Source organism: Nicotiana attenuata, unplaced genomic scaffold (genome assembly GCF_001879085.1).
Source record: "Nicotiana attenuata strain UT unplaced genomic scaffold, NIATTr2, whole genome shotgun sequence".
Taxonomy (NCBI): Eukaryota; Viridiplantae; Streptophyta; class Magnoliopsida; order Solanales; family Solanaceae; genus Nicotiana; species Nicotiana attenuata.
The window spans coordinates 503,808-575,896 of record NW_017670556.1 but is presented as its reverse complement, the minus strand read 5'-3'; the positions used below and the strand labels follow the sequence as shown (position 1 = coordinate 575,896).

The 72,089-nt window shown below is 37.6% G+C and overlaps 1 protein-coding gene across 1 annotated transcript; it reads left to right on the top strand.

Moving 5' to 3' along the window:
* The first annotated feature begins 44,143 nt into the window (after window positions 1–44,143).
* On the top strand, window positions 44,144–67,245 carry LOC109240924 (probable 3-hydroxyisobutyryl-CoA hydrolase 3). The gene is made up of 15 exons (XM_019407614.1): window positions 44,144–44,378; window positions 44,557–44,614; window positions 50,380–50,460; window positions 51,029–51,097; window positions 51,261–51,324; window positions 52,207–52,286; window positions 52,392–52,475; window positions 53,476–53,560; window positions 59,947–60,032; window positions 65,712–65,854; window positions 66,115–66,175; window positions 66,276–66,374; window positions 66,454–66,558; window positions 66,641–66,682; window positions 66,956–67,245. Exons 2-15 carry the CDS (start codon window positions 44,576–44,578, stop codon window positions 67,082–67,084), a joined length of 1,167 nt encoding a protein of 388 aa, XP_019263159.1. The 5' UTR covers window positions 44,144–44,378; window positions 44,557–44,575; the 3' UTR covers window positions 67,085–67,245.
* Window positions 67,246–72,089: the final 4,844 nt, after the last annotated feature.

The window sequence follows — 72,089 nt, the reverse complement described above, 5'->3', positions numbered from 1 at the left end:
AAACATTTTCCATGACACGATTCACAAAGAAATAGAGGTGTACATGGATGACATCATCATCAAATCCAGAAGAAGCACAGATCATATAGCAGACTTGAGGAAATTCTTTGATCGACTTCGAAGGTACATTCTGAAACTAAATCCTGCAAAGTGTGCCTTCGGAGTCCCTGCCAGGAAATTGCTAGGTTTCATCATCAGTCGCCGAGGGATTGAACTAGAACCGTCAAAGGTCAAAGATATCCAAGACTTGCCACCTCCAAAGAGCAAGAAAGATGTGATGAGTTTCTTAGGGCGTCTCAACTATATCAGCCGTTTCATAGCAAAATCAATTGTGATCTGTGAATCGATTTTCAGAATGTTGAAGAAAGATGCTGCAACAAGCTAGACTCAAGAATGCCAGAAAGCCTTTCACAAAATCAAAGAATATTTGTCCAAACCACCAGTCTTGGTCCCACCGGAACCTGGGAGACCTCTGCTACTCTACCTATCTATACTAGATAGGGCTTTCGGTTGTGTCTTGGGACAACACGACGAGACGAGAAGAAAGGAGCAGGCCACATACTATCTGAGTAAGAAGTTCACACCGTACGAAGCACGGTATTCTTTGCTGGAACGCACCTGCTGTGCTTTAACATGGATAGCTCAAAAGTTGAGGTATTACTTCTGTGCCTACACCACGTATCTCATATCAAGAATGGATCCTCTAAAATACATCTTCCAGAAACCCATGCCCACAGAGAAGTTAGCAAAATGGCAGATACTACTGAGTGAGTTCGACATCATCTACGTAACTCAGAAGGCGGTCAAAGGGCAAGCGTTGACGGATCATCTTGCAGAAAATCCTGTAGGTGGAGAATACGAACCACAGAAAACGTATTTTCCTGATGAAGAGGTATCGTTCATAGGAGAAGATATCATAGAAACATACGATGGTTGGAGAATGTTTTTCGATGGAGCTGTAAACTTCAAAGGAGTGGGTATTGGAGCTGTCTTAGTATCAGAAACATGTCAACACTATCCAGTATCTGCAAAGCTCAGATTCCCGTGTACCAAAAACATGGCAGAATATGAGGCCTGCATCTTAGGACTCAGATTAGCCATTGACATGAACGTTCAGGAATTATTGGTAATTGGAGATTCAGACCTTTTGGTACATCAGGTTCTAGTAGAACGGGCTATAAAGAATACTAAGATATTGCTATATTTGCACTATGTAAAAGAGTTGATGAAGAGATTCACATAGATAGAATTTAAACATGTTCCGAGGATTCAGAATGAGTTCGCCGATGCATTGGCTACTTTATCTACCATGATACAACACCCAGACAAGAATTTCATCGACCCTATCCCGATGGGAATCCAAAGTCAGTCGGCTTATTATGCTCATGTTGAAAAAGAAATCGATGGAAATCCATGGTTCCACGGCATCAAAGAATATCTAGCAAAAGGGGAATACCTAGAGCACGCAAATCATACTCAGAAATGCACACTCCGAAGGTTATCCAATCACTTCTTCCAAAGTGGGGGAATTCTGTATAGGAGGACTCCGGATCTGGGGTTGTTGCGGTGTGTCGACACCAAGGAAGCATCCAAATTGCTCTAAGACATACATGCTAGAACCTGCGGACCACACATGAATGGCTTCGTCTTAGCTAAGAAGATATTAAGAGAAGGGTATTTTTGGATGACTATGGAAACAGACTGCATCAGGTATGTCCAGAAGTTTCATCAATGCCACGTACATGCTGATATGATACGAGTGCCACCCAATGAACTCAATGCAACAAGCGCACCCTGGCCTTTCTCCGCTTGGGGCATGGATGTCATCGGTCCGATCAAACCCGCTGCTTCAAACGGTCATAGATTTATTCTCGTGGCCATAGACTATTTCACAAAATGGGTTGAAGCTGCATCCTACAAAGCTGTAACTAAGAACGTCGTCGCAGATTTTGTTCGAGATCGCATTGTTGGTCAATTCGGAGTACCAGAGTCAATCATCACCGACAACACCGCCAACCTTAATAGTGATCTAATGAAGGCCATGTGTGAAACTTTCAAGATCAAGCATACGAATTCCACAGTATACAGGCCGCAAATGAATGAAGCTATAGAAGCCGCCAATAAAAACATTAAGAAGATATTGAGGAAAATGGTAGATAATTACAAACAATGGCACGAGAAGCTACCATTTGCTTTGCTTGGATATCGTACCATAGTTCGCACATCAACTGGGGCAACTCCTTATTTATTGGTTTACGGTACTGAAGCGGTTATCCCTCTGAAATAGAAATCCCTTCTATAAGAATCATACAAGAAGCTGAGCTCAACGACATAGAATGGGTGCAAAGCCGCTATGAACAACTAGCTCTCATTGATGGAAAAAGAATGAATGCAGTGTGTCACAATCAACTTTAGCAGAACAGAATGTCCAAAGCTTTCAATAAAAAGGTCAGACTAAGTCATTTCACGCCAAGGCAATTGGTACTAAAACGAATCTTCCCACATCAAGACGAAGCTAAAGGAAAATTTTTACCCAATTGGCAAGGTCCCTATATGGTTCATCAAGTACTAACAGGAGGAGCACTCATACTTGCAGAAATGGACGGAGAAATTTGGCCAAAACCTATTAACTCAGATGCAGTCAAGTGATACTATGTTTAGGATTGTTAACATTTCTTCATTTGATGTAACTGAACTACGCTTGACCTCATTCCAGTTTAAGAGGGGATACATAGGCAGCCATGTGGGTTCGGTCACATCTTAATAAAATCTTCATTTCGCTATGGTCAGAAACTGGGGGGCAGAATTTAGAGGAGGACCCTCAAAATTCTAAAGCAAGTCCAGCCAATTTCGTCATACGCAGAATAGTCAAAGAATTGCTTTCAAACTGGGGCAGAATTTTGAGGGTCCCAGAATTTTGAGGAGGACCCTCAAAATTCTAAAGCAAGGAGGTCGTGATGTCTCAAAAATATGTCACGGTCATTGGTTCATCTAACTTTCTTGATATCGCATATTACTATGTTTCAAAAGAATAACTATATTTATCAAAGGCATGCATATTTTTCGAAAACTTTATTTCTATGGCAGCCAAATGTTACTCGGGGTAACTCAAATAGGATCTCAAGACAGGAGCACAGACAAGGCAGAAGACAAAAGCGTGAACCAACCTTCCCCATGGAACTCACAATTTTTCTTTGAATGCAGGTACAATAAGACAACGATACTCGCAGATACATCAAGACATTGCCTTCAAGACAACATATTATTTAGCACAAACATCTTCAGCTAAGAAAATTTTTCCATTTGCCTCTTATTTTGCATGAGGCTAAGCATTGCCTGCATAAGGCTAAGCACTGCCTTTCCCTGCATGAGACTAAGCATTATCTCCTATTCAAATGAGGCTAAGCCCTGCCTCCCTAATTACATAAGGCTAAGCACTGCCTTTCCTTGCATGAGACTAAGCATTTTCTCCTCTTTGCATGAGGCTAAGCATTACCTCCCTAATTGCATAAGGCTAAGCACTGCCTTTCCCTGCATGAGATCTCCTATTCCTGCATGAGGCTAAGCATTGCCTCCCAAATTACTTAAGGCTAAGCACTGTCTTTCCTTGCATCGAGACTAAGCACTGTCTACTGTTCTTGCATGAGGCCAAGCATTGCCTCCCTAATTGCATAAGGCTAAGCACTGTTTTTTCTCGCATCAAGACTAAGCATCGTCTCCTCTTCTTGCATGAGGCTAAGCACTGCCTCCCCTAATTGCATAAGGCTAAGCACTGCCTTTCCTTGCATCAAACTAAGCATCATCTCCTCTTCTTGCATGAGGCTAAGCACTGCTTCCCCTAATTGCATAAGGCTAAGCATTGCCTTTCCTTGCATCGAGACTAAGCACTGTCTCCTCTCCTTGGATGGGGCTAAGCATTGCCTCCCTAATTGCATAAGGCTAAACATTGTCTTTCCTTGCATCGAGACTAAGCATTGTCTCCTCCTTGCAGGAGGCTAAGCACTGCCTCCTCATTTTGCCTAAGGCTAAGCATTGCCTTGCCCTCGCATAAGACCAAATTCTATCTCCATTACGCTATTTAAGACCTAGCACTATCCTCTATTCACCTGGGGCTAAGCACTGCCCTAATCTTACACAGGACTAAGCTTTGACTTATTTTATTTTGCATATGACCAAGCATCATATCTTTGCATCTCATGGGCTGAAACATCGCCATTTTTGTCCAAAGGCGTCATAGTCCGAAGGCATCATCCTCACAGCTAGAAGACATCATTCCATGGCCTAAGGGTCTCTCAATATTGCACATCATTATTCAAAGGCGTCATGGTTCAGAGGCACCATTTTCATAGCCCGAGGACATCATTTCATGGCCTGCGAATCCCTTGTCGCATGATTCACGACCCAGGACGTCATGGTCTAAGGACATCATCCTCACCGTCCAAAGACAATTTTCATGGTCCGAATGGAATTTGCATCATGTTTAAATTCTCGAAATAATCCATATATATATATATATATATATATATATATATATATGCATGCACCATGTTTTAAGTTTTGCAGGTGATCCAGGAAGTAACCGTTTTTCATACAGGAGCAATCTTCGCTCCGGTTTCTGTTTATAACATTCACATCCGTAACGACCACCAGTAATTGCCCACCTTTCACTCCATGACCGTTCAGATATTTGCCCTGTGATACATCCATAACGTCTCAAATTCACATTAATGACTCCGCATAAAACCATCCGATACTATCCTTCCCAAAAGAATAGTTTCCAAAACGTACGACCATTCTTGCAACAACTCCATCGGTTTCGTTCAAAGTTGGATCCAGAACTACACACGGCCTGATTCCCGTAAGACCAGGGATATGTAGGCAACTCAGGAACCAGGGTTCGGCCCCCATCTTTTAAATCACATCATTCCTCATTCTATTCGGCCGAAATTGGTCATTATTTTTTTTACCCGACAACTCTTCCACCATTCCCGGGTAAAGAGGGCAGCTATTGATACCCAATTTTGACCTCATATTTTTTCAAATAGTATATATCCTTTCAAAACAACAATTTGCATCATCATTTAGTTTACAAACCTATACAAACATTTTGTATAATTTTTCCCATAAGTTTTAGAGCTTTAAAATTAATTTTCTTATATTTAAATATCCAGTAATTATCCCTTAATTTATTTTGTGATGACTTAGTTGCCTAAAATAATTATCTTGCACCTATAAAATATGTTTCAAATATTTTTATTCTATTGCTATAATAACATTAGTATTTTTCAGGCTATTTATCTAATTTTGCAATAATGGCCTGTATTCATACATAATGGCTCTTTATTATAATTCTTAGCAAATTTATATTTTTGTAATACAAAGTTATTATTTTAAGTATTTTAGTGCATAAATAATATTTTCATTCATTTATTAAGCATTTTCATAAATTATTTTGATAAATTTTGGGGTATTTAAATAATAGCCTAACTTCTTACCTATTTTCGGACCTAAAACTACCCAGACCTCAGCCCAATTACTCCAAACCTCAGCCCAGTTACCCCAAACCCAACACAAATAACCCACTAACCCAACCCGGTCGGTACCCGTTTTACACGACCCGCCCCAGCTTTCTTTTAATCATGACCGTTAATTTCTCAAGAGTAACGGCCCATAATTAAACACTCCCTTTAATTAACCTAACTCCTAACCCTAACCCCATTCCCCCTTTGCCCACCACCTCTGTATCCTCTCATCTCTCTTCTCCCTCCTTCAGAAACCTTAGCCGCCTCACCCATCTTCTCCAAATTCAAGTAAATCAAGGACTCCCTCTGTGATTTACTTGCTTTTTATGTGTTACCTTGTTATTATCTGCAAGATTATGATGTTATATGGTACTTGCCCCAATTTCGGCAAGTATCAATACCCAAACGAGATTCCAACCGCCTTCAATCCTTAAAATTTAGATGATATTTTGTCTATATGCACTCTATATGGTCCGATTCAGTGAGATCTTCGACTATCCATGCTTCCTTTTCGAACTAGGGTTTGAAATTTTCCCTTATTTCTTACTGGTTCTTGATTGATAATTTTCCTTTTCCGTGTTTGACTATTCTTTTCCGTATTTCTATTTAATCTGCCATGTTTCCCTATTTTCTACTTTATTTTGCCCTAAATCAGACTCTAGATGATTTTTGGTATGATATTTTCCTTATTCTCTGTTTATTCTTCCGCATCCCTTTATTTTTTAGTATTATTAGCGTGATAATTGTTATTCCCTGTCGATTTACTTAACCCCCTTCGTTTATGCCCTAAAAAGTCGATTCTAATTGATTCTAGTATATCTTTCATTATTTGTGTTTGAAAATTTTGTTTTCCATGTTTACTTGTTCGATAAACCCCTCTCATGAAACCCCTTAGGGAGAGATTTTTGAATCATCATTCCGGCTATTGTTTTTCACAACTCTCTCACTCACTCACTGTTACCATCAAACTCTCTGAAACTATTGAATAACCTCCTCCGGTGCAAGAACTGCTCGAAGTGCATTCTCGAGGCTCTTGTGAACTTTGAAGCATCGGGGGTCTGGGGTTTTGCTACTACACTCTGCACTCTTTTAGTTCTGCTACTGGTTAGTGTTTAAACCCTCATAATATTTATTTTCATTCCTTCTTTCTGCACATGTATCTGAACTTTGGTTCAATTGTGATGGTGTTCAACTTTTATATCATTCTGTGTTATTTGACGCATGAGAATAGTCTAGTGTTCATGTCATGCTTCACTATAATTTGCACTCTACGATCTCTTATCTCCTAATATTAGTTCTATACCCTGTAGCATCTTAACATGTTAATTTTGGACTTCAATATTGTGGTTGTATGTTGTTTTGCATATTGAGTTTAGATAATGCCCTAGCTCTATGGAAACCCCTTTACTTGAATGAACTATTACTGAGTCCTGTGTATATTGGAGTGTTTTTTAATACTGCTCTGAAACTTGTTTAAACCTGTTTCATGCTATCTTGATTCTCTAAAGGCAAACACTCTAGTTTTCAATTGACTAGGACTTTGCTCTTATGTTAACATGTTTTTCCAGTATGCCTTGGTTCATTTGCTATTTTCTCCTTTCTGTGATAATCAATATATGTATCCCTCCATTATGTCCAAGTGTTGATATGGCACTAGGTCAGACTTAACTTAATTTTAGACCCTTAAATGTCAACTAGTGCAATCTAGGTATGTTTGCACACTTGTTTTCCTTTCCCTATGATGTTTGTCTATGTGATGCTTTGCTACTGAACCTTGCTGAATTTTGCCGGTCTACCTGACCAGTTATGTTTTATGGTCATCCTGGGAATTTCTGTCCATTCTCATTACTTGGTTCTTTGGTATTCTTAATCCCTATTCTTAGCCGGCTGAAAGCTAAGGCTACCTAGGTTCTTTGTTGGCTTCCCTAGTGTGAGCACTGCTCAAGGTCCAATTGAGGCCCTTGGGAACTCTGACACACTAGGGGCTAGGCTCTAGTCATTCCTCAACTTCTAAAAGTGTCCCTAATACCCTACCTCCCTATCCTGTATTATTTTCTATACTGGTTGTTCCAAGTGATGCAATACTTGGTGCTGTGGCTCACTGAAAGGGGTCTGAACTCCCCTATGGACCTGTGATCGAGTGGCTCTTTTTGAAGGCCTAAGTGTACTATGTCACAAGTATTGAAGGCCCAGCAAGGCTGGGTATTTAGTTATTCTATTTGAGCCTGCTATAGGCCTGTCTATTGCCATGTAATATTACTACTTTATTATTAATTTGGGTTTGTAATAATAATCTTTGTATAAACGATCGGGTTTTAGTAAAAGGGGATGGGGTAAATTCTAATATTAACATGCGATGGGTAGATGACATGCCTATGGGATTGAATGGTGCATTTGTTCTATATTATTCATTCCCTGTGCACACTGTAGAGAGCATGCCGTTAGGAAAAACCACACACACTTGCACTACTTGTTTATTAGTAAAGCGTGAGCTCAAATGCCTCAATATATTTGTAGCTATATGTTGTTAGAGAACCTGCCTGTAGGAAATACCGTTGAACTTTCTATTAATTCGTATTATTACATCATATCCAATTGATACCATGCCTATAGGATCTCACTAGTTTATGATCCACTTTCACCTAGAAATCATGTCTATAGGACCTTAATTAACCAATCATCTACTGCTCCACCTAGATAACATATTTTTAGATGCATTGGGATATAAAATCAAAATTCAATTGTCAATTTCTAGAAATCCCGCCTATAGGACTGTCACTCGCTTAATATTATCCCCTTGTCAAGGCTGGATTTCCAGAGTTATCTTCATTTGTTTAACTATGCTACTATTAGATATCATGCCTATAGGACAATGTTACTTTTCTAAAACTGGTTCTAAAACCACCGTTAACGGTAAATGCTTTACTGCTTCCTCGTCTAAACCAACAAAGCCAGTAATGTTATATATGCGCATTTGAATCCAAGTTACCTAGAAATCATGTCTATAGGGATTTAAGTTCTTTAATCTTGAACGGCCTAACATGAAAATCTGTTTTTCACGTGCATTTGCTATTTAACTGTGGAGGTTAATTTGAGCCTTTGATTACATCGTATGTGAAGTCTATTGTGTTTTGTATATCGCCTAGTTTTTGACATTTTCTGAGCAGCCTAAGTAAAGTCTAAAATCACCCAAAATAAAGGTCTAACGCCTCGTGGACCATAGGCACAGGACGGGTAGTGCACGCATAGGGTACGACTTATAATTGAACTATGCGCTTTAGGTAATAACCAAAAGATAGTAATTGGATAGCAAGAGATGATAGTCTGTGTCCGCCGAATAATATGAGTTACACCCCATTTAGAGGGAGTTATGAAGTATTATTTATATTGCACGGGGTGATCCTTAAGGCTAAAAAACTTAGGACCCCCCATCTTATTTCCCTTTTGCCTTATCAAGTGTTTGTATTCATTTACTCAAAGTCTTTTATAATGATAAAATTCTGCCGGGACCTACAGTTGTGGACCTCGAAAAGTGCCTAACACCTTCTCTTCGAGGTAATTTTCAGCCCTTACCCAGTCTTTGGTGACACAAACTAGTTGAACCTGAGTCATTTGCAAATAGGTGCCCTAACGCACCTTAAAAATCGTTAGGTGGCGACTCTTATCTTTTAACCCTTCCTTTAAAAGAGTTGTCATGTGTCGAAACCTGATTTCACGAGGAAACGAGGCGCGACAACTGTCCCACCTATTTTTCCCACACAACCCTATTATGAGGTTGAGTTAGAAGAGTTTTCAATTAAAGCGGCATTTTGAAAAATGGGTAATTTATTATTTAGAGTCATCACTTGGAATTGAATTGTGGTATTCCAAGTCACCTTTTAGTTGTATCCCTCATCAAACGGAAGATTTGACTCCATATTTATGGTACGAAAACAGAAGATTGCGTAAGGAATTCTGTTGACCGAGGGGAAGGTGTGACGCACCCTCGTGGTTCTAGCACAATCTCATTTATTGACATATGTCCGACTTAAATCAATTCTTTTCTATTCTTGTATTTTATCAATTATGGTTTGCCTATTACCACTTAATTGTTAAATTTTATTAATTATTTTGGCCTAGATGCGGTACGCATACAAGGTAGTTCTATGAACTTGGATATTAAACCAAGGTATGGGAATCTACACACATGATTAAAATATAATTATTTCACAATTAAAGGTATCAAGATGCGGGAATGCACATATGATCCTTTTATTATTTAAGCATATCAATCCAAGGTTCGATTATGAACATATGGGCTAATGTTTAAAGTGCGTGTAAAGCCTTTCTAGCGCACTTAGAGTTTTTCATTTATTTATTTTTTTTAGATCCGAGACATTTATTTGTGTATATATTATTATTATTATTATTGTTATTATTATTATTATTATTATTATTAACCTCTCCCTCACAATTTTTTTTTACCGTTCTTTTATTTCTTATATTTTTGAATTAATTTTCAACCCGCAATCCTCACTATAAAAATATCATATGTGCTCCGAGATATTTATTGATTGAATAAACTCAAAATTATATTTAGAGTCAACTTGTTTTCTATACTCAAAATTATTTTCCCTACCGTTCCTTTTAATAGTTTGAACATACAGTAAATTAATATGAAATAAAATTCTATCCATTAAACTATATGACATCACATTCTCAAATATTAACTTAATAAAATTATATAAATAAACTGAAGATCCCAACATAATAACTTCCTATCTAGTTGGGTGTAACTACCCGACCTAACATTTTGAGTTTGGCAATTAGAGGCCTTGAGTAGCTTCACATTATGTATTATGACTTGCACGTGTGGTTGGTTTCGATTTTCGAGGAGTTTGGAGTTGATTTGAAAGAATAATTCTCGATTCGGAAGATTTAAGTTGGAAGAGTTGACCAAGGCTTTACTTTTAAGTAAATGACTTTGGAATCGGGATTTGAAGGTTCTTATAGGCTCATAAGGTAATTTCAGACTTGGGTGCATGTTCGGGTTGAGTATCGGATGGTCCGGGATCGATTCGGCGCTTATTATCGTAAGTTTGCATTTTGAAGGTTTAAAATTTGCTAAGTTTGACTTAGAATGTACTTTGGTGTTATCGGACTCTAAATGGTGTTTCGGGACCTTGGATAGGTTTACTTTATTGATTGGAACTTGTGTGTGAAGTTTGGTCATAATCCGGAATGTTTAAGAGTGATTCGGACACTTAAGTTGCAATCTAGTTAAATTTAAGAAAATGAGTTGACCACGGTCAAATAGTGAACTTAGCGATATTGGATTCATGATTTAAATGTTTCAATAGGCGTGTATGATGATTTTGGACTGTCCGCAAGTTTTGGTTAATTTCCGGTGAGGTTCGGATGGGTTTGGATTGTGACGCCCTCTTATTTGATGTCTCAGTGTTTTTTCTTGTGGCGTAAAGGGTACCATATTGATCAAATGATCTTTTATTTGTGATTGGATTAAACCATTAGATCCGTATCCTAAGTACGGAGCCATAGCAATAAGAATCGTCGAATTCTGAGGTCGTAGAAAGAGTTGTGCCCATTTCCATGTCGGAAAAGATTGCTAGTTTCTCGTGCTAACTTTTGTTCTTCGCGAACATAAGGGAGGTCCCGCGAGCGCGAGAAGGAATTTTGGGTTGACTGGTCAACGCAAAAAAAATTCTTCACGAACGAGAAGGCGATGAACGAAAATCCTCTGGGTAGTGTTTTAAACCAAGTATTTTAGTATTTTAAGCATATCTTTAGTTCTAGAGCTTTGTTTGAGGGGATTTTTGCGGCATTGTTCTCGTCTCAATAAGGTGTTAAATATCTAACCTTTATTTTTGATATTTTCCCATGATTATTTTCCTTGGTTATTATTTTTATCCGTACTTGAATTGTTAAAAATTGAGTTTTGAGCCCCAAAGTTCTAAAATGGTAAATCCTTGATTCGAGGGTCAATTCATGGATAAAAAAAGGATGATTTTCTGGGCATATGCTATATAAGTTATGGGTAATATTTCTTTTTGATAATTTTCAGAATTCGGGCACGTGGGCCCGGGGGTTGACTATGTTGACTTTTTGAGCGGAGTTGGAAATTATTATAAATTGTTAAAAATATGGGTATTAGAGTATATTTTTACTGGTTTGAACGTAGTTTGAATAGTTTCTGATCGTTTGGCATCGGTTTGAGGTATTAGAGAGGCGTTGGAGCTGGTTATCAGATTTCGGAGTGAGGTAAGTTTCCTGTCTAGCCTTGTGAGGGAAAAATTACCATGTATGTGTTATATTTGTTATGTGCTACATGTTCTGGGAGCTACGCACGTATGAGGTGACGAGTGTCCGTGCGTATGCAAGAATTCCTGATTCTGTCCGGGTAGACCTACACTCACACCATGCTTTAGTTGTACTATTTGAGTTATTCTTGCATGTTTAGATGCTTTAACTCACATTATAACATGAGATTAGACTCGCGTGGAGTAAAGCACTTATTTTTTTAGATACTTGACAAGTTACCGAATTTGTCGTGGCAATTGTACTTCCCTTACGGGTTTCTCCCGTTGTGCGAATTTATCAAAAATTTTCTTGAAATTCATGACTCACACATATATTTCTTGAGTGGGGTCAAGGACCCGTTAAAGTTACATATTCTAATGGGATGGGCTTAATGCCTCAATAGTACTCTTATCGATTGGGTCGTTCGCCTCGGCAGTATCATGTATCACACTCTTATGGGATCAGGTCGTTCGCCTCGGCAGGATATTGTAATACACTCTTGTGAGATCGGGTCATTCGCCTCGACAGGATATTGTAACACACTATTATAGGATCGGGTCGTTCGCCTCGGCAGGATATTGTAACACACTCTTATGGGATCAGACCGCTCGCCTCAGCAGAATCGTTCATGGTGTTGAATAAGAAGCCAGTGTGCCCGTGAGTTTCCTTGATTTGAGACGTGACCTTTTACCTGGTGGTGACCATTATGTTTTCCATTTGAGTACTATCCCATATATGAGGACTTTGTGTTTATTGTTCAATTGAGGATCGTATTATGTACTTATATCTGTTTTCACTGTTCTTGCTTGCCATATTTCATACTTGTCTACTTTTATTGTTGTACTTGATTTATTAGACCACTAGTAAGTGTCGATATCGACCCCTCGTCACTGCTTCTCTAGGGTTAGGCTAGAAACTTACTGGGTATGCATTGATTTATGTACTCGTGCTAAGCTTCTACACTAATTGTGCAGGCTTGATAGGTTTAGTTAGTGATCATCTTGGTATATAGGCGCAACTGCTGAGGATACTTTATCGTGAGCTGCATTCTATGCTATGAGCCGCAGAACACAGAGTCTCCATCATATTTATTTACTTCATCCTGTCTATCTTATATTTTATACAAATGTTGTATTGTTATTGTACTCCCTAGTAGATGTTTATGCACTTGTGACACCGGGTTTTGGAGATTTTGATTCTACATATTGTTGTATTCTACTATTACTCTAGGTTTAAATAATAACATATGCACCTTTTTATAAAAATGAACGAACTTTCACTCTTTATTTCATTAATTAATTTGAAATGCATCTTGGATCAACGATCGACGTATTGATTAAATTGTTGGCTAGCCTGACGACGATGTTGGGCGTCATCACAACCTATAGTGGGATTTGGGCCGTGAGCGCTTGGTATCAGAGCACTAGGTTCACTTAGGTCTCACAAGTCATGAGCAAGCCCATTAGAGTCTTGTGGATCGATACAGAGATGTCTGTACTTATCTTTGAGAGGCTACAAGGATGTTAGGAGAACTTCCCTTCTTGATTCCTCCTCGTGGGATTCGATTTCATTGGAGCTTATGTCTTTATTTCCTTCCTACTTATTCTTACACAATGTTCAGCGCTTGCTATTAATTGGGCATCGAGGAGTCGCAGTGGTGCTGCAGTTGTGGTGCAGGTTGTTTTTCCCTGCGTACTCAGGCAAACTATTATCGTCGTCGCGTGGAGGGGTGTTCAATCATTTCAGTCCAATGTTGGTGCTGCCCATGAGTTCAGGGTCATACACGGTGTATTGTGATGTTCTTGCATTGTTATCGCGCAGTGCTTGTGTAAATGGTAGGGTGCTTATTTATGTGTCGCGGCCATGAATGATCTAGGAGCAGGATTATCCAGCTCATGATTGGGAAGTTTAGTATTCGTTCCAATACTGGAAAGGCAACTGGTTTATGAATGTTCAGGTTTTGGTTGACAGAGTAGCGATATTTGATATTTTCAACTTGGTGGAATTCTTAATTGTGTCGTGGCGTCATCATCCCTGTTTGAACGTAGTAAGGCATGTCGATATGATGGTCTTCATTCGTGAGCATTAGGGGCATGGTGTTGTGAAATGGTACTTAAGAAGCAGTTATTGGAGATGACGATGTGTTGCGATTTTAGAGTCCGATCGGTATTTCCAGTGTTGATGGTTCGAGGAAGAAGATCTTAAAGAGGATTAGAGTGGATGGCAATCTGTTTATCAAAATGCTATGGAGATGGATTGTGATTTGGGGTGGCATGACTGGCGATGGATGATCAGAAAAGACATGCTTAGATATGCGTTGTGGTGGTTGGATTGTTAGCAGGTCAAGTATGAACAGCAGAGGCCGAGTAGTTTGCTTAGGAAGATGGTTTAACCAAAGTGGGAGTGGCAGTGTATCATATGGATTATGTGGTAGGATAGCCAAATGCTTTGAGAAATCTAGAGCGATTTGGGGATCACAGTGGACAAATGACTAAGTCTATGTATTTCGTTGGAGTGGTGGCTTCTGTACTCAGGAAGTTCGAATGTGAAAAAAGAGATTGCTTGGAATATAGAGGAACGTGAATTCTCGATCATTGTTCCGGGATGTAATATGACTTCGGGTTTTGAATGCATTGTTGGATCTTCAGTAGATGTAAAATGGAAATAAACTGGCACTTACAGCTGGTGGGCAAGTGTGGGATCAAGAGGATTAACTGATTTTGTGGTGGTTGTAACCAGGGAAATATCGTTGGAAGTTGTTGATATGGGGTTACACTGGTGGACTATCTCCTGTGAGGTGTTAGGACTTGCATGATTTCTAGTAAAGATCCTATGAAGAATTTTATTTTCTATTCAACATAAAGTATGTACTACTATGTGGGCTAGGATCGCTTGAAGAAGATGGTGTAGCGATTAGGAGGTCGAGTGTGCGTTTGGGGATGATAATTCGAGATATGTTATGAAAAGTTTAACAAGAGATTGCGAGAATTTGGCGGAATAACGATGCGAAATCAGGTAACCGAGAAGGAGGAGTCATTGTGGTTTATATATATATATATATATATATATATATATATATATATATATGATTTGTGGCTGAAAGCTAAGTGGGGGAGCCTACTGTCTACTATTGGCTCGCGTGGTTATGTGCCTTGGCAGTTGTCATGCCCCGAACCTGGGGGCGAGACCGGCACCCAGTGCCTCACCTAACCTAGCGTACCAACTTGAGACTGAGGGGAAATTAGCTTTGACTAAACATCAATATAAAGCTAAGCCGACAAGGCCGTCTTAACTACTACAGCTGACAAACTAACAAAATATACTTGTAAGGCCTACAAGCACAACATACTACACTAACTCACAGGATATGTCTACAAGCCTCTACTGATGGATGTACCGTGATCGGAATATGGCCCCGACCTACCGATAACATATATCCATATGTACACAAGATGTACACAAAACTCTAGACCTGGCAACTCCGAAGGACGTGGAGTTTACCAATCAAGATGAACTCGGGCAACACCTACTAAGGAGGTCTACCCGTCTATCTGTCTGAACCTGCACGTATGAAATGCAGCATCCCTAGAAAAGGGACGTCAGTACAAAATAATGTACCAGGTATGTTATAACATTCCCAACTTGTCGACTTTCGACGAAACATTATTTTCTTCAATTCCTTTAGCTTCTGAACCTTCCAAACCTCATTGTACTTGCTGTTAATGATCTTCAATATTTGTAACCTCCGAGGTCACATGATTAAATTACTTTATATACTTTCAAATATTATCTCATTTGGTCCTACTTTAGTTTGGTTACAACGCATTTTTACGTACGGAAATATAGGGTGTAACATCGTTCCCCTCTTGGGAACATTCGTCATCGAATGTTCACTATTAGAGACTTTGGAAAATTTTTGCTAGAGTCTCCTCCGTAGAGTAGACTAATACCAACCTGCACGCAGCTAGAAAACATACTATGCATGCCACAGATGGACAATATCTATAATTAGCAACACTTTGCCTCACACAGCTGTAAATCATAATTACTAAAAGTCAAAAATAAGAGCTTACCTAATGACCTACTAGCTTGAATAGAGCTGTGTTGTAGTATCCCATGTCGAGTCATATCTTCAGTCTGAAATAGGTGGGGGCATTTAGACTTCATTTCTTCCTCCGCTTCCCGCGTCAATCTTCCACAATCTTGCTTCTCCATAAAACTTTCACGGAAGCTACCTCCTTATTTCATAGCTTAAGGATTTGTCGGTCTAGGATGGAAACTAGAATTTCCTTGTATGACAAGTCCTCCGTAATCTGTACATCATCTGTGGCACCACTCGGGTAGGAAATGCACTTCCATAGCATAGATATGTGAAAAACCAGATGGACGGACTTCAATTCTGAGGGCAATTCTAACTCATAAGCTACTAGGCCCACTCTCCGACTGATCCTATAAGGCCCAATATACCGTGGGCTAAGCTTGCCTTTCTTGCCAAACCTCATCACGCCCTTCATTGGTGACACCTTTAAGAATACCCAGTCATTAACCCCAAACCTCTAAGTCTCATCGATGCACGTCAGAATATGACTTCTGACGAATTTGAGCTATCAACAGTCGCTCTCGGATAAGCTTTACTTTCTCTATGGCCTGCTGAACCAGGTCGGCCCATGTAACCCATATTCTCCAACATCAAACCACCCTATTGGATATCTACACTTACGCCCATACAAAGCCTCGTACGAGTGGTAACTGTTATTATTTGCAAACTCGATAAGAGGTAGATGTTCATCCCATCTTCTTTTAATATCCAACACATGCTCGTAACATATCCTTGAGCGTTTGAATTGTGCGCTCAGCTTGTCCATCAGTCTGTGGATGAAAAGATGTGCTGAGATTCACCTGAGTCCCTAGACCTCTCGGAAATGACCTCCAAAAATATGCTGTAAACTGGGCCCCACGATCAGATATAATAGATACTGGTACTCCATGTAGCCGCACTATCTCCTTAATACATAACTGTGAATAATCTTTTGTTGTATATGTAGATTTGACCGGTAGGAAATGAGCTGATTTTGTGAGCCTATCGACTATCACCCATATAGAATCGAACTTACAAAGAGAACGAGGTAAACCCATGACAAAGTCCATGTTTATCGCCTCCCATTTCCACGTCGGGATCTCTATAGTCTGCATTAGCCCTCTGGGCTTCTAAAGCTCTACCTTCACCTGCTGGCAACTAGGACACTGGGCGACAAACTCAGCAATGTTCTTCTTCATATCGTTCCACCAGTACACATCCTTAATGTCATGATACATCTTCGTCACCCCAGGATAGATGGAGTACCACGAATAATGTGCCTCTGACATAATCCTGTCTCGTTGCCCTGCTACATCTGGAACACACAGACAACCTCTATATCTGAGAACCCCATCTCCTTTGAGCTCTAACAACGGCTTCTTCTGCTGCGGAACTCGGTCTCTCAACTCGACCAACTCTGAGTCCTCGTACTGCCTTTCCTTGACTTCAACAATGATAGATGATTTTGTAGTGTTTTGGAGTACAACTACACCATCGTCAGAATCTACTAACCGAACCCCCAAACAAGCCAATTGATGAATTTGTCTGGTTAATTGTCTTTTCTCGGCCTCTACATGTGCTAAGCTACCCATAGATCGGAGACTTAAGGCATCTGCTACAACATTAGCTTTCGCTAGATGTTAGAGAATGTTAACATCGTAATCTTTCAATAACTCAAGCTATCGCCTCTGTCGCAAATATAACTCTTTTTGCTTGAAGATATATTCTAGGCTATTATGATTTGTAAATACATCAACATAAACACAATATAAATAATGCCACCATATCTTAAGTGCATGGACAACCGCAGCTAACTCGAGGTCGTGAGTCGGATAATTCCTCTCGTGCTTCCTTAACTGCCTTGACGCATATGCAATTACCTTCCCATGTTGCATCAGGACACATCCTAACCCGACAGCTGAGGCATCAATACACGGCATAACCATATGGACCCTCTGGAAGTGTTAGAACTGGCGCTGAGGTCAACCTGTTCTGAAGCTCTTGGAAACTCCGCTCACAAGCCTCCGTCCACTGAAACTTAATTTCTTTTTGCGTCAACTTCATTAATGGTGCCGAAAGGGAAGAAAAATCCTTTACGAACCCCCGGTAGTGTCTTGCTAAGCCTAGAAAGCTACGAACCTCTGTCGGAGTGGTAGGTCTAGGCCAGGATTTCACGGCCTTAATCTTCTGAGTGTCTACCTATATACTTTCATCGGATACAATATGCCCCAAGAGTGCTACAGACTTCAACCAGAATTCACATTTAGAAAACTTAGCATACAACTTACGATCATGGAGGGTCTGGAGTAACGCTCGTAGGTGGTCTACATGCTCCTCCTCTGAATGTGAATAAACCAGAATATCATCAATATATACTATCATGAACATATCTAAAAATGGCCGAAATAGGCTATTCATCAAGTCCATAAATACGGCGGGTGCATTCATCAACCTGAAGGACATGATAAGGAACTCGAAGTGGCCATATCGGGTCCTGAAGGCTGTCTTGGGAATATCTTTCTCCCGAACTCTGACCTGGTGGTACCCTGACCTCAAATCTATCTTTGAAAAGCATCTAGCCCCCAGCAACTGATCAAACAAGTCATCGATCCTTGGAAGTGGATACTTATTCTTAATAGTTACCTTGTTTAGCTGCCTATAATCGATACACATCCTCAGCGAGCCGTCTTTCTTCCGCACAAACAGTACCGGTACATCCCAAGGTGAGGTACTAGGCCTGATGAAACCTTTCTCCAGCAAATCTTTTAACTATTTCTTCAACTCCTTTAATTCAGCAGGTGTCATTTTATACGGAGTGATGGATAATCGATGCTAAAATCAGTCTCTCGCTCTGGAGGAATACCTGGAAGCTCATCTGGAAAAACATCTACATACTCATTGACTACGGAAATAGACTGAAGTGTAGGTATCTCAGCATCTGCATCTCTAACTCGCACAATATGATAAATGCATCCTTTTGCGATCATTTTCCTCGCCTTCAGATAGGAAATAAACCTACCTCTAGGTGTTGCTGTATTACCTACCCAATCAAGGACTAGCTCACCCAGAAAATGAAATATGGCTGCCTTTTCTCGGCAATCAATGGTGTCATAGCAAGATGCCAACAAGTCCATGCCCATGATCGTATCAAAATCCATCATCTCTGGCTCAACTAGGTCGGCCGAGGTCTGACGACTACAAATTGTCACCGTACAACCTCAGTAAACCCATTTAGCAATAATCAGTTCTCCGACCGGTGTAGATACCGCAAAAGGATCACTTAGTATTTCAGGCACTATACCAAACTTCCCCGTGACAGATGGGGTAATATACGATAAAGTAGATCCCGGGTCTATCAAGGCATAAGCTTCATGAGAGCAAATGGTGAATATACCTGTCACAATGTCTGGTGAAGACTCCTGGTCCTGACGACCTGCTAAAGCATAGATACGGTTCTAGTTACCACCTGAACTGGAACCTCTACCTCTGCCTTGACCTCTACCAGCCAAAGATTGAGACTCGTGCCCTGAAGGATACGCGGACATAGATGATCTTGTTGCTGATCTCGCTGATTGTGCCATACCCCCAGAATCTCTATTTGGGCAATCTCACATCATATGCCTCGGACGCCCACATATATAACAAGCATCAAAACCTGCTCGGCATTGGCCCAAGTGTCCTCTACCACAGATGTCACACCGCGGCGGACATGACCATGTCTGCCCAGAACCTCACTGTCGCTGCAAACCTGACGCCCATGAGCTCTCACCTGGTCCCGACTGAGTATAGCGGTCATACCTGTAACCCTGTAACTGAGGTGGCAGAGGCCTAGGTGGCCGTCCGAAGTACTGAGGCCTATAACTACCCTGAGACTGCTCCTGAGACCTGATAATTCTCATTCTCTTATGCTGCCCTTGATCAAGCCTCTTTGTACCCTGCTGCCGACACCTTCCCCTTTCCATATTCTGGGCGAATGCCTGAATCCGGGAGATATCCATACTATCCTGCAATGCAGCGGTGGCACATGGCTCGGTCAACTCTGAGGCCAACCCTGCTATAAACTTGTGGATCATGTCCCGCAGAGTAGCAACTACGGATGGTGTATATATGGCTAATGAGTCAAAACGGAGACTATACTCTCGAACACTCATATTGCCCTGCTTGAGGGCTAGAAACTGATCGACCCGAGCCTATCGGTTCTCCCGCTATAAGTACTGGTCAAGGAAGGCATCTGAAAAATTCTCCCAAATAGATAGAGGTGCATCACGTCCCCTAGACCTCTCCAATCTCTCGTACCAAAAGATTGCTATATCTCGGAGTCAAAAAGGTGCTAGCTCAATTGCCTCTTTTTCCGTAGCATGCATAACCCCAAAGATCCTGTGAAGCTAATCTATGAAATCCTTCGGGTTCTCTATCTGATCTGTCCCCATGAACTCTAGGGGACTCAAAGCAATAAACTCTCGGACCCTTGAACTCCCAGAACCCTCAGAAGACCCTGCACTAGCTGATGCCCTAGCATGTTGCGGGTAGCTACCAACTGTGTCAACAAATGCACCACACCTCAAGTCCTAATCTGATGTAAGTGGAGGGGGAACCGGATACGCGTTATCCCTAGGAATCTCCTCAGGTGGTGGAGGAGTCGGTAATGGCTGAGTAGGGGTCTCGCCCTGGACCTCAGACAAGGCCCCATCTACTGGGGTACCCTACTGGTCCCTTCACCTGCTGTTGTATCTCTTCTCTGGCTAGACGTAGTCTTCCTAGTCACTGTCATCTGTGTATGCAAACATGATTTAACTCAAATTTCCTATAACTCAGTTCTACATCACAAATTAGATTTGAAAGAAGGGTAACCAACACCTAAATGCCATGTAGTTTCCTGCTTATATAATGTGGTGCATAACACATCTATAAACAAGACCCTACTAGACACCGCTTGCAGACTCCCTAGAACAAAACTGCTCTGATACCAAGTTTGTCATGCCCCGAACCTAGGGGCGTGACTGGAAATCGGTGCCTCACCTAACCTAGCGTACCAACTTGCGACTGAGGGACTCTGAACATATAATGTCATACTTTGGCCATGGGGCCACATTGCCAGACAATTTGCGAAGCAAAATATAAAACTGAACGAAAACTAGCTTTGACTAAACATTAATATAAAGCTGGGCCGACAAGGCCGTCTTAACTACTACAGCTGACAAACTAACAAAATATACTTGTAAGGCCTACAAGCACAACATACTACACTAACTCACAGGATATGTCTACAAGCCTCTACTGATGGATGTACCGTGATCGGAATATGGCCCCGACCTACCGATAACATATATCCATATATACACAAGATGTACACAAAACTCTAGACCCGGCAACTCCGAAGGACGTGGAGTTTACCAATCAAGATGAACTCGGGCAATACCTACTAAGCAGGTCTACCCGTCTATCTGTCTGAACCTGCACATATGAAATGCAGCATCCCCAGAAAAGGGATGTCAGTACAAAATAATGTACCAAGTATGTAAGGCAATAAAGTAAATGAAAGCCGAAACTGAACTGTTAATATAATAACTGAAAGTAACTGGGAGTCAAAGATGATCTGGAGATACACTTACCTGCTTATACTGACTCAACTCTCTCAATATAGTAATTAAAATAAATATCCGGTCGTATAAGGCTCAGAACGTGTAACTGCTCTGCCGTAGTAGGCTCGCTCATAGGCGCTCGGCCATACTAGTCTCTATATCTTAGCCATTCTAGGCTCGCTCTAGGCGCTCGGCCATAGTAGGCTCGGTATATAACTAACCATCTGATCAGAGATTGCCCAATAGGATCCTACCCATTGATTATAGCTTGATGGTGGTGAAAATACTGTAATACTGTGTATATATATATAGACTCTCTGCTCTCTTGGCTGAAAGAAGACAAACCTAAGCTGAATCTATAGTCCCGATAAGGGGGGATACTGTAACTTATGAGACTAGGATAATGTACTTAAGTTCAGGAATACAAACTTCTCTTTATGCCTCGTTATCAAACTCATGTAGTTACGGGATCATGCCAAAATGAAGAAAGGTTTAGCCCTAACATACGTTATCACAATCTTTCTAATCACCAAGTTGAACTCGCCTTTTCGCACCTTAATCTACAACAACGATAATAATACTATCATTAAGTTACGAAAGGTACAACTATCTCACAACGAACGACAAGCTTATTTTGTATTAAAACGGGCAGCATCTCCCCTATAATCCTTACTTCCTCTAAATTCAAGATACACCAACAACACAAGAATACAAAAATAACAACATATATACATTATTTTCCAGCCTTATATACACCATAAAACACTACAAAATAGCCCAACACACCCCAATCTCTTCATACACAAAATGACCACCGTAGTAGTGTCAAACAGCTCGAAATTGTTACGACAAATGAACAGCCCACCACACTGAATTTATGTGGTGTTTATCCACACCCTTCCTACTCCAAAACTCTACAAAATAGTAGTAAAAGACGCAGCCCAACAGCAACACAAAACAATTCATAAAACAGTCCGCTACAAGTTAATAACTCGAACTCGCGGCTTCTGATCACTGTCCCGTGAGTTCTTACAAATATAGAACGACTTACCATGAATTTACAAAAGAAAAAATGGATGAAAGAGAGAAGTAAACTTACGTTATTTTTTGGATAACTCCGCTCCTATCATTGTTCTTCACACTCTAGGTTTTACCTCCAATTAGAACTTGAAAGGGAGAGAAAATCAACTAGGGTTTGTGGACAATTTTTGGGAGGATTTTTGCAGAGCTTATGTCTGGTAATTAGGCTCTATTATTAGTGTAATATATGAAGAAATTAAGCCTTTAAAAGGCTTCTTTGGATGACTCGAACTGGCCTATTTTTGGGCTCTCATTTAAGCAAGTAGGTGACACACCTACTTGTCACCTAACAGCCTCTACAGTCTCGCAAAAACTCCCATATCTCTCTACTCTAATGTTGTATTGACAAATGGTTTAATGAGTTAGAAAGTAGACTCATTGATATTCAATTCGATGGGTAGAAAACCCCATAATTCTAAGTATATTGGGAAAATATTGTAATTACATTTGACCCAAATTGTAAGTAAAACTTATGAACGTAACTTGTGATGACTTTCATCGACTTTTGTTCCACAACTCGCTTGACTTTAAAACATAACAAACGACTATCATATGACTAGCATATTCATAACATAACCCCCTTATCATGTTAAGCACCCTAGTCTCACCCCAAAAGTACATGTTATAACATTCCCAACTTGTCGACTTTCGACGAAACATTGTTTTCATCAATTCCTTTAGCTTTTGAACCTTCCAAACCTTTTTGTACTTGTTGTTCATGATCTTCAATATTTGTAACCTCCGAGGTCACATGATTAAATTACTTTATATACTTTCAAATATTATCTCATTTGGTCCTACATTAGTTTGCTTATGAAGCACTTTTACGTACGAAAATATAGGGTGTAACAGCAGTATCAGGTTATCAGTACGTTGGTGGATTAGTTATGACTAAGGGAAGAAAACAATAGGGGTGTGTGCTATATTTCACCTTATTGATATGGGAAGTTTGTGAAATGACCCAGATTTGAAATTTCTTCGTAAAGGTGATGTGCAAGGGAAGAGATTCATTCGGTTGCTTATTTGGAGTGTTCATGTGCTAATGGAGCACTAGTTGTCTGGTTTTATATATATATTCGGGACTAGCTGAGGTGGGTGACTATTAAAATGGTCCTAGTGGATTCGAGATTTATGGTGTGGTGCCTAAGGATCTTTGGGTTCGCTATGTGTGGACGAGGATTGGGGTTTTGCAGTAGAGTCTGAAGGGTACCCGGAGTATTTATATGTTGTCACCGGGTCTGCGGTGGAATTTAGAGAGATAGAAGAAATAGCTTCGGATTCACATAAGATCTTTCACAACGAGTGTATCAGCCGAAGATGAGATTATGTGCATGAGGAGGGTATAATCAAAATGGCTTATGGATATTGAGACGACATAGTCTCGTAATTTGGGGTGATTCGGGACAAGTGTCAATTTGGTCCATTGTGTGCTGGAAAGGAGAGGTAATAATTGTGAAGTTAAGTCAAGAGAAGACTGAGTCAGGTTAGTAGTGTTTTGGGTCAAAGTGGTTGAGAAAATGATCGGTTCCTTCGGTATGGTAAGGTTTTTCAGGTATTTTGTGACTATGCTTGTGGGCGTGGCGATCTCCGTAATTTGATAGGTTTGGAGGCATTTAATTTCAATGGTTTTGTTATGAGTAAATGGGTCCCGAAATAATTATGGCGGTTTAGAACATGACTTGAGTTTTGTGTCTCTTGTGGTTATGGGAAGTTGGTTGTGCGTTGTGATTCTTCTTCTAAAATAAGTTGAGTGAGAGGATTCTAGCCGATGAAGTGTTTATTCTCTGGTGGTTTAGAAGTTATGATAAAATTCTTGTACTCTCGTGTAGCAGCATAATAGGTGACGTGAGCAGCATAGAAATTAGAATTTGAGGATCAGGGTTGCGGTCCAATTTTGACAGGAATGTCATGAGCTCGGAAGAAATTTCAGATGTCCAGAGTATGCTGGCGCTATTTTAGTGTCGACTGAGAAAGGTGTCTTGCGAAAGAGGCATTGTGTGTTGATTTGTGGGTTCTTGATTGGCATTACAGATACAATATGGTTGGTAGTCATGGATGTGCAGATCTTGCCAGCTGGTGCGGAATGTGGGAGTATCTCCCACGGGATGATCATATAAGTGTGGTGTGTCAGTCATTTAAGTGAGCAGGGGTTGAAATCGGGTATGGAGATTCTGGTACTATCGCTAATTGGAGAGTTTGTGTTAGAGATGCTTTGTTCCTTGGTTGCGGATAGTAGAAGTTTGTTCCTGATTTAACGGTTGATCGTATATGTCATGAATAGGGTAATTTTGGATCTATGAAAGGTTGATGGTCGAAATTGGCTTGAGCTCCGCTGGTAATTCTAATGTGAATGTATATTTTTCACCAGATCAGATATGTTAATTCAGCATAGCATTGCTTATGGATGAGTCATTGAGCATAGTGGATGTTATTCCTGTTGCCGTCCGTTTCATGTGTTACTCTTGTATGCTATGTGGGTTAAGAGTCAGCTTGATTATTCACACACGTGTTGTGATTATATGTAGTTGTGGTATATATGAGCGAGATGGCTCTCGAGATGTTAGTTGTTTGATGCACCTTAGTCGTGCTTGGCTTTTATAGCGCATGACAATATCCGTCTCCCCAGGGTTATGTTTATCCACTTGGCATGCTTGTGGTCGATATTTGGGCATTTCGTGGGTATGAGAATTTTGGCTCGGTGGGTATTACCTTATTGATTGTTATGTGTGGATCGGGTGGCCCGCCACCACGGGTATGATGTATAAATTGGGTTGCACGCCGCAACCTTGACATGTTGAGAATGGTTCCTTCTTATTTGTATGTTTTGTTTCTTATCTCTGGGTTAGGTTCATAGCATTTGTTTGGTTGTTTTACTCGTTACACGGGCCGGATAGCCCTGGATTCGGGATTCATTTTTCCTTATTGCTCATATTCGAATTGTAGCTTGTTGGAGCATTGATGGCGTCGTATGAGAATTTTGACAGTGTTTGAGGTGGCTTATCGCCCCGAGCAGCTTGTACTGGGTGAGACGAGGTTGATGGACCTGAAATTAGTGCAATCTGATATGTATAATGTATGTTAGAGAGGAAACTGTCACTAATCAGTTCGGAATGGGGCAATAGTTCTTGTCAAGCGGAAAGACTCCATGAGTTGTTAATTTGGTAGGTGGTTATGAGTTTCTACACATCTTCGTTGCAGTATTGTGACGATTGGAACCGGGCTTATATGTGTTATGAGGTACACTACGGGCATTGGGATCGTGAATTTGCGACTATTGTGGTTGGAGGATGTTATTACGGGCATACGAATTATGCGGTGCATTATGTGATTACAGCATGGGTGCGTAGATCATGTTCTGGTTCAGCGTGTTGAGATTGATATGGTGTTCATATGTTAGAATTAGACCTGGTAGAGAATTCCGGATGTTGAAATTTGGTTCTAAGGTTTGTGGACTAAGGTAGCGGAAAAATCTTCAGTCTGGCTTGAGCTAATGTTCTCATAAGGGTAGTGGTGGCACATGTAGGTGCACGAGGTGTTTAACAGTGATTTTGGGAAACTCTGGAACGGTTCTTGGCACGTTCGAGGGAAAACGTATGTATAAGTGGGAGGGAATGTAATCAGATCGGTCATTTTGAGTTGTAGCGCGGCATTCAGCGGTTTGAGGCCTCGAGTAGCTTCACTTTATGTATTATAACTTGCACGTGTGGTTGGTTTCGATTTTTGAGGAGTTCGGAGTTGATTTGGAAGAATAATTCTCGATTCGGAAGCTTTAAGTTGGAAAGTGTACCAAGGTTTGACTTTCGAGTAAACGACTTCGGAATCGGAATTTGAAAGTTCCTATAGGTTCATAAGGTGATTTCGTACTTGGGCGCATGTTCGGGTTGAGTATCGGATGGTCCATGATTCGGCGCTTATTATCGGAAATTTGCATTTTGAAGGTTTGAAATTTGCTGAGTTTGATTAGGATGTACTTCGATGTAATCAGACTCCGAGAAGTGTTTCGAGACCTTGGATAGGTTCACTTGATTGATTGAAACTTGTGTGTGAAGTTTGGTCATAATCCGTAATGTCTAAGAGCTATTTACTTAACAAGTTCGGATTCATAATTTAAAATTTTCAACAGGTTTGTATGATTTTGGACTTGTCCGCAAGTTTTAGTTAAATTCCGATGAGTTTCGGATATGTTTTGATTGTGACGCCCTCTTATTTAATGTTTCATTGTCGTTTATTTTGGCATAAAGGGTACCATATTGAGAAAACAATCTTTAATTTTGTGATTGGATTGAACCATTAGATTCGTATCGTAATTACAGAGCCATAGCAACAAGTATCGTCGAATTTCGAGGTCGTATGAAAGAGTTATGCCAATTTCCGTGTCGGAAAAGATTGATGGCTTTTGGTGAGAATTTTTGTTCTTCGCGAACACGCGGGAGGTCCCGCGAGCGCGAAAAAGGAATTTTGGGTTGACTGGTCAATGCAAAAAATTGTTCGCTGCGAACGCGAAGGTCTTCCGCGAAGGCGATGAATAAAAATCACCTGGCAGTGTTTTAAACCGAGTATTTAGTATTTTGAGCATATCTTGAGTTAGAGCTCTATTTGAGGTGATTTTGGCAGCGTTGTTCTCGTCTCAATAAGGGGGTAAATATTTAACCTTTAGTATGATATTTCCCCATTATTATTTTTATTGGTTATTATTTTTATCCGTATTTGGATTGTTAAAAATGCGGTTTTGAGCCCCAAAGTGTGAAATAGTAATTCTTTGATTTGAGAGTCAATTCATGAACGAAATTAGATGATTTTCTAGACATATAATATTTATTTTAAATAATTTTCAGAATCCGGGCACGTGGGCTGAAGGTTGACAATGTTGACTTTTTGAGCGGAGTTGGGAATTATTATAAATTGTTAAATATGATATTAGAGAGGCGTTGACTTTTTGAACGGAGTTTGATTAGTTTTGGATCGTTTGGCAACGGTTTGAGGTATTAGTGAGGCGTTGGAGCTGATTATCGGATTTCGGAGTGAGGTAAGTTTTCTGTCTAACCTTGTGAGGGTGAAATTAACCCACAGGTGTTATATTTATTATGTGATACATGTTATGGGAGCTACGCATGTATGAGGTGACAAGTGTCCGTGCGTATGCTAGAATTCCTGATTCTATCCAGGTAGACCTAGACTCACGCCATAATTTAATTGTACTATTTGAGTTATTTTTGCCTGTTTAAATGCCTTAATTCACATTATAATACTTGACGAGCTACCTAATTAGCCGTTGCAATTGTACTTCCCTTACGGGTTTCTCCCGCGTTGTGCGAATTCATCGGAAGTATAACTCACATGTATATTTCGTGAGTGGGGGAAAGGACCTGTTAGAGTTTCATTTTCTAATGGGATTGGGCCGAATGCCTCAGCAGTACTCTTATGGGATCGAGTTGTTCACCTCGGAGTAACATGTATCACACTTTTATGGGACCGGGCCGTTCGCCTCGGCAAGATATTGTAATACACTCTTATGGGATCGGGTTGTTCGCTTCGGCAGGATATTATAGCACACTCTTATGGGATCGGTTCGTTCACCTCGATAGGATATTATAACACACTTTTATGGGATCGGGCCATTCGTCTCAGTAATTCTATGAAACGCTCTTATGGGATCGGACCGGTCGCCTCGACAGAATTGTGCGTAGTGTTTAATAAGAAGTCAGTGTGCCCGTGAGTTTTCCTGATTTGAGACGTGGCCTTTTACCTGGTGTTGACCATTATGTATTACATTTGAGGTACTATCCAATATATGAGGACTTTGTGTTTACTGTTTAGTTAAGGATCGTATTATGTACTTATATCTATTTTCACTATTCTTACTTGCCATGTTTCATACCTATCTACTTCTATTGTTATACTTGATTTATTGGACTACTAGTAAGTGTCGATATCGACCCCTCGTCACTACTTCTCTGGGGTTAGGGTAGATACTTACTAGGTACACGTTAATTTACGTACTCATGCTACGCTTCTGCACTAATTGTGCATGGATTGATAGGTTCAGTTAGTGGACATCTTGGCGTATAGGCGCAGCTGCTGAGGGAACTTTATGGTGAGCTGCATTCCATGCTACGAGTCGCAGCACACAGAGTCTCCATCATATTTATTTATTTTATCCTGTCTATCTTATATTCCAAACAGATGTTGTATTGTTATTGTACTTTCTAGTTGATGCTCATACATTTGTAATACCGGATTTCGGGGATTTAGATTCTATATATTGCTGCTATGACTCTGGGTTTATATTTAGGCCACATTCGAACATTTTAAACAATAACATATGTACCTTTTTATAAAAATGAACATACTTTCACTCTTTATTTATTTAATTAATTTGAAATGCATTTTGGATCAACTATCGACGTATTGATTTAATTGTTGGCTAGTCTGACGATGGTGTTTGGCGCCATCACGACCTATAGTGGGATTTGGATCGTAACATTGCATATGAACCCTTTGGCAGTTCATATATATTATTCAACAAAATATAAAATCAAATGATAGCAATATGTTCTAACCAAAATTCCAAACACACACTAATAATTATATTATCTAAAAAGAGAAAGAAATATTGACTAAATATAACATTGTGACTTTAATTTTTAAAATGTAGACATGATTAAAAGAAAATTGACCATGTGATATAACCAAACTGATGAAAATATTCTACTGACAGAGAGACTCAAAACTACCTATACTAACAATCTTAACATCACTTAAAACTAAGTGTTATTAGAATATTTCAAACTTGAACCTTATGGTATTTTTAGATGGAATCTTGAGTTACTTATTTAAATACCACCACTAAATTATAAATAAACGAATTGAAATGATGTTTAAGTTGAAACTCAATTGCAAAAAAAAAAAAAAAATTAACTTTAAACTAACTTTATTCTTTTTAACTAATGGGATTCTAACCAAATTCATGCAATCGCATTACGATAACATTATCTGAACGAATTTTAAAAAAAAAAAGTATATAAAGGAAGTAAACTAACTTACACCAAATTTATCACTAAAATCATTAATACCTAGTTAGCAGAATACTAGTTCAAGGAAAGAGAAAAATAACTAAAAGAGAATAAGTTTAATCCCAAATAAAGAATAACGACCTAACATATTTGCAAGGATTTGCACTAAAACGATGATAACCAAAACAAACAGTAATAAACTCACATGTTAAATAGAATTTAACCAAAAAAGTATTTTGTTGACAAAAGCTTTAAACAGTTTTATGAACTACCCATGATTTAAAATTTTCACGTGAATTATGTCAAAAGAATAGATTAGACTAAATTTTATAAGGTTAGGAACAGATTTCAGGTCAGTATGATGCTTTAAATTCCAAAACATACATATATAAATAACAAGAACAGAACACGCTATTTAAAATAGAAAAGAAAGCAAAAGAACAATTGAACTTAAATAATCTAACATCGTACCTTCACTTATACATTATATTAAACTAACAAAGGAGAATGAGTGTTATCTTTTGTAAGATTTCACAACAAAAAAAAAAATCTATAATCTCCTAAGTTGAACCCGCGAACTTAAAACCACGTAGGATATTTGGATTTTCGACTCCAAACCTAATAAGTCCACCAAATTATTTATTTCCTAAGTGATTTTTACCTTAAAAGAACAATGCTATTTTTCTTAGCTGCTAATTTTCTCTATCCGATTGCCTCCTTTTCCTCTTTCCTTTTTGTATAGGAGAATATTAGTGCTTTATGAGCTCACATGCAAAGGAGTTGAAAAGGGATAATAAGGAATTCAGGTGATATGGGGCTAGGACGTGACGTGAGGGAGTGGAAAATCGGGGGTAGGAGGAGGAAATCGTGGGGATTAGTTGTGGATAGGACGTGAGGAAGAGGGAAGTTTAGCAAAAAATGGCTAAGTCGGGGGATTGGGATTGTTTATCTTTGTTAATGTAAGAATGAGACATTTTATTGGTAACAAACTTTATCAATTTTGTACGTAAGTTTACTTCTTCTTTTTTTAATTTGTTTTATCTTTTTGTATTTTAGTTTAAAAGTTAAATTAAATTATGAAGATAAGAAGATTAATCGAAATTTCTTACCATATAGGAAAATTAAATATTTGTATGTACTTTTAATGACACTAAGAAAGATTCTATAGCTTACATATTAAAATTCTAATTAAAATATATATATTTGTGAATTTTCTTTTCTTTTTTAAATAGAAATAAAACTTATACTCTAAGAATGTGAGGATTTTTTATTAGTAGTTTAATTTTTCTCAAATTAAACCTACTAAGAGTAAGGTAAAAATTAGAAATATTAAGATTAGATCTAAAAGAAATATTTACACTAAAATAATATAAAATTCGAGTGGGTCAAAAATTAGTTGTTCACATTTACATAGGGAATTAACTCAAACAAATTCCGGATGGAGTACTTGTAGAGCTCTAATGGACGCCGTAGAAATGTCAGATTTTTCTTGCATCTCAAAATTTAATTTCTGAATTTTCACTTTATGTACATTTTTAGTGTGGGATTGTGAAAGCTTTCATGGTTGAATTATATGGAGAAAAGTATTTATTAACAATGGAAGAAACTTTGGTGTGAAGCTGAATCTGGTAGAAGAATAAAGTTATAATAGGAGCATTTGCATCTATACCCGCTTTTTGTGCCACGTTTTAACTTGTGCCCGCTTTGCAAAAAAAATTGCAAGCATACCCTCTTTTTCGCATAACTTCGGCATACGGGACTGAAGTAGCAAAGGCAATCACGTAAAACTTCAGCATTTTAGTAGCCGGACCTGAAGTTCAGCTCTAGAGCTGAAGTTTTTGTTTTGTAACTGGCGAACTTCAGCTCTAGAGCTGAAGTTTTTGTTTTGTAACCTGGAAACTTCAGCTCTAGAGCTAAAGTTTTTGTCTTTGTAACCGGGAAACTTCATGATGAACATAAAGGTGATAATGGTTGCTCAGTTTTGGATTCTACTTCTGCTATGTTGCAGCTAAAAGAACTTTCTTGGAGTTCATCACTGCTAATTAAGATATTTCTGAAGTGTGTCACACTTGGATCTGTCTAGATTGATTTGCGGAGATTATAGCGAGGCAGAGGTAGAAAAGCACAGCAAAATAGGAGAGCATGACACTATCTGTAACCTTGTGGCAGAACTTTGAGACATGATCACAAATGGGCATCCATCCCGAATGGCTCTCTCCATATTTCCCCACGTATCCAATTGCAGTGGCTCTGCACATCCAGCTAGCAGCGCTGCCATCACAATCTGTCCTCACAACATAATTCCAACGTTCACATTACTGCTTCAAATTTATACTGAGTTTATAATAGAAATGTATGGCTTATAAAGCTAAAGTTTTTATTTTATAACTGGCGAACTTCAGCTCTAGAGTTGAAGTTTTTGTTTTGTAACCGGGAAACTTCAGCTCTAGAGATGAAGTTTTTGTGTTGTAGCTGGGAACTAGAGCTGAAGTTTTTGTGTAGTAGCTCGGAAACTTAAGCTCTAGAGCTCAAGTTCTTGTCTTTGTGTTGTAACTTACCCAACTTTAGTTTACCGTTATTAGATTTTAACAAGCTCTTTTGCTTTAAACTGTTCAATTCTAAGTACTCCTTATTCAAATGGAATTTATTTTGGTTCTTTCATTGACATGGTCATGTTTGTATATTGCTATTCAAATGTGAATTTTTGTATCTCACGAATTCAAAATTTTATTTTTGTATGTTGAAGTGTGATAAAGCAGGCATATAAATGAAAAATGTGGCCAGGTGAGAAAGAAATTGACAAACATTCTATGTTATTTTGTTTAGTGTTGGGTTTACCACAGGGTGCAAACCTAGTAGAGAGAAAAATTGCACAAGAGGGCCACGGGAGAAGAAGAAAAAAAGGAGGAGAAGGGGGAGGAGAAAGGGAGCTGAAGTTGTTTAAAAAGTGGGTACAAATTAAAAGTTTTAAAAAAAAATGGGTATAGGTTAAATGGTGGCGACCAAATTGGGCGCCCCGTGCAATTTTTACGTTATAAAACGGAGAGGAAGAAGACAGTGAAAAAGAATTGGGTATAGATGGTGCAAAGACAAAAAGGCCCCTCACATGAACATACTGTTCATTTTCTAATTAAACACCTTAGGCCCCTCACATGAATATAATATTCATTTTCTATTAGAGACCTTTAAGGAAAGTTAAAAAAGGTATATATATACTCCTATATATATACACGTACATTGTATATCAGTTTTAGTTTGAGTGCCCGTATGAATTACTAAAGAACTTGGTTCTTTACCGTATTTCTTAAAGGTGAAGTAAAAAAACAGTAAAGTAAACACAGTGATTTTTTTGTGGAAGTTTACCCGGCTCAAAAGATGCAAAAACCACGACATACTGCGTAGCATTTTCAACTTCAACTCCACTAGAACAATGAGCTAAAATGTATCAATTACAAGACTGCAATTCATTGCTCTCTAGTACTCCTACTACGACTATTTGATTTACAAATTACTCTAACTTGTAAAGCAAGCACTCACTCCAACTCACTAATTATTTGTGACACTTTGATTACAACTCAATTTCCTAAAACACATTCACTAGACTGACTCAAGAAGAACACAACACTGGTACTTAACTAGAGCATACAAAATGTAGTTCTTCAGTTGATGTGCGAAAGGATAATCTCAGAAGTCCAAAATAGATAGTATTTAAACACCTGGACTTCAAGATATTCAAGGAATCCTATGCATAGTCAGCTTCTCGTTTGAAAGGACTCCTACTCTTCTAAGGACTCCACAAGTTTTGGGACTCTTGTCTCTTACTGATTTATTTGTATATTCACCCTTATCACATGTAGCAGCCTTCTTCCATCAAACTCGGACCTGGGTAACTTTGAGATAAAGTTACTATCGTGCAAAGACGTTCAATCATCAACATGTGGAGCTGGTCTTTTGCCCCGAGGAGCTGGTTCTTAGAATAGTTAAGCAGCTACGTTAAGGACCTGGTTCTTCAAACATTGCATCTAAACAAACTTTGTTAATTATCACTCAATACTCAACAAATTCTCCCTTTTTCATGATGACAAACTTTGTACACGCTAGAACCAGGTAATCACAACAAGTGGCGATCAATTAGCATGCACATTACACCATAGACAGACATATTCATAACAACATCCCCCCCCCCCTCCCCAAGTTTATCTTCCCCTTTTGGCATTATCGAAAAAAAACAAAAAGATGTTACACATTTTAAGCACAATTAATGCAAGATTCAAGGCCATACAGGCTACAACGCAAGTTCAAGAATTATCAAAGCAAACAAACTAGGCTGATGATCCAATATTGTACGAAGCATTAAATAGTATAAGAGAAGTCATTTAATAGTGCCAAAATAAGCCCGGGGCCTTACCTTAAACCATTAGAACAAAATAAACGAAATATACTGCTGTCACGACCCATATTTCTCACCCTCGGGAGTCGTGATGGCGCCTACTAATGTGAGCTAGGCAAGCCAAACTTTTAATCTAAATACTTCATTAACCAATTATTTCTTTTTAACAATTATAAGGCGATAACGTGATAACAGCGGAAATTCAAATTTAAGCGGAAGACAACAATAACATATATGAAAAACTGTATCTATTACAAATACTTAAGCCTTAACCACCCAAGACCTGGTGTCACAGTGTCACAGACGGTCTAAGATTGCTACATACAAGGTCTGAAGAAATAACAGTACACTGTTTCTGAATAAAAGGAAACGAAACAGGAAATAAGGATAGAGGAGACGCCAGGGCCTGCGGACGCTTGCAGGTCTACCTTGGATCTCCGCGTGAACTGAAAATAGCCTCCAACCTACGGTCCGAAGTCAACAGCATTGGGATCTGCACAAAAGAGTGCAGAGTGTAGCATCAGCACAACCGACCCCATGTGCTAGTAAGTGCCTAGCCTAACCTCGGCGAGGTAGTGACGAGGCTAGACCAGACTACCACATAAACCTGTGCAGTTCAAATATATATATATAGCGGAAAAGAAACACAGAAATATCCAGTCAAAATGGGAGGGGAGCATGCTGTGGGGGAGATAGCAATTCCGAATAGAAGGACATTAAATAAACGAAAGAAATAACATAACTCAAATATCGACAAGAATCAGAATTCAATAAATGCACGGCATCACCCTTCGTTCTTTTACTCTCGTCCTCACCAAAGCAATCATATAATAAAAATGTGCACGGCATCACCCTTCGTGCTTTTACTCTCTTTCCTCACCATATAATCAATAAAATCGGCACGGAATGGTACATCGTGTGGCACGGCATCACCCTTCGTGCTTTACACTTTTTCCTCACAATAATCAAAATCGGCACGGAATGGTACATCGTGCGGCACTGCATCACCCTTCGTGCTTTACACTCTTTCCTCATAATACAAACAATGCACGGCATCACCCTTCGTGCTTTAATGCTCTTCTCACCCAAACAACAATCACAAACAATAGGGCAAGGGAATAAATGAAATTGCAATAAAGATCCCGGCAAGGGAACAACATTTCAACAAATAAATCCCGGCAAGGGAACAACATCAATAATATCAACATCCCGGCAAGGGAGATAACAAATAATTGAATAATAGCCCGGCAAGGGTGTCAACATGATAACTTCTTTTCTTTCTCACTTTTACTTCACAATTCACTTCATAACTCGAGCCAATGCTCTAGAGATTCAATTATCACTTACTCTTTCACAATTCGTTACATAACTTGAGCCAACGCTCCTCAATGTTCATAAGTCACAATTCCTTCCACAAACTTTACACAACATATCGAAACCATCACCAAGGCATGAAAGATACAACGAAGTCATGAAAATCATAATATAAAGACTCACGGGCATGCTAGACAGCAACGTATAGATACTCGTCACCATGCCTATACGTTGTACTCAACAATTAACACTTAACAAATAGGACTCAACTCCTAATCCCTCAAGCTAAGGATAGACCAAACACTTACCTCGATGCTACGAACACAATTCACGCTTCAATTCTAGCTTTACCCCTCGGTTCCACCGCCAATTCGTTCGTATCTAGTCAGTAGTTACTTAATTACATCAATAAACGCTAAATGAATCAACCCCAATGCATGAAAATGAGTTTTCTAAAGTTTTACCCAAAAGTCAAAAATTGCCCCTGGGCCCACATGGTCAAAAAATCTAGGTTCTACCCAAAACACCCAATTTCTCCCATGAAAATCATTGATTTTAACTTGAAATCAAGTTAAAAGATGTTAAGGAGTGAAGAAAACAAGTTAGAAATCACTTACCAACGTTTTGGAGAAGAAAGGTTATTTGAAAAATCGCCTCTTATGTTTTTGGGCTTTTGAAAAATGAAAAATGACTGAAAATCCCGTCTATTTATACCCCTCTCAGACCCCCTGTGCGGACCGCACAAAATGTACTGCGGCCGCACAGCCCTTCCTGAGATACTGCAGTCCAGTGACCCTGTGCGGACTGCACGAAGTCGACTGCGGCCGCACAGCTCTCCGCCGCGCACCGCACAAAGTCGACTGCGGACCGCATTGGCCCCTTCCGCGGTCGCACACGATTTCTAGCGGACTGCACTAGCGGGTTCAGAGATCTGCAACTTCTCTGAACCTGCAACATCTGTGTTTTTTAAGCCTAAGACATCCCGGAACCTACCCGAAACTCACCCGAGCCCTCGGGGCTCCAAACCAAACATACGTACTAACTCAAAAACATCATATGAACTTATCCGAGCAATCAAATCGCCAAAATAACATCATAAACATCGAGTTAAACCTCAAAATCAATGAAATATTTCAAAATTCTTAAAACATCAAATTTTGTATTTAAGGTCCGAATCACGTCAAACGGATTCCGTTTCTCACCAAACTTCACAGAATTATCTTAAATCATATATAAGACCTGTACCGGGCGCCGGAACCAAAATACGTGCCTGATACCAACATGTTCTAATCAAAATTCGTTTCCAAATCCTTTAAACAATTTCAGAAAACAATTTTCTTTAAAAATTTATTTCTCGGGCTTGGGACCTCGAAATTCGATTCCGGGCATACGCCCAAGTCCCATATTTTCCTACGGACCCTCCAGGACCGTCAAATCACGGGTCCGTGTCCGTTTTCCCAAAATGTTGACCGAAGTCAAATTAATTCATTTTATAGTCAAAATTTATCATTTTTCACAGATTTTCACATATAGGCTTTCCGGCTACGCGCCCGGACTATGCACGCAAATTGAGGTGATGCTAAAAGAGGTTTTTAAGGCTTCAGAATGCAGAATTCATTTTAAAAACAAGTGATGACCTTTTGGGTCATCACAACTGCAATATACTCAGACTAGAACAGAAAGAGAAAAAAGATTAAAGCATCACTAGGATATCAAAAGAGACCAAGGAGACTGGAAGGAACAGGTTCATGGGTGAGAGGTAAAGGGGGTCAATGCTTTCACAAGAGTGGAAATCTGTTGGGCATGAGCTTCTCTTATCTCTTCTGAGCTCTTCCATAAGATGTCTGGTTTCTTTTCTCAGCTCATCATTGTCTTCACGAAGCTTGAAATTTTCCTCAACAACCAACTCCAACCTCTTACTGAGCTTTGCTGCCCTACTGCTTCTAAGTAGAATAGCAGATCCTGTTGGTCCTCTAGCCTTGGGAGAACTTCCTTGTGACCACAATTCCTGTGTCAACATCATTGTCTATGGCTTGACACTTTTTCTTCAGGTTATTTTCAAATCATAAAGAGGAAATATTCAGAAGCATCCCTAGCTCCTCAACCAAACTCCATTTCAAACCCTCTTACCTTACTTTTGACCACCTTTCCATCAAATTGGAAGTTTACATAGAACTCAACAATAGCAGGAACACGCACAAGGGGGAAAGCTTTGACAAGCATGTGTTTCCATCCCTATTACTCAAGTTTTTCAACCAGTTGATCCATCTCTTTTTCATCAGTGTTTGCAAGAATCTTCCCATTGAACACTTTTCTGTTCCTGAATTCTGCGAGTCTATCAACCACAATTGGCACATTCTTTCTCTACATGCCTCTACTGGCCTTTGCAGATGGGGTAGTAGTTTTGTAGCTTTGGAAACCTTTCTCTTTTTTGTAGAGGACTTTTATGGCAAAGTAGACATAGACTCATCTTATCCATCCAACTCAACCACAGGTTCCACAACTGAAACTTGCTTCCTTGGCTTCTTGGCACCTCTGGACTCCTTAATGGTTTGTTCATCAACAACCTTTCTTTTACTCCTTGTAAGAGGAGTCCTAGCAGGAGGAGCCATTTATTTTCTTGTTGGAACTGCAAACTTTGTTGCTTTCACATGAGTCTTCTTGGGTTTCTTCCCTACCTCAGACAAGGGCAAGTCGTCTTAATCATACTGACCTCCTCATCTCCAATGAAAAGAGTTAACAAGGGCCCAGGTTCTTTAGTCCTTTTCTCTCCACTTGCTTCTTCTGAAGAGGCTATGACAGTGTTCCCAATGGTCATAGGGCCTTCAGATTCCTCACTCATATTCTCATTCTCTTCCTCACTTTCTTTATCCACTTCTTCACTCTCACTTGTATTTTCTTGATCCTCGCCTTCACTCTCAAAATTACCCTCTTCTTTACTATTCTTTACTTCTTCTGAAGAATCATCCACTTATTCACCCATCCTATCTTCTATCTCACTCTCCTTATCTTCACCAGAATCTCCCCCATTCTCACTCTTTTCCTCTTCATTAGCAATGTCTTGAGTAGTATGCTCCTCATGACTGCCCACAACTCCTTATTCCTTTTCACCCCCATTATCATCCTCATCCTCCATCCAACTGAATGAAAGACCATCAATGCCTCTTTTTTACTGGTTCTTTACTCTCTTCCCTCTCAATCACAGGCACCACGGTAGTGGTATCTACCTCTTTCTCTAGAGTTCCTGCACCCTTTTCTACAGTGAGTTCCTCCACTTGTGGTTTAGCACTTGTAGGTGGAAGAGTGTCTAAGGGTGCAACATCTATAGTGGATACCATAACATCTAATTTTGAAGGAGAGAGTTGTACTTGACTGACACTGATTCCCCCTGAACCATAGTTTCCTTGACTACTGTGTCTACTTGAGCAGTAGCATCAAGCACTACCTTGACATTCTTGATAGATTTTCTAGGCGTAGCCTTGATCTTGGTTGACTTGAAGGTATTTTTTGAAGTAGTCATAGATGCATAGGTGGTTGGTTTTGGAAGTGAAGGTCCAGTGGAGGCGGGGATGGTGAGATCAGCAAGAACAGGGGATAATGGTGTAGGTACAGTGGAGGATATCGATGGAGAAGGAGTGGGTGATGGTGCGGGTTCACTTGATGGTTTGACACTTTTCTTTGATATGGGCTTCATGTTCTTGGATTTGGCTTCAGTCTTGGATTGATTTGGCTTTAGAAGGGGTTCGCCTGGATTTAGGCATGGTGCTCAGAGAAGAAAATCAATGAAGGGAGAAGAGAGAATTATTTTCTTGATTCTTGCTTAGGTTTTGAGAGAAACAGTAAGGTCTAAGAAGCTAATCATAAGGGGCTTTTAAAGACGTTACTCCTTATTTGACTGGATGAGAGAGGGTAACCGAATTTGAGTTCCAACGGGACTCTATAACGATTACTTTGACTGTTAGGATTTCAGGAGTAACTAAACTCTAATTGCTTTAGGATTTCCCCTTATTCTTTGACTAGATTACAATTAGAAGTGATGCTAACAGGATTGGAAGTTTGAGCATAGCAATAATTTAGGATATTAAGTCCCAGTGAATTAAGACAAGATGGTATGTACCAGAGTCGAAGAATCAACTCCTTAGCAACTCCTTACTTGTTTATGCAATAAAGCTTCAGCACTATACATTAGTATCATACAACATAGTTATCAGCCAGATTTTTCTAAGTAGGTGTGTATGCTTAATACAAGCATGAGACTGAATCAAACACATCGTACTTGACTATCTACATCTAATTATACTTTTTCTAGCCAATCATTGGGGTTCAACTAGTTGGAAGTATTAATTAGACCTAGTTCCAGTCTGTTCCTTTCAAAGTGATCCCTACTCAGAGCTTTAGTAAAAATATCTGCAATTTGATCTTCAGTTTTACAGAAGTTAACTGAGATATTTCCTTTTTCAACATTGTCTCTGAGAAAGTGGTGTCTAATGTCAACGTGCTTGGTTCTCTTGTGCTGACAGGGATTTTTAGTAATGTTTATAGCACTAGTGTTGTCACAGAAAATGGAAACACTATCAATAAAAATACCATAGTCCCTTAGTTATTGTCTTATCCACAGCAACTAAGCACAATAAGATGTTGCTGCCATATATCCAGCCTCAGCTGTGGATAAGGCCACTGAGTTTTTCTTCTTTTTTCCTCAAGACACCAGACAAGAACCTAGAAAATGTGTTGTTCCTGAAGTGCCTTTCCTGTCAACATGAAAACTTGCATAGTTAGCATCAACATAACCAACTAGATCAAAGTTATACCCTCTGGGATACCATGGGCACAGGTCAAGAGTCCCTTTGAGATATCTTAGTATCCTCTTGATAGCCTTCAGGTGAGACTCCTTGGGATTTGCCCGAAATCTAGCACACAGTCCCACGCTGAATATAATGTAAGGGCTACTTGCTGTGAGATACAACAGTGACCCAATCATTCCTCTATATAGTTTTTTCTCAACACTCTTCCCTTCTTTATCAAGGTCCAGCTTTGTTTCAATGGCAATGGGAGTGTCAATGGACTTAGAGGAGTCCATGTTGAATTTCTTCAGCAGTTCCTTGATGTATTTCTACTGATGTATCATGGTTCCAATAGGTATTTGCTTGATTTGCAACCCTAGGAAGAAGTATAGTTCACCCATCATGCTCATTTCAGACTCATTCCCCATCATCTCAACAAATTCCTTGCACATTGCTTCATTAGTAGCCCAGAGATACTGCCATACACATATACTTGCACAATCAGAACATTCTTGCCTTTACTCCTTAGAAACAGAGTGTTGTTCACCTTTCCTCTTACAACGTTGTTGGTTAAGAGGAATTTTGAGAGTCTTTCATACAAAGCTTTTTGGAGCCCGTTTCAGTCCATACAAGGCTCTTTCTAACTCGAACACATAGTTAGGGAAGTCTTCACTTTCAAAACCAGGAGGTTATTTAACAAATACTTCCTCTTTCAGATAACCATCAAGAATGCATTCTTTACATCCATCTGATACAAGGTGAACTCCATGTGTGCAGCAAAGGCTATTAGCATTCTTATAGCTTCATTCTAGCTACATGTGTAAATGTCTCATCATAGTCAATGCTCTCCTCTTGATTGTATCCCTGAACCACCAGCCTGGTCTTGTTTCTTGTGATATTTCCTTGTTCATCCAACTTGTTTCTGAACACCCATCTGGTACATATGATAGTTCTGTTCTTGCGTCTTTTTACCAAGTGTCAGACCTTGCTTCTTTCATACTGATTTAGCTTCTCTTACATGGCTATAATCCAATTTGAATCCTTTAGAGCTTCCTTGATGGTCTAGGTTCAACCTGTGAGAGAAATGTTGTGAGTGCACATAGATTTCTCAGAGATGACCTGGTTTGCACGCCTGCATTTGGATTAGAGATGATGTTTACAAGAGGATGTGAACTTTGATGTTTTCATAGCCTGATCTGCATACTCAGAGATGATTCACCCAAGGAGTAACCCAAAGGAACAAGTTCAGTAGGTATAACTTCGTCAGTCTGGTTAGCAGTCAGAGTAGCTCTCTCTTCTTCTTGTTCCTCATTATCACTGTCAATTTCCTTGTGGTCTCCCGATCAAACTTCATATTGAGGTTCAGATCCCTTAGGAGCTTCATCACCAGTGAGTCCGATGTCATAGTCTTTATCCTGCAGACCTTTCTTAGCCAAATTGTTAGATTCATTAAAAATAACATGAATATTTTCTTCTACACACATAGTTCTTTTATTAAAAACTTTATAGGCCTTACTATGTGGAGAGTAACCCAAGAAAATTTCCTCATCACTTTTGTCATCAAACTTACCTTAGTTTCTTTTCCATTATTATGCACAAAATATTTGCACCTAAATGCTCTTAGGTGAGTGATGTTGGGATTTCTCCCTCGAAGTAACTCATACGGAGTTTTCTCAAGGATAGGTCTCACCATGCATCTGTTCAGTAAGTAACTTCTTCTTCTGTTTGGCTTTCTTCAATCTCCATCAGTGCCACTTTGATGTTTTCAAATCCAAATTCAGCTTCCAAGGTCCTCCATATATCATTGGCAGAGATACAAGAGGACACTTTGTAGATAATATTTTTGGGCAAGCTTCTGTAAAGTAGGTCCTTTGCATTAGCATTTTTCTAGACTAGCTGACAATCTTTATCATCGTATTCCTCTTCTCTGCTGTTGCAATTTTTATCTTCACCATCCATTTAGGTCGGGAGAATTGGTCCATGACTGACGATTATCCTTAGGTCAAAGTCAGTGGCTTGAAGGAATGTTTCCATACGTAGCTTCCGTTCATCATAGTGATGTCCATCAAATAGAGGAGGTCTTCCAATGTGCATTCCAAGCTGTACTGGAGGCTCTGTCCCCACTGCCTAATGTTCAACAATTACAGCATAGAGACTTATAGTCTCATCCTCCTTTCCTTCCTCTTTATCACTTCCACTGTCCTCATATGCTGCGAAGAAGACCTGCTTCATTGCTTCAGCGAATCCTTTACCTAGGATTTTTCCTTTGTTGGAACCTTTGTCTCTCATCTTCTCCCGTTTCTCCTTTTCAGCTTGTTCTTTCCTCCACTCAATTTCCCACATTGGGCAGTCCTTGATCATGTGATATAGCTTGCTACACTTATAGCACCCATCATAATTAGTTTTGTCAATCTTCTTAGGCTTACCGTTGGTCTCTCTCTTAGATGCATTTTTGGAGTTCTTCATAAACCTCTTGAACTTAGCAAATATTGCTAGGTCAGGATCATCACTGTTGGATTCATCTTCCCCAGACACTTTAAGCACCAAGGCCTTATCTCTCTTTGATTCTTCCTTTCGCAGTTCTATCTTTCTCATTTTATGAATCTTTAAGTTTCCAACCAACTCATCAAGTGAGATTTTGTCCAGCTCCTTGGCTTGCTGGATTTCTGTGACTTTTGATTCCCATGAAGCTGGAAGGATCCTTAGAATTTTGGTGACCAACTCTTCTGAGGTAAACGCCTTTCCAAGTGATTTCAATTCATTAGTTATTACGGTAAACCTAGTCATCATGTCCTGGATGGGCTCAAACTCCTTCATGGAGAAAAGCTCATAGTTTCTCATAAGTAGTTCTATCCTTGATCTCTTCACTTGGTTTGTTCCTTCATAAGCAGTTTGGAGTGCATCCCATATCTCCTTTGCATTAGAGCACGCAGATATTTTGATGCACTCATCAGGACCAAGTCCACAGATAAGGATTTTCTTTATCTTTGCATTCTTCTCCATCATTCTGAAATCTGCTGCCACAAATTCAGAGGGGTCCTTAGGAATTGTTTCATTTTGTGCATTTTGTTTAGTAGGAGTAAACGGACCTTGGTTCACTATGGTCCATAGTTCATAGTCTCCAGCTGTCAGGAAGTCTTCAATTCTTGCTTTCCACCAACTGTAATATTTTTCATTAAACAGGGGTGGTCTGGTAGTTGATTGTCCTTCATTAATTCAGGGTGGAGCACTCATCTTGCTTCCAAGATCTCTCTAGGTATTAGCCGTGGGTGTGAGAGAACTTGCTCTGATACAAATTATTGGTTTGAGTGCCCATATGAATTACTAAAGAACTTGGTTCTTTACCGTGTTCCTTAAACGTGAAGTAAAATAAGCAGTAAAGTAAACACAACGAATTTTCACGTGAAAAATCTCCTGGCTCAAAAGGTGCAAAAACCACGACCTACTGCGTAAGATTTTCAACTTCAACTCCACTAGAACAATGAGCCAAAATGTATCAATTACAAGACTGTAATTCAATATTCTCCAGTTTTCCTACTACGACTATTTGATTTACAAGTTACTCTAACCTGTAAAGCAAACACTCACTCCAACTCACTAATTGTTTGTGACACTTTGATTACAATCCAATTTCCTAAAACACATTCACTAGACTGACTCAAGAAGAATACAACACCGATACTCGACTAGAGCGTACAATTGTAGTTCTTCAGTTGATGTGTGAAAGGATAATCTCGGAAGTCCAAAATAGATAGTATTTAAACGCCTGGACTTCAAGATCTTCTAGGAGTCCTATGCATAGTCAGCTTCTCGTTTGATTCCAAGGACTCTACAAGTTTTGGGACTCTTGTCTCTTACTCATTTATTCGTATCTTCTTGGGCAACAACCCTTATCACATGTAGCAATCTTCTTCCACCAAACTCGGACCTGGATAACTTTGAGATAAAGTTATTGTCTTGCACAGACGTTCAATCATCAACCTAAGGAGCTTGTCCTTTATCCTGAGGAGCTAATTCTTAGAACAGTTAAGCAGCTACGTTGAGGACCTGACTCTTCGTATTGCATCTAAAAAAACTTTGTTAATCATCAAAAATTCAATACTCAGCAAAGTTTAACTCCATCAAAATTTATTTCTCAACGACTTTCGTAGAACCAAATCGAAACGCCATAAATCTACACTTTTGTTGTCTCCAGACCTACTTTCCAGATCACAATAAATGCATTATAAGTGAGTGGCTGGCTTCTCCAATAAATATCAACATATCCCATGCACTACATCTGCCAATCTTTCTCTGCTCCTCAGCTCTGCCATTTCAGGTTCTTAGACTACTCTATTTTCTTTCTCTTTCTGGCACGTTCTTATCCCTCCGTCCCATAAAAATAAAGATAAAAGCCTTCAAATGGTTCTTTTAGTTGTCTTTTTTGTTTTTAGTGATGGCTATTTTCTTCTTTGATTTGATTTTTCTTTTGTTTCTTTCCTTTGAGCTGCTTTCAGAGAACAAGATAACTAAGACATGGCCTCTAGTGTTTCGTCCGATCGTGACGTTAATCAGGTATGAACTCCTTTTTCCTATCTCCTTAGTACCTGATCAACCAAAAAAAAAAGAAGGTTCATTTCGTTAGAGTATACATTTTTGGTTTAAAAGTTTCTTGATTTCCAGTTTGTTTAGAAATATACTGTTCGATCACATTAATTTTATTGGACAAAAAATAGTACTAACACTTTCTACATTGAGAATATTCTTTAACTTTAACACCGAAATTTACAAAATAATTATCTGTCCAACTGCTACATAACTTCTCCAAAAGATGTTGATTGCTTGTGCAATTGGGATCCGAGTCTTTGTTGTTGAACCTTGCAAAAATAAAATAAAATTAAAGTACATCCCATGTACATAACATCCAGTATCAACGGATATATGATATGAAGCATCAACCTATATATATAGAATGAAAAAGTATCATCTCATTAATTGCGCACAGACAATAATTGTTAGCCTAATAATTTGCATTCTGAAAGGTGTTTTTCTTTGAATAAAAAAATACTATTAATCATATTATTATTATCATTAGAATTTACTCTACAAACAAGGATTAATATTAACGACTTTTTAAGGATTTTTTCAATTTTTTGTTAACTTTTGGGTCAAGGGAGTTTTCTTTCCCATTCAAAAGGTGATGAGGGCATTGTTTCCCTACGCTAAAATGTTGAGCAAGTAAGGTAAAATTTAATCTTGTTTGTGTGAGTCTAATTTTCTTTCTTGTGGTAAAGTACGAAATTATATTAGATATTGTATCTCATTACAAGTAGTAGGTGTGCTAGCAGTACAAGAGTATAACTTTTCTATACGATTAAACTATAAAGATTTTTCATTTAACACAAGCATGAACTCCATCTGTGTTTCAGTTGTGTGATGTAGTTTGATTCAATATAAAGATTAAGAAAAGAATGACTTATAAAATTTGTGGTCTAAAAGCTTAAAATAAAAAAGTTTTTGTGGGGCCTTCAGAGTAAAATGGGTAAACAAAAGAGTTTAAAATTATATTATTTTTAAATATAAAAATTTATCATTATTGTTAGGACAGTGTGTCACTGTCACATAAATAAAGCGGAGAGAGTAACTTTTTATTAAAAAAATAGTGTAATAACGGCCGGTAAGATTACATCGAGATAGCCTCTTGAGATACACTTGCTACTGAGGTGTCAAATTAACCATCGAAAAATAACAAATGTAACAAAATAAAAAGGAAACATTTAATTAACTTTAAAAGAGGGTTATTCACCTGAATACACTTGAAAACGACACAACCCGAAAATTGCACTTACACAGGGAGAAATTCAAAAATAGCCAGATTTACCACTGGTCGTTGAAAAATAGCTAAGTTTCAAAAGTCATCGAAATTTAGCCACTTTAAATCTGAGCGAAAACACTGTTCAAAATCCGGAAAAATACGCCCGCAAATTTTACGGAGTTCCAGGATAACTATGCTGGAACTCCCGCAAATTTTACGGGAGTTCAAGCTTAATTATGCTGGAACTCCCGCAAATTTTACGGGAGTTCCAGCAAGTATAATTGTCCAGTATAATATACTGGAGTTTGGAGCACTGGTGCTCCAGTCTCCCGCAAATTTTACAGGAGTTAGCAAAGTATATCGGTCCAGCATAATATGCTGGAGTTCGTACACAAATGCACCAGAACTCCCGTATATTATATTGGACCGATCCCTGTTGCAGCAAAATAGTGGCTATTTTTCATTGACTTGATAAACGTTGACTATTTTTTATTGACCAGTGTGAAAACTGGCTATACCATGATATTTTAACCTAAAACATGTACTGCTTTTAAGTATGTTATTCGGAAAAAAGAAATTTGTCCAATTACACAGACATGAAACAACTAAAGCTCTTGCTCGACAGCTCCATAAAGTGACAATCCTAATTATTTACTGGATACTGTTGTTCGTATTGCTAAAATCCTTGGCAAAGAAGTGTCAAATGAACATCTTTAAGGGTGTGTTTGGTACGAAGGAAAATATTTTTTATGAAAAATATTTTTCTAGAAAATGCTTGATTTTATCATTTTTTTTCTCATGTTTGGTTGGTGAGCGAAAAACTTTTTCCGGAAAATATTTTTTAGTATTTGTTTAGAGAGTAAAAAATATTTTTTTTTTAAAATAACTTTTTATTCTACTTTCTACATCATGAAAAGAAAGTGCTTTTTTTGTTGAAATGAAACAAAATATTTTTTTTATATAATAAAAAAAACTCATTTTGTTGAAATGAAAAAAGAAAGTACTCTATTTATAACATGAAAAGAAAATATTCTTAATAATATTTCTATTTATGGTGGGGGTAGTGCAGGGTTGGGGTGGGTGTGGTGGAGATGGGTGGGGTAGGGGTGGGGTGGGATAAGGAGTGGCGGGTTGGTGGGGATGAGGAATAGGGTGGGAAAGGTTGAAGAAGAGTTTTGAAAAATGTTTTCTCTTCTTCCTTCAATTGGAAGAAAATGAGCTCATGAGGAAAATATTTTCCAAAATATTTAAGCAAACCAAACATGAAAAAATTGAAAAATATTTTTCAAAAAATATTTTCCTTCGTACCAAACGCACCCTAATTCTTGTCATAAATCGTTGCCCCGATACCGCTGCTCAAACATAGGAGAATTCTAACGGTGAATATTTGAATTGGAAAAAATTAGATTTAAGGGCAATTAGTTTTCAACAGCCAAACAATGGTATTTCTTAGGATGGTGGAAAGTTGAAGAAGACGAGGGTGTGAAAAGTAGGGTCTATTGAGTGATGTTAATTTTTGAAAAAAGAAATACACAATTTTAAGTTATTTTCGTTCTCAAATTTGAATGAAAAACACTTCACAATATCAGACTAGTTAAGTTGGAATATCTAACTTATAAGTAGGGTTGTTCATAAAAACCCGAAAAGCCAAATCAAACTGAAAACCAAACCAAACCGACCAAAAAAATCGATACTTTTTGGTTTGGTTTGGTTTGGTTTTGGTTTTGGATTTTAAAAACCGATCAAATTTGGTTTGGTTTTAATCAAAAAATAACCGAAAAAAATTGAACCAAACCGGCTATAGGAGTAACTATTTCAAATTTATTATTACACCTATATATATGTATATTTTTATACAAAGTTTCAAATTTTTTATGGTGAATGTTAATCGTTTGCACTTTTAGTACAGTTTTTTACCTTTATATTCTAGTTTGATTGGTAGTTTTCTTTTGTTAAGTATAAGAATCCATATTTTCATGTTATAAAAAATATATTTTTAATTGAGTCCTTACATTATTCATCACTATTTGATTCAATTATCATCAATATATTTTAGTAAATAATAGATTTCTGAAAGGTCAATTGATTTGATAGTGTTACGTTGAAAATGTGGTCGCCGGAATATGTGTTTGGTAGTGTATGTCTTATATTTAAGAAAAAACCGACAAATAACCGAAAAACCCGAAAACCCCAACATAAACCGAATCGAGAAAAAATCGACTTAATTGATTTGGTTTGGTTCTAATATTTGAAAAACCGACTTACTTGATTTGATTTCTTTTTAGAGAAAAATCGAGGTAAAATATCATGGTATAGCCAGTTTTCACACTGGTCAATGAAAAATAGCCAGCGTTTATCAAGTCAATGAAAAATAGCCACTATTTTGCTGCAACAGGGACCGGTCCAGTATAATATACGGGAGTTCTGGTGCATTTGTGTACGAACTCCAGCATATTATGCTGGACCGGTATACTTTGCTAACTCCTGTAAAATTTGCGGGAGACTGGAGCACCAGTGCTCCAAACTCCAGTATATTATACTGGACAATTATACTTGCTGGAACTCCCGTAAAATTTGCGGGAGTTCCAGCATAATTATGCTTGAACTCCCGTAAAATTTGCGGGAGTTCCAACATAGTTATCCTGGAACTCCCGTAAAATTTACGGGAGTTCAAGCATACTTATGCTGGAACAACCCGTAAAATTTGCGGGCGTATTTTTCCGGATTTTGAACAGTGTTTTCGCTCAGATTTAAAGTGGCTAAATTTCGATGACTTTTGAAACTTGGCTATTTTTCAACGACCAGTGGTAAATCTGGCTATTTTTTAATTTCTCCCAAAAATCGATCCAAACCGAACCACGAACACCCTACTTAAAAATTTTGCCAACTTTTAGATATTTGACCTAAAAAAAGATGATTTTTAAAAAAAGCTTTTCTTCTGAGAAAATAAAATAAATACACGTGTTATATATTAATTGGCTCATATCACTTTGTAATAGGCATTTAGCATCACACTCTGACCCTTTGCGTCAAGATTGAGAAAACAGTATTTGATTGAAATAGATCTTGAGTAATGCACAAATACTAGGTAGCTCAAACGTCAGTGAAAGTATCAAACAACTTTTAAGAGGCCTAAAGGAAAAACAAAGAATTTCCTCCTTTTAAGTACAATCTCATTAATTGCAGACGAAAAGGGAGCAAATTTATTGCCAACTGTACTTTAGATCAAACAAATTCAAACGTAAGACGCTTTACTTTCTCTTAGTAGGCATTTGGCCATATGTTTTGAAAGTTCTTTTTTTTTAAAAAAAAAAAATATTTAAATATATATTTATTTATAGAATTAATCTAGTTTTTGGAAAATTTTGAAAACTAAAACTTCAAATCCCAAATACAGATTCAGACCTTTTTTGGGCCAAATCACGTCCATTTCGGACTTTTTAGTTGAAAAAATTAAGTAAAAAAATAGACTCTTTAACATGTCAAAACTCGCCCCAAAATTCATGTCCAAACATATTTTTAATTTCACATCAAACTTCACCAAAATTAACATTTTCAAAAAAATATTTGAGAATCTACGTCTAAACGGAGCCTTACTCTCTCGTGAAATTTTATTCACATGCCTAATTTTACTTATGTGAGGTTATTTATTGCGTAATTGACAAGTAGATTTACGGGTCTCATTTGCTTACTTTGAGAGATAAAATTATAAAAACAACATAAAATTTCATATTTTTCCTATTTAAGATGCTTAAACTAAGAACCATTATAAGAAATAAAATAATACTCCCTCCGTTTCAATTTATGTGAACCTATTTCCTTTTTAGTCTGTACCAAAAACAATGACCCCATTCCTTATTTGGAAACAATTTACCCTTATGCAATGATTTATAGTCACACAAATCATATGTGCCTCATTTTACACCACAAGTTCAAAAGTCTTCTCTCTTTTCTTAAACTCCGTGCTCAGTCAAATGGGTTCACATAAATTGAAACGGAGGGAGTAGTAGTTTTTTTTTTTTTTAGAAGTTAAATATATATACTCAAATTGAATAAGTATGCTAGCTAAATGATAATTGGCACTTATATTTGAGAATCTAAAATATTTATTCGAATTGGAAAAGTATTCTAAATGATAATTAAATATTGTAGCTCCGCTCTTGTATATTCAGACCTCTTTATAACAACATTGATATAAATAATAAATTTTTCTGACGAAGCGGGTTCAATTGAACCCCCTTGATCCAATGCAGATTCGCCCCTAATTATACGTATGGGTTGATGGTTTGAATTTGTTAAATTAATTCAAAAGTGTTATTTATTAAAATCAAGAAAGTAGCGTTAGTCGTTTTATTTATCAGTGCGGTTTTCTTCCTTTCAAAGAAATGAAGTAAGCTTAATAAAGCATTGTACGACGTTAAGGCAGTCACATGATTAATCTGGCATTATAACATTACATTTGCCTATAATTCATTCAATTAATTTTCGTTAATTATTAGAGATACTTTTCCTTTGCTTCCCCCAGGTGGTGTTTGAAGCTACGTCTTGCGTGCGCAAAGTCATTCTAAATAGACCAAGACAATTGAATTGTTTGACTTTCGAGATGGTATGTTTGAGCGTCTACTAATCATTATTCTGCTTTATTATATTTTATTTTTGTAGAAAGAGAGAAAACAAGAAGAAATTATTATACGCGCAAGAAAAAGGAGATACGGAAAAGAATAGCTTTTTTTGGTTTACGTTTCTTGTACTTACGTACTTTTCCAATTCAAAATAGAAAAACAGTTTACGTAAAGGTATTGCAATTTACCGTCCTAATTACTCTCCTATATGATACATTAATCATATTTTACTATCGGCCAACCCCTCGGTACCTCTATCTTTGCAAAAAAATTCAAAACCCAAGTTCTTTTTATTTTATACTTAACGTTTTTTTATCAAATTAATCTATATGCTCTTCTTGCAATATTTGAATGGACTAGACACCTTTTTGATTAAAAACTATTTATTTTTATTTAGTAGGAAAATGACATTGGTAATTGAATTTAATTACTCTGTAAGTTTGTTTTCGCAGCATTTTTCATTAGTAGCGATAATAGTTGTTAAAGTCTTGTGAATGTAGTTGAACGATACGACATACTACAAATTCTGTTTTCTTCTTTTGAATTCTGCAGATTTCTCAATTGTTACGAACTTTCAAAGAGTATGAACAAGATCCACAAGTTAAACTTGTAATAGTAAAGGTAAATAACAATCAAACATGCTGATTTCTATTTACTGTTCACTCTTTTTCTTACAACTCCAAGAGGCAATGCTCTTTTTCTAAGGATATATATACATATATACCACTTCTCCTCCTTTCTGATACTAAATCGCAGCTTTATTTGTGATTTGATTTCAATGTAGGGAAAAGGAAAAGCATTTTGTGCTGGAGGAGACGTTGTTCGAGTGATACAATCACTGCTAAGAGGTAATAACATAAAGTTCTCTTTTAATTCTTTTATTTGGTGTGTTGATCATTTCTTTTACTTAAATAAACCTTCACTCTGGTTTGATAAATGCCAGAGATATTTACTCTAATCTAATTTAATATGTATATATCCTCCTCCCTAATTCTGTGAAAAATATGTTTTCATTTCTACATTTTAGTTTCTTGAATCTTAGAAAAATATTTTTCGATCTAATAAGCATCTCATAAAAAATACGTCAATTTTTATGTTTTAAATATCTTGAATTTAATATTTGATTTTTTGAATCAACAAATACCCCTCCTTCGAATCAGGGGCGGCTCAATGAAATTGGTGGCCTAAAGCCGAACATTAAGATGAGCCCCAATTATTTATTTAATAAAATCGTATATATTTATGATTTCTTTTCTTTTTTGTTATGTAATAATAATAGTTTTATGGACCGTCTTGTACGTATTTGGCCCTTCACTCGGTTACCTTCTAGTTTCCACCATTAAAGATATCTAGTAACTCCACTCATCAAGATTTCGAATTCTTTTTATAAGAAATATCCACGGTTAAGAAAACATTTTTATAAGTTCTCAGCATCTACTATCACTAGCGTGAAGATTTTTATAGAAATATGGACATTAGGGATAATAAGGGAGGTGAGTGCACGACTCAAACCAAAAGCAAGTTGGTGTCAACAAATTTAGAGGGAGGTCTATGAAACATTCTGTTAATATATTTGTCTAGTGAAAGGTCATTTAATTTTATTAAATTGCAATAGAGGTACAAGAAATTCCCATTTTTAACATTAAACGTACAAGTAACTTTATTTTTCAAGCATAAAGAATTAATTTCCTACTAAAATTCTGTGTTTCTTCTCTTTCCTCATTTGTCAGGTGACTACCGTTCTGTTCTGGACTTTTACAGAACGCAGCTAACATTGGATTATTTGGTGGCAACATACCAAAAACCAGTGGTGATTAAGCTTTATTAGTATCATAGAAAATTTAAAAATAAAGGTGTCACTTTTTATTTTATTTTGCGCTAATTATTTGCATCATGATACATATTAAATATGAAGGTTATCCTCATCAATGGAGCCGTTATGGGAGGAGGTGCTGGACTATCCATGAACGCAAAATTCCGAATCGTCACCGAAAATACGGTGCGTTTCGAAGACGTACAACTAATTTTCTTTATAGCCTTAAAAATACTTGGTTATATGTTTTTAGCCAAATATTAAGAGCATCTGCCGTACTATCAAGTATCAAGTATGTAGGATACATGCAAAGTTTGTTAGAAAGACGACTATCGAGGCAGTGCGAAACCAGAAAATTTAATAAAGGTGTTTAAATTTTGAATACACTTTGTTAGTGGGCTATGCAAGGATGTTCAAAATCTATTTTTAATCAATAACAAGTAATATTTTACCTTATATGTAGTATAATTTTTCGGCGAAGGAACATAGCTTCGCCCCTGTATTGAGGCATTAGAATGGCCTTCTTAAATTTTTACTTAGCTATACTACTTTTGAAACTTATTTACCCTCATTATTAAAATTTTAACTTAATTACAAGTTGATATATAATTAACCACTTTTATACATTTTAGTATTAAATAAGTATAGCCTTTTAACTTGGTAACTGAATATCAAAATCTGCTATTGTTCTTCATTATCTTTTGTTCGACTAGGAGTCCTTTCCCCGCATTGCTAGGAGCCTCGATATTAAGTATGTATCATAAGGAGGATATATCTGGTGAAATTTGTCCCAAAAAATTCTTGTTCATAACGTTTCATTACAGAGGGATAATAATAATAATAATAATAATAATAATAATAATAATAATAATAATTTTTTGTATTGTTGTTTACGCTCTGTTTTGCAAGTCCATTTAGTTCTTCTCTCTAGTCGTTATACATGTGCCTTATAGAAGGCTCTTTCAATTTCAAACTAGTCATCATAATAGTATGCGTGAGCATTTTCCTTTATTGTTTTCTTGGATGGTTTCTTATCTAATGTTTATTCGTTTTTTTAACGATTTGTAGCTTATTAATTCCAATGTTAGATATGTTTACAAAAAAAATAAAAAATGTTTGATATGTTTACTTTTAGTAGATTTTGGACAGTATATCATAATAGTTTCATTTATTTATGGATAATTAGGTGTTTGCCATGCCAGAAGCATCATTTGGACATCATCCGGATGTAGGAGCATCTTATTTTCTTTCAAGATTACCTGGCCATTTTGGTAAAGTAAACAAGATTTCATTGTTTATGGTTAGGCAGAATAGTCTGGGAGACATTTGTACTTGTTCCGGTTTATCATCCCGATCCCTACACTTCATAAAGTTTCATCTAGACACTTCAACTTAATCAAAATAAGACTTTTAAACCCTTCTGACCGTTGACCGGACTTATGTGACATTGATATGGCTGAGGTGGACAAAATAAGTGATTTACACGCACATTAAGTGCGTGAGCTGATGATTTTTCTTTATTAAAAAAATAAAATAAATAAATGAATAAATAAATAAATATTATTTTTCTTCTTCAGCCCCTACCGAGCCCCTTCGTTCTGCTACCCCCCCCCCCCCCCCCTCCTTCAATCCCTTCCCCCTTCGCTCTCCCCCCCTCCTCTTCTTCTTCAGTCCCTTCCTCCATTTTTCCCGATGGTTTTAGCTTTCAAATTTTTCACAGTCCTTTCAAATTGGGGTAGAGGAATAAAGTCAAAATTCTAAAAGACTTAATTCTCTGCTCATGTATTTTTCATGGATAGCTAACTCTCTTTAAAAGAGGAGTGAAGGAAATAGTGGTACTCATGATGGAGAAGCCATGACAGGTGGGTTATTATTTTAAGAAGGTTGAGTGGGTGGGTTTGAAGAAGGGAGGAGGGTTTTCTTTAATTTTAATTTTTTGCTTTATTTTATTTTATTTTTTGTTTAAGAAATTAAAATTTTGTTAAATAATATTATTTCGGCATAGAATCTGATGTGGATGCTGATTTGTCATCCACGTCAAGCAAGTGAGCTTCACGCGATTCCGAAGGGTTTAAAAGTCTTGTTTTGATTAAGTTGAAGTGTCTAGATGAAACTTTCTGGAGTGTAGGGACCGAGATGACAAACCGGAACAAGTACAAGTGTCTCCTAGGCTATTCTGCCTTTATGGTTATATCTTGTCAGCCTAAATTTAAAATATCTTCCATTAAGACCTCTAAATAGCTTTAGGTTATATAATAATGTCACTAACAAATTTATACAATCACATAACATGTATGCATGCATGATCATGTCTTCGACGTCACTTGAGTACAGTTTCATAAATTGCCACAAGCACATTAAATTATTGTACTGAATATAACATCATATACTACGTACCATATGTCCCAACATGAATCTCAAAATCAACAAAAAAACTTATGGGCTCATCATTTAAAATATATTGCTTTTAGGAATATTTATTTATTATTTCTTTTTAATATGTCTGCTATTAGTTTTACATTCTTTGTTTTGGGGTTTGTCATAAATTATGAAATTCTACACATTAATAAGAAAATAATAGCTAACACTTGTGTTCGATTCAAGCTCTAGAGAACAGAGAAAATGAAGTGAGGAAGAAGAGAAATCAGAATTGTATTCTTCTATTCATTGTCGATCAACACAAGGCTGCACTATATAGTGCTAATACCTCTAACTCCACTAACTAATTAACAGCAAATTTACAGCTGTCAAAACAACAACTATTAACTAACTAATATTAACCAACTCTAAACAACTCCCCTCTACTTCTATTGTGTACAATTTGGTCCCTCATATTCCAAGACTCCCCCTCAAGCTGGAGAGTGAAATACGTTGAAAAATCCTAGCTAGGAAAGAAGAAAACAGTGTTGCGCAACACCAAGTCCTTTTGTCATGATGTCTGCCAACTGAAGCTTTGTTGAGATATGATGAGGCATGAGCAGTCCATTTTTGATCTTCTCCCGGACAAAATGACAATCAATTTCTATATGCTTAGCTCGTTCTTGAAATATAGGATTTGCTGCAATTTGGAGAGCAGTTTTGCTGTCACAGTAGAGATCAAGTGGTTGCTGTAAATCAACATTCAATTCCTTTAACAACCCAACTAGCCAAGTGATTTCAGCTGCTACTGTTGCAAGACTCCTATACTCAGCTTCAGCTGAGCTACGACTTATTATCTGCTGTTTCTTGGACTTCCATGATAGCAAAGACTCCCCCAGTTTTATAACATGTCCAGTAATTGATCTTCGTGTATTTGGGCATGCTGCCCAATCAGAATCACAGTAGGCAGTGAGATGAGAGATAGGACCCCTCTTTAGGAATACACCAAGTCTAGGTGAGCCCTTGATGTACCTAACTACTTTAAGTGCAGCATCCATGTGAGATTGCTTTGGATGTTGCATGAACTGATTTAGCACTTGCACAGCAAAACAAATGTCAGGACGTGTGATGGTCAAATAGAGTAGTTTTCCCACAAACCTCTGATAACTTGCTATATCCTGCAATTCTTCATCTCCATTGTGTCCTACATATTTGTCATACTCTGTGGTAGTCAATTTCTGATTTGTCTCAATAGGAGTAGAAGCAGGTTTAGCTGCAGCTAATCCTGTGGTAGAAATCAACTCCAATGCATATTTTCTTTGGTTTAGCAGTAGGCCCTTATCTGATCTCGTTACTTCTATACCCAAGAAATATCTAAGTTCCCCTAAATCCTTGACCTTGAATTTGGTATGCAAAGTACTATTGGCCTCTTCTACTAAGGACATGTTGCTACTTGTGATTAAAAGATCATCACATACACCAAGATGATAACAATGTCCGGTCCTGATTTCTTAGTAAACAAAGAGTGATCATATGCACTATGCTGGTATCATGCTCCTATTAAGGCATCTGTGAGCTTAATGTTCCATTGTCTCGAAGCCTGTTTCAAGCCACAGAGTGATTTCACTAGTCTGCAGACTTTATTATCCCCCTGGCTTTGGAAACCTTGTGCCAAGAGCATGTACACTTCCTCATATAAATCACCCTGTAGGAATGCATTGTTGACATCCATTTGATATAGGATCCACCCCTTTGAGGCTGCTATACTAAGGACAGTTCTCACAGTTACCATTTTTGCAACTTGGGAAAATATCTCATGGTAGTCTAACCCTTCTTGTTGAGTGTATCCTTTAGCAACCAGTCGTGCCTTGAACCTCTCAACCTCACCAATTGACTTGTATTTGATTTTGAATACCCACTTAGAACCAATTGGCTTCTTACCTTCTGGCAAGTCCACCACCTCCCAGGTGTGATTTTCTTCAAGTGTTTTAATCTTTTGGTTTATAGCTTCTATCCACCTTGGATCATGTGCAGCTTCCTTGAAAGATTGTGGCTCAGTTAAGACTGAAAAAACACTAAGATAGGACTGATATGTAGGAGATAGATTATCATAGGAGATGGCATTAGAAATTGAGTAGGGATTGTTAGTGTGTGTCTGAACAGTATGATGTAATCCTTAAGCTAAATGGAAGGCTTTCCTTGTCGACCAGACTTCCTAGTTTCCACATCTACAGATGCATGTTGAGGATGTACATTTGCTTTCTCTATTGGTTCTAAAGAATGCTCCCGAACTTCTGTTGCCTCAACTGCTTGTTCAGATTCTGTTGGTTCTGAAGAATGTTGCTGGGCTTCTGTTGGCTCAGCTGCTTGGTCATTAATAAAATTGTCATTCACTTGAGCTACACTCTCATGCTCTCCATCTGATATGACATTGTTTAGAACTCTTGCATCATTTGTGGTTTCTCCTGCTGTAGCAGTAGTGTCATCAATCTGTGGCTGTATGTTCTGAGATGTAGATGGAATAACAGTTGGATGTGATTGTTGCATCTCTTCTACATCCAATGAATTTTGAGAATCAAAAAGATCCTCCGCATCATCTGGACATGTAGTATTANACCTAGTACTACTAGTAGGAAATTATAATCTACACTGCTTTGCCAAAGGACATACTTCACAATTGTCCTGCACTCCAGTGTGTATTTTATTCCTCAATGCTGAAATATGTTCCATAAAATTTGCTGATGCATGGCCTAGTCTCAAATGTCACAGTCTTGTATCTCCATATTCCTTTAAGAAGCTTGCTGCTGTTACTGGTAGGTTTTCTTTTATCAGGTACAATCCATCATTTTCTCTACTAATCCCCATCACCTTGCCATTGTAGAGCCTCTGAAATATGCAGAAATTAGGGTAAAAACCTACTGAGCAACACAATTGCTTAGTAAGTTTAGATACTAATAATAGATTGAATTTAAAATCTGGCACATATAGGACTCCTTTAATAGTTTTGTCTCCTAACACTACTGCATCTCATGTATGTGTTATGTCTGCCTTATTGCCGGTTGGTAATTGTACTCCATTTGTTCTATTGTCTACTCTTTTAAGATTACTTAGAGCATTCTTGCAATGTGTCACATGATGTGTTGCACCTGAGTCAACTATCCAAACATGATCATTAGTAGCTACATTTGCTATTAAAGCAATAATACCTGTAGTATTTGTAGAACAGTCATTTGTTTTTGTTTTCTGCAACAAATTTACCAATTGTTTATACTGTTCCTCAGTAGAGAAACTTCCTTGAGTTGGCATCATAACCTCCTGCTTCATCTCACTGGTGGTTGCATTGTTTACATAGGTCCTTCCTCGTGAGTTTTGGCCTTTCCTCTTGCTTTTGAAATCTGGTGGGTACCCTATTATCTTGTAACAATTTTCCTTGAGGTGTCCTTTATAACCACAGTAATCACAAACTAATCCTGGCCTCTTTTGTCTGAACTCATGACTCTTTCCTGCCATCATTGTGAGTGGATCTTTCAATGTGTCTGTAACCCCCATGGTTATTTGGATTTCCTCTTTTGTGACTGTTGCATAAGCCTCATTCACAGTGATTACCGGCCTCTTAGCTAAAATATTGCTCCTAATATTCCCATAGCTTTCATTCAACCCCATGAGAAATTACAGTAGTCGTATGTTTTTCAATAACTCTATAGATGACCTAGATTCTTCACAATCACATGATGCTAAAGGTGCAATTATATCTAATTCATCTCACAAATCTTTCATTTTAGAATAGTAGCTAGTAATTGAATCAGTCCCCTGTCTCAGAGTTGCAATAGCAGTCCATAGATGATAGATCCTAGTTAGATTTGATCTATCAAATCTCTCCTAAAAATCAGCCCAAACCTTTCTTGCATTCGATGCATATACGATGCTAGGCATCAATTCATTAGAAACAGTACTACCAATCCATGAAAGAACAATTGCATTACATTTCTCACATTGTTCTGCCAATTCACCTTTATACATATTTTTCACATATGATCCATCCACAAATCCCTGCTTGCTCTTTCCCCGGAGTGCCAATTTCATCGCTCTACTCCACAACGCATAGTTTTCTCGGCTTGTGAGCTTGAGCGGAATTAAAACTAACCCCGGTGCATCTGAAGCTTGCAGAAACAATGGATGATTATGATCTAGAGAATTGACTTCACTCTCCGCCATAGCTGTTAAGAAATCGAGCTCAGAAAGCTTGGATCTCGCCGGAGATTGATCGAATTACAGTGCCCACTCTGATACCATGTTCGATTCAAGCTCTAGAGAACAGAGGAAATGAAGTGATGAAGAAGAGAAATCAGAATTGTATTCTTCTGTTGATTGTCGATCAATACAAGGCTACACTATATAGTGCTAATACCCCTAACTCCACTAACTATTAACAACAAATGTACAGCTGTCAAAACAGCAACTATTAACTAACTCTAAACAACTTCCCTCTACTTCTATTGTGTACAATTTGGTCCCTCATATCCCAAGAGCAATGTATATTTTTACTTTAATTTTTAACTATTAACTTAAATCGTTTAATTTGAAGTAAACATTGGTACATATAACTATTAGTGTTTACCACTAAAACATTCCACAACCTGGGTTGAATTGCTGCTAATGGATCTTTCAAGAATTTAGTGTCAAAGATTTATCTTTCCAATTCTTTTAGCAAAAACCAAAAAGAAATAATACTCCCCACTTCTTCTTGTTTGGGGGTAACACTTTCTCTGTCAGTAAAATAACATTTTTTTAACATGTTGACAAACTTAGCAAATAGCGAAAATGGCTAGCTCTATGGTAGGGATTTGTACATCGTTCTTTAATTGTGATGCCGTTTAACTCCCTACANGACTTCACTCTCCGCCATAGCTGTTAAGAAATCGAGCTCAAAAAGCTTGGATCTCGCCGGAGATTGATCGAATTACAGTGCCTGCTCTGATACCATGTTCGATTCAAGCTCTAGAGAACAGAGTAAATGAAGTGAGGAAGAAGAGAAATCATAATTGTATTCTTCTATTCATTATCGATCAATACAAGGCTGCATTATATAGTGCTAATACCCCTAACTCCACTAACTAATTAACAGCAAATTTATAGCTGTCAAAACAGCAACTATTAACTAACTAATATTAACCAACTCTAAACAACTCCCCTCTACTTCTATTGTGTACAATTTAGTCCCTCATATCCCAAGAACTTGAATGGTTTATGTTTATATATATGATTGATATCTTATTTTTATTTGATTCATTGTTAACAGGAGAATACTTGGGACTAACAGGGGCAAAAATAAATGGGTCAGAAATGCTTGCCTGTGGCCTTGCAACTCATTTTGTTTACTCAAAGGTATGATATAATTTTATAATTCTGTTCAACAAACTTAAATTAAAATATATCCTATTGATCTTTGAGATATTATATCTTAAAATAATCTTAAAGTTATACCGTCATGGCTTTAAAGTTCTCGATGCACTCTATGTTTGTTTTGTGAAAGTCTTATTTCTTCCGCTCCATGTCATACGTATTATTCTTGACACTGGACATAATTTAAAAGAATTCTAGATATAGGTGTGACTTAGGGCTATTGAAAATCTTATCCTTTGATTTAGGGCTAGTTGATAAAACAGGGAATCTTATAGAAATGTCTCAAAAGAGTTTCAACTTACCAACCTCTAGCCATTCATCATAGACTTACCAAAACTAGCCAAACACATAGAAATATTTAAAACCCAAAGAAATAAGGTTCTTTCTCTCCAAGAATTACACAAAAAAATCTCCTTCCATATTTTTAAGTGTGATTAGCAACATTAGATGAAAGACGGAAAGGAAATTTCATGGATGAGGTAGCAGATAGGGTGATGAAATACAAAAATAATATATATATGTATATATATATATATATATACAAGATTCCATAAATCTAAGAAAAAAGAACTTTTTTCAATGGGTATGGTTGAGATTTGAGTCAATATACAAAATTTGAGGAAGATTGGAGGTGATTTGGACTGATTTGGTATCAAAATTCGTAGTTAAAATCGAGTTCAAAAAATTCTTCTGCAACACATGTATCAAACATGGATCACGCATGTATCTCACACGCAAGTATATATGGATATACATGTGATACACATTTGATACAAATATGATATATACGTGATACACAAGTGATACACCTATTATTTTTTTTTCATGTTCATCTTCTACTTCGATTTTTAATTCAAACCGCCTCAAAACTCCACTAAATCATCTCAAAATTGAGATTCAAGCTCCTTAAGATGTATCCAATCTATTCTAATAACACCCACTCAAAAAAAAATTGACCTTTTTTTGCTACAAATAGCTAATTGGCTAATATTGATAATATTTGGCTAATATTAGTAATATTTTATGAATTGACCAATTTTTTATAATAAGCTACTTATAAATGGACATAGTAAAATATTCTCAACCCCTAAATAGGGTTCAACCTGACCAAAACCTCGACCTCTTGTGCCCAGGATCGGCTTAAGGCCAAAGCTAATGTAAAAATTGCACGGGCACCCTATTTGGTCGCCCCTATTTAACCTATACCCATTTTTTAAAAAAATTTTAACTTGTACCCACTTTTTAAACAACTTCAGCCCCCTTTCTCCTCCATCGTTTTTCTTCTTCTTTTTCTTTTTCTTCTTCTTCTTCTTCTTCTTCTTCTTATTTCTTCTGCTGCTGTTAGTGCTGCTATGAAACTTCAGTTCATGTGGGTGATTGCTATAAGTATGTTTATCAGATTATTTAAAAATAAATTATAAATAACTTTCTAAAGTAAGTTCTAAAGAAGATGATAACTTGTTGGATTCAGTTTTGTACATTATCAATGCATTTTAACCTGTTGTGCTAAATCATTTATCTAGTTTTTTAAGTTACTAATTCAACTTATGATAAACTTATTATCTGTACAAAAAATCAATTACATGATAGCATAAAACATGCTGAAGTTCAGCAAATATAGAACAAAACTTCAGCTACTAGAATGCTTAAGTTCAGCAATTACAAACAAAAACTTCAGCCAACACTAAGTTTACGTGAAAAACTTCAGCTAAAACATGCTGAAGTTCAGCAATTACAAACAAAAACTTCAGCAAATAGAGAACAAAACTTCAGCTACTAGAATGCTTAAGTTCAGCAATTACAAACAAAAACTTCAGCCAACACTAAGTTTACGTGAAAAACTTCATCTAAAACATGCTGAAGTTCAGCAATTACAAACAAAAACTTCAGCACACTTAGTTCAGCAATTTTTGCTACTTCAGGCCCGTCTACTAGAATGCTGAAATTTGTGTGATTGCCTTTGCTACTTCAGGCCCGTATGCTAAAGTTACGCGAAAAAGTGGGTACGCTTGCAATTTTTTTTTGCAAAACGAGTACAAGTTAAAACGTGACCCAAAAAGCGGGTATAGATGCAAATGCCCGAAAGATAATAAAGCATTGGCTTTAGGGCCCCAAATTCTTGGGGCCCCGGAATTTCTAATAGCTAGCTTGATGGTTTAAGAATATTCATAAAATATTAAAATTTACACAGGAAAAAGTAAAAAGAAAAATGTATTAATCATTTCAAAAATCTAGATAAATAAAATTTTATTCAAAATATTTTAGGCCTCTTTAGCTTGGCTTTTGGCTACAACTTTTGTTGAGCAGTCCTGCATGTGCCCTGTTCTGCCCAATCTCTATCTTGAGAATAGAAACATCCCTCGCAAGATGATTTGTAGTAGAAGCTGATTGTGTAGTCTACTAATCTATTCATGGCTACTAATCTATTCATGGCTTAAATCTAGATAAATAATATTATACGATGAAACATACTCTAGTTTCAAGTCGAATTGACCTTAGTAAGGTCTGCCACACCTAAAAAGGGGTGTTGCTGCGAGGGCCAAACGTACGAGTACGTGGTCGATAAGCAATTGAGTGATGAGTAGAGTAGTATTCTCACAGAGACTAATGATTAACTATTAATTAAATTAAACTATTTGTGAATTATTCATTCAAATAATTTTTTGAGAAGTGATTGTGATTTTAATTAACTATAACTACTACTACAAAAAAAAAAAAAATAGTAAAACAAGAAAACAAGAATACGAGCAAGGCAAACAAACAACTTATGAGCAAGATCAATGAGATGGGGACATTCCGATATTATGAGATTAATGTCAATCCTGTTGAGTTTTTCCGGTTAAATTAATTACTTGACATATCTGGTTTTTTAATTAACAGGGCTTATATTGGTCACAAGGTTTTTGTAACACTTTACTCGCCTATTCAAACCAACCTAATACCTATATGTTCTTAGAATCATAGTCAACTAGAATGCATGCATAATTCCAGCAACAATAATCAAGTAAAGCTATTAGCATATATCTATCCTAATCGCGCATATATTTTCCGATGCCCGGGTTCAAAAACTTACTCTATTTAATACCTTATGCAATCTAAAGTTTTCACTTTCGAGTTTAACTATAGGTTCGTAGATAGTGAGCTACTGTTGCAAGGTTAAATGAACAAACTAATATGATATAATCGAGTAACTAAAATAACCGTTCAACGTCAGCAATCAAGAACTTCCCATAATCCCAGAATAAGGAAATTTAGTCACTCATAGTCATATGAATAATCACAATAGTGTTTGGAAGCATAAAACTATAAATACTAGTTAAAGGAAAAACAAATGCTATGATTTCGTGCCCCACACGTGTCCCATAACCCTTGTTGCCTTCGAAAATATGTCCAACCCCCTAAAAAACGAGTTTAGAGAGTATTTATAGGGTAGGATAAAGCCTAGGCCGAAGTAGCCAAGTCCAACTGAAAAGGAGAAGAAACCAGCTCGGACAGGGTCATTGGTGCTTTGCGTGTTGAACTGACTTTGTCTAAGGGTGCCTCACACGGTAGGCATGACATCTTCCCGCGTCTGGCATCGCCTCGCGCTGTCTATGGTGCTAAGGAATGGCTGCCTCGCGGCCTTGTTCCTTTCGTGCTCTACTTTATCATTTTTGTACCACTTTGTGCAATTTCTCTCCACTTCATGTCCAAATATTCCTACACATAAAACTAACTTAATTAAGCTCAAATGTCCCACAAATTATTATTGTTACATCAAAATATGAGGCACGTAATACCATACAATATAGAATTATAGTCAAACATTAACGGCGAGGGTAGACTATCCACATTCTAATTAATGACTCAGACTAGACTATACATAACCTCTACAGTCCTATTTAAGTTAAGAACCTAGCTGATGATTGCTCAATTGACGCTGATGAACCCATGGAGTCTTTTTGCTTCTCGTATGACCTAGATGCCCAACCAGTACTTGTGCCTCAACAAAATGTTATATCCTATTGTCTTTATCTTTTTGCTATCCTCTCGAGAGGCACGCTTCTCTCCTATCTTCTCACCTCAATCCTCCTAGTAGTGTCTAGCATCTAGTGTAAGCCATAGTTCACATCAAAGGTTTTAAGACCCTAAATAATGGATCTCTCAAACCCTGAATGAGCCTCTTATTCCTCATGTTCTCATCATGAACCATGAGGGGCATAGCCCTAAGTATATTTAAACATCATATTTATCCACGATCATATTTTTCATATGTATTGTCTCTAGAATGCTTGAGTCAACTCGTCTCTAAAGCAATTAGGAAGAATCACTCCATGAAAGCCTTGGTAAAATCCGTGTCATCAGGGATTCACTAGTAGGCATTCCTAACAATAAATTGCCATCTTTCAACATTTTTCACACAAGTTCCAAATGACAAAAGGAACCTATTACAACTTCCGAACCAAAATCTGAATTAGATAAGCTCAAAGTCAATCCACGGTCAAATCTATGAACCTTCCAAACTTTCAAATTGCCATCTTTCAACATTTAGGGGCAAATCAACCAAGGAACCTCCAAATCTAAATCTGCACATACGCCGAAGTCCAAAATTACCATACAAACCTATTGGAACATTCAAAACATGAATCCGCGATCATTTACACAAAAGTCAAGCCTTGGTCTCAATTCTTACAACTTAAGCTTCCAACTATGGAACTAAGTGTTCCAATTCACTCCAAAACGACCCGCCAGGTCATTACATCTTGACATTCATATTTCATGTCTGCAGATACCAGTCTAGTAGCACACCAACCTAGAACATGAAACCTGATTCTCTTCAACACAATAAATTTTGGTTTGTTAATAATTAAAACATAATACGTGCTCAGCTGAACAATTTTCAAACACAATATATTTAGTGTAGTAAGTAGCCAAGAAATCTATTTTTTAGTCTTTTCTTTTCCGGGAAGGCTTTGGAGTCTATGATGTTTATTTAATGCAGTGAACTCGACATTGTCTTTGTAAAGTACCCTCTTGGTACAAATCATTCATAAAATACTTTACTATTATCAACAAAAAAAAATTTGTTTTCAATACAATTTTCAAGTGTATGGAGAACACATAACTAGTCGCACGTATACGATTAACCTATATCATCTTATATGCATAGTCAAATCATATAATACTGGTATCACATAGTGTTGGGAAATTACTTTTGGCTCGGGTCGACCCATAAAGAATGTTAATTAGCCCGTAACCCATTAGCTTAGTTTTCTTTCTAAAATTATAGTACTAGCCAATATAAGCACCACTATGGGTGTTGAAAAAGAAGGCTTTTTCTGCATTCATCAAAGGGGTTTTTAGGCTGTGGAAATAGGGAATTTTATCCGTCCTGCGAGAATTCCTAACGACCAGTAATTCAAATCGTGATTGCTAGATGATCCTTTAGCAAGGAGAAACGCATAAGTCTCTTAACTAGTATTTACGTATTAAATCTTTGCATACATTAGCCTTAGTGCACATATGTATCATGAGAATCATGAAATAGAGCATATATTCAATCAAATATCATTAAAACAGTCCATTACGTGTAGTTGTATTTGTACACCAACATTCCTGCAAAACATTTAGCATCACGTTAATTGGTCATATATTCTAAAAGCACAACTGAACCTTTTGTAGGATATAGAGTCAATGGAAGATGCATTATGTCAAGCATTCTCATCAAACAAATCATTAGAGTTTGCTCATGAGTCGGACGTTTCAAGAATCATAAAAGAGTTCGTTCATAATCCAGTGTTGAAAGAAGGAAGTAGTTTGAAAAGGTAATACTCTTTTCTTCTAATATTTATTTCTATTGATATATTTTCTAGCTATATTTATGAGTTTAGCACATTTTTATTTGTTGGTTAGCTCAGGAAGAAATGGATATGTCTGATTTCAAATATTAGACAAAAACTGTGTCATTTTCCAAAGGAATGGAATGCAATGTAACTTCGTGAACTGCAAGAAGCAATTTCCAATAATTTTTTTCTTAATCTTAATTTAATTTGTTCTTGTATGACATTGTGAATCACCAAAATAGACTTGAAGTTATCAATCATTGCTTTGGCAAGGACACAGTTGAAGATATACTATCTGCACTTGTAAGTTATTCATGAAATCTTTCTCTTATATATATATATCGTTATTATATATGAGTGAACTAAACATATTTATTTACTTCTAACCTCTTGCCTTTGGTAGGAAAAAGAAGCAACAAGAATGGATGACAAGTGGATCACTAATGCAATAAAGTCTATGAAGTTTGCCTCACCAACAAGCCTTAAGATTTCTCTACGATCTGTAATATTAACTGTCGACTATTCAATTCATCTGTTACGTTGGTTTTTTTTATAAAAGTTTAACAATTATTGTTTTACAGATTAGAGAAGGACGGAAGCAATCACTTCGACAGTGTTTGTCTCGTGAATTTAATATTAGTAGTCGCATCGTACTAAGATCATTCAATTACAACGATTTCTATGAGGTATATATGTTGCAATCTTCACATCATATAAATTTTACGTCTTTAATTTGATCTTCACTTTCTGATTTGGTTGAACTTGTAGGGTGGTAAAGCAATCTTTTTTGACAAAGGCAAAAACTTTAAGGTATGATTAATCATAGGCATATATAGAACGCATGCATGCAAAACCAATCAGCACTTTCAGCGAACCCAATCACAAATTTGCGCCTTTTGTCCTGCATCTTCAATATTTATCTAACTTTACAACAACGTGCTAATGTGATTTTAAAAAAAAAAGATTATCAAAGTTTATAACTTTGTTTTGAAAAAAAAAAAAAAAAAGATTATCAAAGTTTATAACTTTGTTTTGAAAAATATACGTCAAGTGCTGTTCTTATTTTTTTCTACATATATATAGTGGGAACCATCAAAGTTGGAGCAAGTACAAGATGCGACTGTAATGCAGTTTTCTGAAGTGGTCCACGATGATCGCTGGGGCTACTTGGAAATTCCAGATAGATCACACTTGAAAAGCTCCAAACTTTGATTTTATATACTTACTGAAAGAAAGAACTTTTACACATACATAGAATGCTAAAAAATCAAAATGTACGATCTCTATTTGTTCTTTTACGATCTACTGCAACTCATATACTATAATTGCTCTTTGAAAGCATTTATGACATGAAAATTTGTTTGACAGCGATATGTTTTGTGAACACTATTAAATCTTATAGTCACTTCTCTAAGATAATATCGTTTTAGATGTTGATTGTCCTTGTGTATTACTTTTCAAGAATTTCCCTTTTTTGTTAGATTCTTCTTTGTTGTCACTTTTTTCTATATTTTAGATGGTAAACCATAGTTAAAGAAAATTGAGTAGAAATCTTTTACCAAGCCTTTTTTCCGGTTAAGTTAGTCAACAGATTTGAACAGGACAAAATATTATAATCTTGGAAATAATTGAAAGTACAAAACAGGAGGGGTGAATTGTACTCTTATTAAAAATTTAGTCGACTATATTTAAACTTAGTCGACTGATACGAAGACAGCCTGCACAAAACTGTTAGTCCTTTCGATTTAAACAAGTGTAAATCACAACAAACAGTAAAGGCACAAAATATAATATGAGAGCGATAAAGTAAATGACACCAGAAATTTTTATACTGGTTCAGAACAATATGGTATCCTAATCCAGTCCTCTTGGGTTGCAAGTGTTGTCTTTTAGAGCTCTTTGTAAATTGAATTGAGTACAGCCTTTATGGTTTTCAGCGATCACCACCAACGAATACAAGGTTGGTTTTCACTCGCTCACCAACAACGAACAAGGGTTGGTTTTGACATGCTCACCAACAATGTATAAGATTGGTTTTCACTCGCTCACTAACAACGACACTTTGGTTTTCACTCGCTCACCAAAGAAACAAACAATGACACAACCTTTCAGTATTTTTCCCTTTCTCTCTATCTTTTATGACATTTGTAAACTTAAGAATACAGTGCTTGACTAAAATGTAGAAAGAGTAGGAAAATTGTCTGCGAAGCTAGTGCTAAGAAGTGTCTTCAGATCCTCTTTAAATAGTTATTCCTCTTGCTTGGAATTATTAAATAGTTATTCCTCTTGCTTGGAATTATTCTAATCGTTGCTCCATATTTGGTGTAAATCTTCCTTGATATGGTTTCTTGATTTGTCGCAATTCTTTTTTGTTGTTGCTGTTGTACTCATTGCTATTTAGTGCAAGACCCAAGAGACTTGAAATTGCTACATAACAATATCTATTTGGTGAGAGAGTTTAGCTACTCGTGGAAAGCATGTAATGGATAGTACTGATTGTCCATACTAAGGATTTTGACTTGATCTTCATTGAATCTGGTTGTGTTCACGTGCATGTGCTTCTTGGTCTTCTTGCTTGATTGTCTCCAAAATTTGTCTTATATACTTTCTTATATTATGGCATCCAGTTGTATAGCAACAATCTTTCAAGATCACATTCCTCCTTAATAGCAGTACTAAGCCTCTATTAATACTTTTCCTTATTAAGCATCGAACCATCTTTTTTGAATTTCCTTTTTATTTTTTTATATTTTGAGCGTAGTACCAACCTTCTTTCCACTTCAAACTTTTTCCTTTTTTTAGAGGAATACCGATCTTCTGTCCAATATTCCTCTCATAAGGTAATATATCTTCAATATAGAAAACATTTTTTCCTTTGATTGTGTAGTAAATTAATACCTTAATTCCATATTGGCTTTTCTTGAATGAAGATTCCCGCATTGAATTTTGGATGGCTGGAGTAAGTATCATAGACATCAATCCATATATTTATTTCACACGCCTAGTTTCTTCTTCAATGGAATCAATCTAGGAAAGATCTCAGTTTTCTTTTTAAAGAGATCTCTTCTCTTTCTTTGTCGTTGTTCCGTGCATCCAAACTTTCATTCCCAAAACTTGCTTCTAAAATTCCAAAATATATATCGAAACTTTCCTTTCTTGACTCCTGTGACTTTGATGTAGAGATTTTCTATCACGTTCAGGTCTTCTTAATTTTGGACAAATCTTTGTGTCCTTACATGTCTTCGTACATCTTCTTTCCTTTTTTTCCAAATCTTTCCTCGATTAACAAACATGTATAACAATAAATTTACCGCAAGTAAATATTTTTTGATTAAAACTTATGTTGGTTTGGTATCAAAATCAATACGTGAAACTGTCACGACCCAAATCTCCCTCCGTAAGATGTGGTGACGGCACCTAGTCTCTACGACTAGGTAAGCCTAACAATTTGCGGAATAACAGAAATGAAAACAGAATTCAACAACTAGACTGCAACTGATAACTATACAATGATAAACTGCCGCTCGGCATGCACAATAACCAACACTCGAGTATAAACTAATAGAGGGGCTGATAGGAGGTACCTAGATCTGCACACAAAACATGTGCAGAAGAGTAGCATGAGTACACCACAACGGTACCCAGTAAGTGCCAAGCCTAACCTCGGTCGAGTAGTGACAAGGTCAGGTCAAGGCCCTACTGGTATATAATAAATAAGGCAGAATAAAATAGCAATGTAATAAGAGACTGGAAATTTAACAAGATAAAACCACAGAGAAATAGCAGCACAACACATAGGGATAAACTACAGGGGATCTCCCGAGATACCGTCTCGTAGTCCCAAAAGTAAATATGCAAGGAGATCTCCCGAGATACCTCCTCGTATTCTCAAAAGTAAATGTGCAGGGGGATCTCCCGAGGTACCGCCTCGTAGTCCCAAAAGTAAATGTGCAGGGGGATCTCCCGAGGTACCGCCTCGTAGTCCCAAAAATAAACACACAGCTCGAAACCGACGAATACAACAATTAACAGCAAGAATTCTACAGTTAAAACTGATACAAATCAAGGAAAAACATGAAATCAACTAAGCATGCTGCACAGATTTAAGACACGTAGACATGCGATATTAGGATAAAACAGAATAACTACACATGCTGGCATAACTCAATTAAGATGTAACTTGTTACTACTCAGTAAAAACCGGATCACAACAATTAGCCTGTGTACCCACTCGTCACCTCGCGTACACCACGCTCACATATTACAGAAGTATCACAACAGTATCAAATCCTAAGGGGATTCCCCTCTCCCCCCACAAGGTTAGGCAAGCCACTTACCTCGAACCAAGCTCAATCAATCAGTAAGAATGACTTTTCCACGATTTCCGACTCCGAATGGCCCAAATCTAGCCAAAAGCAATTACATACCATAAATATAACTATAAGAAACTAATCTAATTAATGAAATCAAGACTTTAACAAGAAATTAGAAATTCTCCCAAAAAAGTCGACCCGGGACCACGTCTCAGAATCGGGTAAAAGTCACAAAATACAAACACCCATTCAACCACGAGTTCACTTGTACCAAAATTACTCAAATACGATGCCAAAATCCCAATCAAAACTCAGAAATTTGGTTGAAGAACTTTCCAACTTTCCCCCCAAATTTCTCAACCCAAATCCTTATTTATTGATGAAATCAACTATAGATTAGTGGAATATAACCATAAATGAGTTAAGAATCATTACCCAATTGATGCCGCTGAAAATCCCTCAAAATTTCGTCCAAATCCGATCTCTCTATCTCAAGTTTTGATAAAAATGGCTAAACCCTCATTTTTGAAATGTTTATAACTGCTTAGTGATCCCTTCTTCGTGAACGCAGAAGAACCCTCGCGTTCGCGAAGCACAAAATTGCTTCAGCTCAAAATTCTACATCGCGAATGCGATGGCCTAATCGAGAATGCGATGCTTACCTAGCTCGACCCTACACGAATGCAGGACCATCAACACGAACGCGTAGGCAAATTGCCTGGAGACTCAGTTGACCAGCTTCTCTACGCGAACGCGGGGCCCTCATCGCGACCGCGTAGACTTATTACCTCAGAGCTTCACGAACACGGGACCTTCATCGCGAACGCGAAGCACAAAACCTCTCTTGCCTTCAGCTCCCCTTCGCGAACGCGCTACTTCCCTCGTGAACGCGAAGAAGGAAACCAGCAACTGAACACCAGATTTTTCTGCAAGTCCTATAAGTCCAAAACTAGTCCGTTAACAATCCGGAATCCACCCGAGGCTCCCGGGACCTCAACCAAACATACCAACAAGTCTCAAAACGTCATACGAACTTAGTCGAGCCCTCAAATCACATCAAACAACAACAAAAACACGAATCACACTGCAATCCAAACTTAATGAACTGTGAAGCTTCAAACTTCTACAACCGATGCCGAAACATCTCAAATCACGTCCGATTGACCTCAAATTTTGCACACAAGTCATATTCGACATCACGGACCTACTCCAACTTCCGGAATCGGAATCCGACCCTGATATCAAAAAGTCCACTCCCGCTCAAACTTCCGAAAAATTCAACTTTTCGCCATTTCATGCCTAATTCAGCTATAGACCTCCAATTCACAATCCGGACACGGTCCTAAGTCCTAGATCACCCAACGGAGCTAAGGGAACTGACGAAACTCCATTCCGGAGTCGTCTTCACACAGTTCCGACTACGGTCAAAATCCTAGAACATAAGCTTCCGTTTTAGAGACTAAGTGTCCTAAATCACTCTGAAACCACAAACAATACCTCCCGGCAAGTCACATAAGCAGAAAAAAATATGGGGAAAGCAGTAAATAGGGGATCGAGGCTATTACTCTCAAAATGACCGTCCGTGTCATTACATTCTCACCATCTTAAAACAATCGTTCGTCCTCGAACGAGTATAGAGACATACCTGAAGTTGTGAAAGGATGAGGATAACGGTTGCGCATATCATGCTCGGTCTCCCAAGTCGCTTCCTCGATCAGCTGACCCCTCCAGTGAACCTTCACTGAAGCAATGTGCTTTGACCTCAACTTTCGAACCTGCCTGTCCAAAATAGCCACCAGCTCCTCAACATGGGATAGATCATTGTCCAACTGGACTGAGTTGAATCCAACACATGATAGACTGGGAGGCAAGGCAAGATCATAAACAACCTCCCAAACTCGTCG

Coding starts and splice junctions, on each gene's coding strand:
- LOC109240924 (XM_019407614.1), top strand. CDS start 44,576: ATGGCCTCTAGTGTTTCGTCCGATCGTGACGTTAATCAG. Junction 66,559..66,640: donor ATTACAACGATTTCTATGAG/GTATATATGTTG, acceptor TTGAACTTGTAG/GGTGGTAAAGCAATCTTTTT. Junction 66,683..66,955: donor ACAAAGGCAAAAACTTTAAG/GTATGATTAATC, acceptor ACATATATATAG/TGGGAACCATCAAAGTTGGA.